Source organism: Medicago sativa, chromosome 2 (genome assembly GCF_051527215.1).
Source record: "Medicago sativa cultivar Bolivia chromosome 2, Bolivia_mono, whole genome shotgun sequence".
NCBI lineage: Eukaryota > Viridiplantae > Streptophyta > Magnoliopsida > Fabales > Fabaceae > Medicago > Medicago sativa.
Genome location: NC_140750.1, coordinates 57154223 through 57226311, shown reverse-complemented (window position 1 = coordinate 57226311; position 72089 = coordinate 57154223). Strand labels below are relative to the sequence as shown.

Here is a 72089-nt window from a genome sequence, read left to right as displayed (position 1 = left end):
ATGAGAATATTTTGCATAAACAGAAGAACTTGAAGAGAAGTTTCACTGCAAATGAGAAGAGACAACCCTGAAAGCAAATAGTACTAAAAAAATGGAGGGTTTTTAAGGTGTTGTTTGTATTTGAAAGATACCCAAAAACCAAAAAACAAGGAAGTTCAAGAAACTAGAAAGGGCACAGAAAATGAAGAGAGAAATGGGTTGTGTTTTTGAAAGTTTGAATTAAAGCTGTTATGAACTGTGGGAGGACACTAGCCAGTAGCTAGTGCTCATTTATGAGTTTCAATTTTCAAACTCTGTACATGAAGAGTACAAAACAAAAAAAGGTCATTTTGGGGGAAAAAATTTCTCAATAATTTAATGTCAAACAATACTTTATACGAAATGATATTTTTTTATTTTTTTATAATTTAAATATATTAGCACATGTTTTTGAATAGAATATAAAAAAGGGAAATGTTAACCAGTGTCCCAGGGCACTGGTTAAGGAATCAAATGTAGATAGTTTAGCATTGGAACTTGTGTTGTCAACTCATCAAAAGCTTAAAAAGTGTTACTTTTATTTTGAAATTTTCTCTTTTAGTTTCCTTAACGAGTGCCCCGGAGGCACTGGTTAACAAGACCCTATAAAAAATTATTTATCTTCTATTTTGTAGGTATTAACGCTCAAGTTCTCAAGAGAAAGATGTATCAATAATTTGGAGTTCGATCTAAAAGTAAGTAAAATTTAATAAAAAATTATTTTATTTGAAAAATCAAACTCATGTCTTTTTAACAATTTCTCATAGGCAAAGCATCTCAATTACTTTAGTTCAATTACTTGGTTTATTTATCTCATATTTAATGATAATACCATGTTTGAAATATATGTGTTACTTTATTTTTGAGGGAATATGTGTTATTTGAATATCAAAATAAACATTGAGATACTATATGACTATCTCCATCTATATCTACTATAGTGTGACCTAAGTGATAGATATTTGAGGCCCTTAACCATTTGATTTAATCTTTCATTTACGACGGATGCGTATGAAAAATCATTTGTTGGACAATATCAACACTTTAAATGTATCTCAATTGTTGGTCTATATGGCAAGATAGAATACACGCTAGAGGGGGGTAAATAGCGTTTCAAAAAAATTATCGAGTTTTTAGCGAAAGCAAGTTTGAAAAGAATTTGACTAATTGGATTTGTGTTCAAAACAATAACAATGACAAAGAGATTAAGAAAATGTAATATACTATAAGGTTTACTATTGAATTGAGATTCAAATGTTAAATCTTAATATAATCAATGATTAATATTTCCCACACAATATACAAAACTAGACAATTCTCAAACCAAACCTAAGAGCAATTAAATAAGTTATAAATAATGAACACAAGGTATATGTGTTTGATGAATTGATACTAGAGTAAATTCAAATGTGATCAATATGAGTTAAAAGAAAAACCTAATTCAAATAATTAAGTCAAGGTTAACAAATTGAAACAATATCACATTCAAATCAATTTCAAACAATTATCAAACAACCATATACTCAAATTAACAAAATTAAAGAGGAAAGGGAAGAGAAACTACACTGAGATTTATAGTAGTTCCCCCTTTCGTCCTCCGCTTCGGGGAACGTCTACTTTTCTTGAAGGAAAACGTCTCCACCAAGGACTTCCACTAAACTAAATGTTTGATTACAAAGTTGTGATTACAAGAACACCTCCCATTACCTTCATTTTCAATTCATATGAAATCACTCCCCCAATCCTCAAATATCCTTTGAAATTGGTGTTTCTTCAAGTCTTCGAATCCTCAATCACCTGTGCAATCCTTTAAGCTCTTCCCTCGAACTCTTCTTTGCTACATCCGGTGGTTGGATCCCCTTAAACTCGAGAAGGTTAGAAAGAACCCCCAATACCATTGGAGGTGGAATGAAATTACTCAATTCACTTTAGATCCTTGATTCCCAATCAATATCCTTGAAAGCAGTCAACTTACAATCCCTATAACACTCTAGCAATATATGACTAAAATGCCACAATGATTCTTAGAAAAATGTTTAATTTGAAGAACAAATGAACAAAGAGGTATAAAGACTCTATAAAGACTCTAGAGAGAATAGATGCAAATGATTCATTGAGTTTGATGATTTGAGGATATGACAATATATAGAAAAGGGTGGCAAGTGCAATATTTTGGCCAAAAACAACATAATGAATCGAATCACAAAAAGAGTGATTCGATTCAAACAGCTTAAGACAAACTCCCAGAACCTTGAAGAATGATATGATTCAAACAATGTACCAATCAATTCAGATTGTCCCAGATGAAGGTTGATACGATTCAAACACTCGTTGAATCAATTCAATAAGACATAAATCAAGACCAGAGGAAACGATACAATTCAAACAAATTTGAGACGATTCATGAATGACAATTCATCAATTCATGAATCGATTCAAAATCAACTAAACACAAGGAAAATGGCAGAAACATTTCATGATAAGATTCAAAATAATTTGAATCGAATCAATGTGCTAGAAAAAACATTTTAGCAATGAAAAATGAAGTTTTCTTGATTCCAACACACAAGACAACAAGGGGTCATATGACACATGAAGTAAAATTGCTAGGAGTGCTTTAACAAGCTACTAGGTAATAATAACTAATATCAAAGCATCATCAAATAAAAACTACCTAATAAACATCATCAAAATACAAACCTTTAACTACACAACATCTTGTATAATATTATTTATCTTTGTATATTAGTAGAAAAATACGTTCAATGTAAGTCAGGTCAATAATGCAAATTGTCAAATATGTCATCTAATATGGGACATAACTACATTCCAAAATGCGTAATTTGATGAAATTTTGCTTATATTTCAATTCAAAAAGAGTATGAATTTTATTTAAATGTACTTTCAATGTTTATTAACTCAACATTGACATCAAATGAGAACATGTTATATTGGCTCAAAAATTCATTTTCTAATCAACGAAGTTTAAGGAATGAGTTAAACTCCCACAATGTAGTGAATCAACGTTCAAATTTTAACTAGAATATTTAATCTTTTATACACCTTGAATATAATTATTCTTAGTGAAGGAATTTATAGAAAAAAAACATAATTTTCTAACCACATTTTATATAGAGTAATAATATTTTGACATCAAAATTAATATGGTGTTATTGGATTTGTCGTGTACTTTTAAAATAAATGTAAGTTTTATATAAGACAAAAACTAAAAAGATATCTAGATTTTTTTTTTACAAAGATATATAGATGTTTAACATACAATGTGACATGCTGCTGTACTTTTATTTTAAGGTTAAATATGTTTTAAGTTTTTATAAAATTACAAACTATTAAGTTTAGTCATTTCAATTTTTTTTTATTACTTTTAGTACCTATTTGCATTTTACAGAGTGTCCATTTTTTTTAAAAGTTTTTAAAATAGAAACTATTCTTACAATACAATATTATGAAAGATTAAAATTAACATTAAAATTTTACAGAGAGTAAACTTTAAAATTTATGATTTTGTAGGGATAAAAACATACTAAACATTTTATTTTAATATTCATGTAACACGATTCTTTTAAATTTAATGCAATTATACGATATCAAATTATCATTGAATGTCTCTTTCTAAAAATAAATTAAATAATGTACGACCTTTCAAAAATACTAAAAAATAATACAAGTGTTTCTGTCTTGGAAATCCAACATGTGTTATCTTACTCAACAGCACTTGTCTTTTTGTCAGTTTCTTCCACAATTCAAAAACTTGCTACTATGTGTTTTTATAACATTTTCCTTTTGTTTTATCCCAGCGGTGCGTGCATTGAGCTCTTCGTTTGAAAATTTGGTTGTAGTAATTTAACATTGGAGTGGAAAATAATGCAATGTTTGCATATAAAGAATGGATTTTGCTTTTGGGTTTGGTTAAACAAGTGTTTGATCTTGTGTTTGTTGACAAAATCTCTTAACCAAATCATCCATGTGCCTGACATCAGAATTACTATCTAAGAACAGTTTGGGTTATTATACATAGCAGTATAACATAGTATATAATTAATTATTAATTAACAATTAATTAATTAGAAAACAAAATGTAGGAGTCTAATGGATGAGTATGAGTAAAACATGCATTTGTGGACTTGACTGAGATTTCACCACTTGTTGAATTAGGGGTTGAGACTTTTACCGTAGGATAGTCAACGTTAAAAGTTGTGTCAAGCAAAGTCATCAAACATGAGAGAACATGTTCTGACAATAACATGTTTTATACCATTTGCTTTTGACATTTTTGACTTCCTAGTACCAGAGATTGTTGACATTCTACATAGAGTTCGAACGATCATGCACAACAATGCCATAACTCCTAGGTCCATGAATGTTGTGTATACGAGAATTGATTTTTGCCATTCAAAAAGCCTAACAACGCAGCTTTTTGCCTGTTTGCCTTCTATTTATGTGTAATTAATCTTAGGGGTGGGCAAAAAAACCAAAAACTGAACTGAACGGAAAAAAAAAAACTGAACCATTACTAACAGTTCTGAAACTGAACTAAAACAATTCAGTTCAGTTCAAAACAGTTCAGTTCGATTCGAAACAGTTGAGTTCAGTTCAGTTCTGTAACTAAAATTCAATTTCATTTGTTTTTTTTTTCATATTTTTTTTAAAGGTATCAATAATAACAGTTCGGTTCAGTTCGGAACGGTTCAGTTCGGAACAGTTCAGTTCAGTTCGAAATGCAAGCAGTTTAGTTCAGTTCGGTTCAATTTTCATCCCGAACTGAACCATGCCCACCCTTAATTAATCCTTGATATACATATAAGTTTGGTTTGAAATTTGAGAGAAAATGAGTTGGAACTAATAAAAAAAATATCGAATAAATTATCAAATTGATCTCTAAACTACCACAGTATGTTCAACTTGATCCATAAATTATAGAAATATATTGAATAATTGCTAAACTATTATTTATTCACCAATTCATTTTTTGAGGAATAAACTATTTTTTATTAATCAAGTAAGTTAGTTCTTCATTTTCTTTGAAAATAAAAGTGACAATAATAATTCAAAGACTATTTTCATGGATTAAAAGTAGTTTAAGGACTACTTTGTGTGTGTGTGTGTGTATATATATATATATATATATATATATATTTCTATAGTTTAATTTTGGTGGGTTAATTCATACATAACTTTAAATGAGCACCTACAAATGGACGATGCAATTGAACAACTCAGATTAATCGGTCCTTGAATGAGGACCCCTGCCCAAAAGGGTACCTCCAAAGCCGACTTAGCATATAACGAATAGTTGGTTCCATTGCAAAAGAATACATGGGAAGTTTTATTTGCAACATCTTGTTTAGGCAACAAGATCTGTTCTAAGACACCGTTGATTCTATCTCATTAGGTGTTCAAAGAATTTTTGTGAACCTGGGTGTTTAGTTAGTAGCTTCTGCCATTTCCCTGTTGTTGTTCTTTTAGCGGTTGCTTTTTTGGTTTAATTCATGGAGGATTTGCACCCTCTTCTTATTTTGTTGTAAGCACTTTTGTTGTTAAGGGTTATATGGCCCTCTCCAGGTCTTTTATGGTATTTCTTTGCTTGATAAAAAAAATAAAAAATTAATGAGAGAGTGATAGTTGAAGTACCAAATTGATGGTTTATTAAAAAAAAAAAATTGGTTTGGTTTTACAATTTTTCTCACAAAATTCAAACCAAATTGATGAAAAACATTTTGATTTGGTTTGGTTTAATCAGATTGGTAGTTTTAAAATTTAAGAATTAAAAAAAAAAACAATTTTTTCAAGCATTATAAATTGTTTATAATTTTAAATAAGTACACAAGGTACAATGATAAAAAAAAAAACAATGATTAAAAACATATTAGTACAACATACTTGTTTGGGATAAAACTATTAAAATAGCGTAAAATAAAAGAAATTATAAACACGTAATGTTTTAGTTTGGATTGTAGGTGGTCAGTTTTGAATGAAATAAAATTGATGCCGAATTGATAAATGTTGAGTTTGATTGGTTCGGTTCGGCTTTGATCCTAACATGAAAAAAAATTGGCCCAATTTAGTTGGTTTTGATCGTCACGTTTATCAAGTCATTGATTTAGTTTGTACACTTCTTACATGAATGAAATACTATATACCTTATGTATAAGTATTCAATTTTTTACCCAGGGAAAGTATTCATTTAAATCTATTTTTGGTGTCTCCTGAGTTTAATTCAGGGTTCAAACCCCAGCCACCACAAAAAAAAATCTACTTTCGATCCTCCAGTTTTTCTAGCTAGAAAAAGCTAGTATTCTTATCAATTCACTTTTTAAATCCTCCACCCCGATCATCAAACCAGTTTTGTACTACTTTTTAATTCCTTTGTTATTGTTGATGTTATTTTTTTTTTTTTTTATCAAAACAATGAGAGCCTAGCATGGCGTCACCCAAATACATTAGAAAGCAAAGAATATAGTAGAGGGGGACAAGAGTCAAAACTCTTCCCCAAGATTAAGAGAAATGATAGTATAGAAACCCTAACCAATTTTCAACAAAATCTTCCTTAATTACAATAGGACAATGATCAAACCAAACATAAAAATTGATGAAGTGACCGATGTTTGCAAGTTTGTCATCACAGTGGTTTCCTTAACGATATATGTGAGAAACAATGAAAGACATAGATGGCTCATGAACAAAATGAAAGGTAGAGAAAATAGTAAAACTCTCTAATATTCTCAAAGAAAGATATTATTATTTGAATGCTTGATTCTCAAAGAAAGATATTATTATTTGAATGCTCGAATTCTTCAATGTTTGACTATGCCTAAACAGTTGGTGGTGAGCCTTATTTATACTACTCTAGGAAGGCTCCCCATTACAAACTATAAATATCTAGAAACAAAGAAAAGTCTAAAGATATGGATGTTATAGTTCATATGACTAGAAGGATCTAGAAACATTAAGATTTCCCCAGTGCTTAATTTTAGAGTGTCTAGTAGCTTCCTTATTATTCTTTAGTGTTATAGAGATTTCCCTATCATTCTTTGGTGTTCTAGAGACTTCCATATTTTTTTTTTATTATTCTAGGGACTTCCATATTATTCTTCATCAATAGATCTAGTAATGGTAATAAAGTTCAGCCCTCTATTTTTGATATTCCAAGAAACAATGATGGATGACTTGAAGGCCAAAGCAACAAGTTTAGATTCAGTTTCCAATAGGGGTGTGTTAGTTTATATGACAATAAAGGAAGTGCGCTAGAGGGAGGGGTGAATATCATTTTTTGATTTCAAAAGATTTTGCGAAAGCAGAAGTTAAAATTGTTTATGACTATTGAATCGTGCTTGATAATGATGATAAAAGTAAGGAAATAAAAGTAAACGAACATTCAAATATGAATTAAGAAGTTCAATATGAATCTTATAATTTAATTCAACAATCATTACACACATTCAAATTGCAAAACTAAACTATCTCAAACCAAACCTATTAAGAATAAATCACACTAACAACTAATGAACACAAGGTATATGAAGAAATTGTTTTAAGTTTACGTTCAACTATGATTGTGGGAAAATTGAATTGAGAAATCACTATTGAACTTCCGTAAGCCCATTAACCCATTTAGCCTTTTGCTAACTAATTAGTGTTATTTGCTAAACGCACCCATCTTGTAAGTCTTACTTATATTTCTCCTTTTGACCGTTCTATTGTGTGTGACCCTATAGGTTCTTGTCACATTGGCAATAATATTAAATCTTATATTTAATATTATAAACAGTGAACAGTATCTAGCTACACATCACTGCTACCAAAGTGACAAGAATGTCAAGTGATCTGACAAAACCTTTTCCATGATAATATTCATGTGTATAATTACTCATTTGTCCTCATATCTAAATTGATCACAAGACATAGATTTTGTTACCCTTGTATAGAGCAATATTTATATTTCCTGATCCCGAAATATATGGAATAATGAATATGCCCAATATCTCATATTGACTTAATTCGGCATGGCTACGCAATTTTACAGTCATATTTCATCAAAAGGCCTGAAGATATATCTGATGATATGAAGGAGGGACAAATACCATCTAGGACACTCATGTCCCTCAACATGATTCGTCAAGTACCCATTAACCAGCGTTATGGTTATCCTGTTACAGAGAACGTTTGAATGACAATAAATATGTAAGCCAATGAAAGTAAATAAAGATTCAAATATGAATTGACAAGTTCAATATGAATCTTAAAATACAATTCAACAATCAATACTAAACTATCTCAAACCGAACATATTAACAATAAATTACACTAACAACTAATGAACATAAGGTATATGAAGCAATTGTTTGAAGTTTACTTTCAACTTTGATTGTGATAAAATTGAATTGAAAACATCTCAATTGATGAAATTGATGTTAGGTTTTGTAAAATAGTAAACGAACATTAACATATGAATTAAGAAGTTCAATATGAATCTTATAATATAATTCAACAATCATTACACACACTCAAATTGCAAAACTAAATTATCTCAAACCAAACCTATTAAGAATAAATCGCACTAACAACTAATGAAGACAAGGTATATGAAGAAATTGTTTTAAGTTTACGTTCAACTTTGATTGTGAGAAAATTGAATTGAGAAATTACTATTGGACTTCCGTAAGCCCATTAACCCATTTAGCCTTTTGCTAACTAATTAGTGTTATTTGCTAAACGTACTCATCTTATAAGTCTTACTTATATTTCTCCTTTTGACCGTTCTATTGTGTGTGACCCTGTAACTTCACACAATGAATTCATTCAATTATAATGATGAAAGTTTAAAGGAAATGGAAGATAAGAACACCGAGATTTATAGAGGTTCTCACTTTTTGTCCTGCTAGGGGTACACCATCTTTTCGCGATAGAAAACACTTCTATCACGGTCTTTCACTATAATTAATAATGTAGACAAATGTATAATTACAAAGATTCTTTTGAATCTCAAATCTTCTATGCTAAGCGATCACACAGGATCCAATCTTCAAGACCTCTTGAAATTGGACACCCACAAGATGTTCGAATTTTAAAGTCTATTTGCAAATTGTTTCAATAATCAAAAAGTGTGTGGCTATGACTATATATATAGGTGTGAGTTAAAAAAGTTAATTTTAGTCAATAAATGACGTGCTTGAATCAATTCAACAAAAGCTTGATACGATTAAATAGTGTAAAAAGGAAATTTGGAAAGTATGAAGATTGATACGATTCACAAGAACATTGATACAATTCAGACAATTTCCAGACGAACATTGAATCGATTCAAACTTCCAAAGGTAAGAGTTTGATCACCACAAAATATCTGATTGATTTATTAGTTGTCTAACTTGTATGATTTCCTAATAGATACACAGTAGAAATATTCATGGGTATGGAAGACTTCCAAGGAATGAAAGAGTTTATGAACCTCTTTTTATTTCTATAAAACCATATAGTTTGGAAGATGTTGATGATAGTAGACAACACAACAACATTGCAATAAGGCGCTAATTTTTTGTTGCAAGCTCTCAAGATGTCAAGGACATGTTGTATTTTTGTCTTATTAAATATTTCAAAAGTTTTTCTTATTACTAGAAAACAATTTAAATTAGAATTATTACTTTATTCCTATTTGTTGACTAGTTCCAATATCCCCTTAAATATCTCCATGACTCATCATTATTAAGAGATACTCATTTTATTCCTTTTGACCACATGTTCCTATTATTATGGTTAGTCAAAGGTTACTGCCACATTAGTAACGGTTTTTGTTAGCCTATGAGAATGGACATTGCTTGCTATATATTTACACACACATGTATGGAACAAATAGATTGCAGTACATATAAACCCACACACCACACATACATACTCTCTCATTTTTTTCTTATGTTTCTATGTACACACCATTGTTTTCTCTCATAAATTTTTTTTAGTTTCTGGGTTACATCTCCAGTTATCTTTGAGATACATTCGAGCTGTTCTATCACCTCCGGTTATGATTCATAACGGGGAAGAACTGTTATATCTTGGGAGGATATGCGCTTATGAGGCGGATAAAATCCTCAAGGACAGTGACTATGTCACGCCTCAGGTTACATAACAGTGTTTTGGTTTTGCAGGTTTCCTCTAATTTGATTTGTGAAGATTTTGATGGAGCTGTGTCGACAACCAAATTCGATAAGTTCCTTTTACTTTGTTTCACTTTATTATTAGTCATATATATTTGTTATGATATTTCTCTTTAATTTCTTATTTGTGGTAATTTCACATCTCTAATTTTACAACAATCTTGAGGATTTTAAGTTGGAGATGACTTGGAAATGGACAATCAGCGGTTGTTAGTTGTAATTGATTGAGTCACAAGAGGAGACTATGTACATTTGAAGCTGCCGTTATTGCCGAAACCATTCAAAGGAATATTGACTATGATGAACATATTGTGGTGGAAGAGCCTATGTAATTACTTTGCAGGATCTATTAATTTAGTGAAACCAAGTAACTCATCTATTCTCTCTTTGTTTCTATCTATATGCCATCTGTCAATAGTGTTAACATCAATGGGGTGCCTACTAGAGTTCTGCTACTTAGAAACATGGTATGCATATTTTCACATGTTAACTGCTGGTTTGGTTTTAGTGTTTATGTGCTTGTTATTGATATGCTGTGAGGTTTCCTGAACTTTGTGAATCATATGATCATGTTTTATATTTAAGCTGCATTGTTTTGATGGGTGTCTTTTTTCAGAATAGTACAAATTTTGTTGTTTGTTATGCTATATATTTTTGTTCGGAGTGCTATTTAGTTTTAATTTGAAAATAGCATAGGCTGATGAATATTGGGAATATGATGTGGCCTTCTGATGTTTTGAATTGCATGTTATTGGATATAGTGATCTATGGATTATATATGGATTTGTCTTCTCACTTAATAAGCTATGATTAGCTTATATTATTAGCCTTATTAAAATGAACACATCACATTTTCACCAGGACTACTTTTTGCTAAACATTCTATTTTATCAGTTAGAAATTGTGTCTTAGTAATAGTTAGTGTTTGGTGGCAGAAAGAACACACTAATCTCATGTGGAATATCTTTCTGGAGAAATTAGCTTGATTGCTATAAGACTTATGATGTTTAATAAAATTTGTTTATGAGAAAATATACATTTATCGAATTTATTTTCCTTTGTAGAATTGTTGTCACTTGAAAAATTGTTCAAGTAGACCTGTATAATAAATCCACACGTAGAGTTATATTTTCCCAATGCGAGGGTTTGTCGCTTAGAATTTATCTAAGTAGACTCGATGACATATATCAAAAAGTCAGTTTGACAATATATGAGATATTGTTTAAAAGTGGATAAACCATTGTATTCAAATAATACAATGACGTTAATTAGATATGAATCCAATGAGAATAAATTTATAAGTAGATTTATCTTATTGATGAATATGTTGTCACTTAGTAGACAACTAAGCAGACCTGTATGAATTTATTATGAAGAACAAGTTTATAATTGTTAACTAGGTAAATATGAGATTAATTGACTGAGAGACTTCTTAGTCAATATTCTTTGATGAAAGAAATTTTTGTCTTCATCAATGTGTGTAAAGTACTTACTAATAAAGCCCCTGGGATGAAATAAAATTGTGAGCATCGAGGGGATTGAGACTTAAGCCAATCGAAATTGACATGTGATAGGAACCCAACCTTTGTGATTGGAGATCCCATGAAGAAGGTTCAATGTGGTAAGAACAAGTCACAAGTTAGTTCTGCTAGCGCTAAATTTAATCCTAGTCTCTTTCCTATGGTGTATTTGAGTAAGTGCTAGACACTGCAATATTGAGAGGATAAACTATAATGCTTTCAACGATTATCATATCCCTTATGGGTGGTGTATGACTTGCAGCATACACTTGATGAAATCGCCTATATGAGTGTCAAGTGGGGCCGCTTGCATGAGATCTTGGCAAAATCTCTAGAGCACTCATGAATACCAGGCACGCGCATGGCCTATTGGCGCACAACCGCGTAACAGCAAGAATTGTGGGGGTGTAGTGTGATTATGAGACCTCTGACATACAACAAGTGTCTTGGGTTCCATAGCTTGTTAAACCAATTCACTGTGTGTTAAGTCTTATTAGTCTAGGACGGGTTCCATAGCTTGCTATACCGTTTCGATGCATTACATCTACGATGTTTACCCATAAAATTTCTTTTCGTCCTTTAATTTTAAACTTTTGAAATATGTGGGGGATTGTTGTATTTTTGTCTTATTAAATATTTCAAAAGTTTTTCTTATTACTAGAAAACAATTTAAATTAGAATTATTACTTTATTCCTATTTGTTGACTAGTTCCAATATCCCCTTAAATATCTCCACGACTCATCATTATTAAGAGATACTCATTTTATTCCTTTTGACCACATGTTCCTATTATTATGGTTAGTCAAAGGTTAGTGCCACATTAGTAACGGTTTTTGTTGGCCTATGAGAATGGACATTGCTTGCTATATATTTACACACACATGTATGGAACAAATAAATTGCAGTACATATAAACCCACACACCACACATACATACTCTCTCATTTTTTTTTCATATGTTTCTATGTACACACCATTATTTTCTCTCATAAAAAATTCTTAGTTTCTGGGTTACATCTCCAGTTATCTTTGAGATACATTCGAGCTGTTCTGTCACCTCCGGCTATGATTCATAACGGGGAAGAACTGTTGTATCCTGGGAGGATATGCGCTTATGAGGCGGATAAAATCCTCAAGGACAGTGATTATGTCACGCCTCAGGTTACATAACAGTGTTTTGGTTTTGCAGGTTTCCCCTAATTTGATTTGTGAAGATTTTGATGGAGCTGTGTCGACAACCAAATTCGATAAGTTCCTTTTACTTTGTTTCACTTTATTATTAGTCATATTTATTTGTTATGATATTTCTCTTTAATTTCTTATTTGTGATAATTCCACATCTCTAATTTTACAACAGGACATGGAGTTGATGTTTAAGTTCATGACAGTTATGAACCAGCTCCAAATATGGGTGGAAAACCTCATTAGTGACTTCTTCTTCTTCTTCGATAATAGAGCAGTTAACCAACATGAAACTTAGAGAAGGGATAATTACTCATATGTTTTTATTTATCTTGGTGTTTATTATTTCATCCTCTTCTTTATTGAATCCCATGAAGTTTTTTTTTTTTTGGTAGTGTAATCCCATGAAGTTTAATTGGAGATAAATATTTGTGCGTTGGTTCTTTTTTTCTTATAGAAAGATTTATGCGTTGGTATTAATGTTTAGTTTGAGTTTTTGGTCTGGTTGTTGTCTAACAATTTCAACAAGGGTCTAAAACCGAAAGCAATATTATTTTATTCTTCGAAATATCCACTCATCTTACTTCTTTAATAGATTACATAAAATTTAAATACAGGATACAAGTATTTTGTGAAAAAGTATGAATTGGAGACAAGAGCTCTTTCAAAAAAATTAACGAAATAATTAAAAAATAACTTTTGTATTAAAAATTACGTTATTGGAACCAATAAGTTTTACTCTGTTAAAAACGTATTTACTTTCTTCCACTACAAAAAAAAAAAAAAAAGTATTTTCTTTATTTTTTTTTTTGAAGGAAAAGTATTTTCTTTATAATTACTCAAATTAATTCTATCTCTAATTAAGCCATATAAAAATATCAATAATTAATACCCCATAGTTAAAAAAAGAAGAAGACAGTCTAAATAATATTTTTTACTACCTTGTTTCATTTTATTATCATTTTCTTAGAATACATAAGTCACAACTTATGGATATTTTGGAGGAAGGGGTATTGCATACATCTTTTGCTAGTGCAAATACAAACATCTGCACTCAGAATCAATACATACCATACCACAATCATCACCACACCGAAGCTTTTTACAATCTGCGTTAGTAATACATCCAGAAAATGCTGTAATGAAAAAGAGAATAACCAAAATGTTGTTAAAATGAGAAAAAAGCTTGAACATAAAAGCAAGAAACAAACAAGAAAAATTGAAGGGCAAAGAATTTGCTTACCGTCAATGTTTCTTGCAGCAAGAAATAGGGAAAGAAAGAGAAACATAGCTGAAACTAATTTCAGAATTGCACCCATCTTTTTCAACTTTTTTTATGTAACAAATAGAACAAGATTTGATCATTTTATAGGTGTAAAGCTAGCTATCTCCTAATATAAAATAAAAAAAATCACACTTATAACTTGGTAAAAATCTCTTCCAAAAATAAGAATCATTATTAAATGTTTCTCACGTAAATTATAGGAATTCATAATTTTTAACCAACTTTAATATATTTTTTTAACCTTTCATGATAGGAAAAATGTCCTTGAAGCTCGAAAAATTTATATGCATGAACGGGCGAAAACGTTCGGATCTTGTTAACGAGTACTCCCGAAGCACTTTTTAAGGATTATAAAAAAAGAAATTATTTTATAAAAAAAGTCAAATATTTTGATTTCCAATGCATTGATTACACATATTTTTATAAAAAAAGTTACCATTTAAAGGTCTTAAAGAGTGTCCCGGGAACACCCGTTAACATTTCCCAAAACGTATTTATGCACAAATTCAAAGTACTATGATCACTTTTATTTTCATAAATTTGTTTAATTAAAATGAATGTATATCTTGCTTTTTAATTTCATGATTTACGAAACACCCCAAAATTCATAATAAACTTATATTAAGATAATTTAGTATTTTTATTTTATTTGTGTTACATTTTACTACCTTTTGTTTAATTTTTTTGGAGGAAACTACCTTTTGTTTAATTTTCTTTTTTAGAAGAAGAACAAGGTAATATGAAGAAAATGATGAGAGAAATGAATTTGACGACACTTTACGACAAGGGATTTAGTGATGGTATTTAAGACTAACGGCATATTTTACACAATCCCAATGATATTTTTGTTGTAGCTTTTCAAAGTATTTTAGTTCAATCTTATTGTTCCTAAGCAACACTATTAAGCATGCATTATAGAACTGTAACTATTCGATATTAGATATTGAACAATCGATTGAGATGTGAAGTTTGATAACGGCGAATAAGGTTGGAAAATTATAAAACTATATATAATTATGGACCTATAAGAATGGACAAAATATTTCTAAACATGAAAAAAGTCTAAATTTTCTTGAGATGATGCATGGTAATCAATCTTGATAGATTTTGTTAACCATTCCTTCATGAAAATATGAAACTATATATAATACTTATTCTTTTATTGGTTTAAATTGGGGCTACACCTTGGAAATAGAGCTCATACAAAGTGGTGGCACATACATTGATTTCATCTAATAAAAGAGTGAATGATAAAGAGAGTGTTGAAAAGTGAGTGTTGCTAGCATTCCTCTAAATTAAATTCGTTTACCCCATCTTTAAAAATTTGATTTCCATAACAAATGAGAATAATTGGGGTCTATTATATCTTTTTGATAAATCCACAATCGCAATGTACTATTTTAAAAATGATTTTTCTATCATGTGCAAATTTGCACATGTTAAGGGTGCGTTTGATGGTCAGGATAGAGAGTCAGGATAGGAAAGATATATCATATCCGGTTTTAATCTTTCGTTTGATGCACCAATAGGATATGATAATTTATTCCTTTTACTTATCTTATCCTATCACTCCTTTGTATTTTCTATCCTGAGTTTAAGCTGGGTTAAAATTAACCTATCATGATTGATAAATGAAATCCTTATTTTGCCCTTACTTTGCCTATCCTCGTCACCTTCCTCTCATCTTCTTCTTCCTCTCACTCATTTGTGCCAACAATTACGTTATTCTCAATTTTTTTCTCCCTTTGTTTGTACCCTAATCCTCTTTTCATTGATTCTTTTTAAAACCAGAAATCTGTGAAATGGATGTAATTTGGATTTGACTTCCTCGTTCAATTTTTATTTTTGATAGATTCCAATTATTCCTCTTTTTGGTAGATTTTTCTTCTTTCTTTTCTATTGATTCCTCCTTTTTATTTTTGTTCGATCTCAATTTTTCAGTTGATGATTGACGTGAAGCTTCAAAATCAATTCCCCTTAATTCAAGCACATCAGTTTTCAATTAAGCAAAAAAAAAATTCAAACCTTTTGAATCAATTGAGCAAATTAAACAAATACGTGTTCTTTTTTTAAAAAAAAATCATATTGAAATCCCTTTTGCTTCAAAAGATAGAAGAATATGTTGATAAAATAACGTCTCTGCAATCCAGAAGTCCTAGCTCAACTGGCAAAATGCCGAAATTGTTAGGCCGGATGCCATGACCGAGGTTCGAACCCCGGTACCTCCACTTGTGTGTGTGAGTTTATAATCATATCCGATTTGTTATCATGTGTGCATCAAACACATGATGAGATGTATGTTTATCGTAACTATATCATATCATGTCTCTATCCAGCTTTATATCATATCTTGTCTTTATCCTATCCTGACCATCAAACGGACCCTAAAAAGTTTAAAGTAATATTTGTATTGTAACTTGTGCATTTTCTATTTAGTCCATAACTTTTTATTAAATAATTGTTTTTTTAATAAATAGTTGATATTTTTAGTTACTTCAACATGTGCAATATTGCACATGTTAGACAAACTCTTTTAAAAATAAATGTCTCATGTAAATCATAGGAATTCATATTTTTAGCCAAGTTTAATTTTTTCAACCATTCATGATAGGAAAGGGGAAAAAGATTCTTGAAAAATGAAACAGGCGAAAACTGATTTATGCAGCTGTTCAAGGTATTGTATGATCACTTATATTTTCATAAATTTGTTTAATCAAAGTGAATGTGTACCTTACTTTTTAATTGCATGATTTATGAAACACCATAAAATTCATAATCAACTTCTATTTATTTACAGGGATTTGATAATCAGTGACTTAAGGGCATATTGGTTAAAAAAATCATTAGTAGAAATTTTATCTTAAAAATATAAGTTTTTACTTTTGTTTAAATGACTAAAAATGTAAAGATAAGTAAATAAAAGACAAGAATGTAAAGTGATTTGAATGGTTTGAAGAGTTATGTACATTACCTTTTTGGTAAGATTTTTATGTCACCAAATTAATTATCATTCAACATAATTTAGTGGGAGATATCTGTTTCAAGTTCTTGTTGGCATGTTGAGGCTAAGGCTTTCAGTCACCTACAATTTGTTTCATGCATAAAAAGATGTCTAAATTACCATGCTTATAAGAAGTTGGACATACGATGATGTTGGGGACGACTGGTCTGTACGACATGTCACTTGTTAAGAGCTTGTGTCCAAGTGAATTTTAATATGCTTGGTTCACCGAAGAGCAAACCCATTGATGATGTCAGAAACTCTTGGTCATTGTGATGGAATGCCATATAAAAAATACAATCCTTGCATACTTATCTTTGGACAAATAAATAGAATATATTTTGTTAGTTGAACACAATGTATAGTTTTTTAGGTTGTAATCTTCAAATTATAGTTCATGGACCTGCAACTTTTTGCAAAGGCGAGGAAAGTAATATGTGAAGTCTAAAAATTTAGTACTAGGTAATAAAACAATAACCTAAATCAACAAGGATGCGGGAACAATTGTTTCGTGTGACAGAACACTAGTCTTGATGGTAAGCTAAAATTGTTCTTAACATTGTCGGATAGGTGTGTCACCTATCGAATAACATTGATGTACCAATTCCTTGTTTTAGGAAGTTGACAGAGGTTGTTGACTATAAGTATTTTGGCCCTTATTAAAGAAGAGCCAAGTCCATTGTATGGTAGGTCTAATCAGGGCCGTCTTAACAAATTCATAGGCCCCGTTTCAGTTTTATAAGGGATGCAAAAAAAATTAAATTATGGGCCCGAAAAAAAAATTACACAAGTCGTTTCAAAAAAAAATAAAAATAAATTACATAAATTACACTTTGGTGGGACTTGAACACATGACCTCTCATTCACCAAAAGCTACCTGCGCCACAAAAGCACGCTTAGCAGATTGATATTATTTGCTTTTAATACATATATAACCATTATTTAGTGTCTTAAATATTTTAAAAAAAAAAATTGGGCCCCAAAAAATTGGAGGCCCGGTGCCGTAGCCCAGCCTCGACGGGCTATGGGCCGGCCCTGGGTCTAATTTGAAAAAAAGTAAGTAAACAAAGCAAGACTAGTTTGTCAAAGGCATCCACCTGTTTCTAGGCTGGTCATTATTTCCTCAAATTGGAGAGACTTGAGTATATTCTTCTTTGATCAAAAGCATTTGTTGCGAATCTTGACAAAGTGGAAGGAGATCGGAATCCTCCATGAGCAAAATTGGATTTGGTGGTTTTGGTCTTTTGAGGAGAAAAGATTGGGAAACCAATTTCCCCCATACAACACCACTGTTTGATGTGATCAGGAGAACATTGTATGGTGTGATGAACTTGTTGTGAAGTTGTAGCTAGGGTGACGGAAGTATACCTGTGGGAACTCTGACCCTCAAATGAGAATTTAAGGGTAGAATGTGTGTGTGTGTGTGTGTGTGGGGGGGGGGGGGGGGGGGGGGGGTTAATTGTAGATTAATTTGTATCTTAAAAGACTGAAAAAGAACTCTTATATAGTGGAGAGGTGAGACTCTTTGAAATGATTTGTTGTATAGCTATTGGTTGACAGTTACATAGGTGGTGGTTAGTAACTGCAGCGTGTTATAGTTTGAATTTTGCGAGAAGCATTTCGATTATGCACACCTCCCGATGAAGTGAGGGTGTGAATAGCTCTAATTAGGCTTAAGTGGATTCGGCCTGGTTTTTAAACTTTGGGCTTGGAGTATAGTCTCTTCAGCAGTCCAGAACATTTTTAAGTTGTTTCCCTTCCCAAATTTCATTTCACCAAAAAATTTCTCTCTCCTCACTCTCTTATCTTCGGCTGCGGCCACCACCACCATTGTGTTGCTGTCAATTTTTCTCAACCAAATCGCGTGAACGAAGTCCCAGATCCAAGTTCCCAGAAGACACCAACCAACCGCATGTGACTCAGGGTGGTTCAAAGAGGTACTCATGTTTGTCTTCAAATTTTAACGATGTTCGAAAATGTTTGAAATGTAAATATTATTGGATATATATGTCTTAGATGAGCTGATCTGTGGATTCAACCAATTAGTTTTCAAAAAAATTGTCAATAACAAATGACGCGCCTTAGAAGGGTATTTTTGTCATTTTTTAACTGTTAAAATATTGAATTGAGTTGATCATTAGATCGACCTCGTCAAGACGGTCGAAATAGATGTGTGGTTTGCGACGTTCAGACGATGTATCAATTTATTAAAAAATTTAGAAATTTGTCAAAATCATTGTCACAATTTGTGATCGATCTACACTGTCCAAGTGATTTTCAAAATGTCTGAGCTACAGCTAGCGAAAATATTTTGTAAATGATTTTGTGTTAGGTTGACTGAGCCAAAGTCTATGCCAAACGATATAGACACAAAGGAGACTATGTCAAAAAATTGAAAGAAAAACATTTTACTTAGTCCTAAACGAAACTATTTTGGAAAATTGTTTGAACAAAAAAAACATTTTAGAAATTACTTTGAGTTTTTCTAAAGTCTCTTAGAAGACCTGGAGTTTTTGGTAAAATGTTCTGTTGGTAATTTTTATGAAAATACATCATTTCACTTTACTGCCGTCTGACTCAATGTACCAAATAATATTTGGAAAAAATAAATAAATAATAGTCATAAATTATTTCCCCTAAAAAAAATTATTAAATTTAAAATTCAAACACCAAATATGACCGAATATAATTAATAGTGTTTTTTAGGTAATAAAGATATAGTAAAACTCTTGTCAAAAAATACTAAAAATGTATTTAAAATTCAAACACATAAATATGACTGAATACAAATTCATTAAATAAATTGTAAAATTAAGAGTTGACCGAATAGACTAAATAGTAATATAAAATAGTACTATTTATTATGGGTTGGACTACAATTCACGTTTATCAACTTGCTATTTTCTTATCATTTCTTACTACATATAATATATGTTACAAACCTAATATATAAGAACTTATTGCAGGCTAAGCTCATTACACAAAATAATAAAAGAAGAAGACGTAAGAACACGAAAGAATGAGTGAAGGAGAACATAAAAAAGTGAAAGTGGCAGAGGAGGAAGAAGTAGATTTGATCAGCAATCTTCCCGATGCACTTTTAGGTTCTATCATTTATCTACTTCCATACATGGAAGTTGTTAGAACAAGTGTGCTTTCCAAGCGATGGGAGACATTGTGGAAGAACGCTCATGATCTTAATTTTGACCAAATACAAATGTTGAAGTCTTTGATTGAAGATTACATTCAAAATTCTCCACTTGTTGACCGCCTTACAATGGTTATGGAGCGCAAGGTAATTTGTTATGGAAATCGTGTAAAATAAGTTATGTTTTTTACTATATGATTTATGTTTTAATTTACGGTTTATGAATAATTAGATTAATCAAATGGTTCATATTTTCATGAAGAGTCAGCCAGCAAGGGCTGTAGAGAATCTAATTACATATTTTAGCTTCCATTTTTTGAATGAAATGAATGAATTTTAATCCCAAAGGCATTTGAGATATGATACATATTGATGGAATTCATGCATGACAGGTAGCTCCTAGAAATGAGGAATATTTTGATGTAATTGCTGAAGCAGCCTTGATGATTACATCAAATATTGACAGTCATATTGGTCCCTTGAAGAGTTGTACCATTCGACACTTGCCTGAGAGTTATGCAAGTGCGGATGGTATTCTGGTATGTCTCTCTTCAAGTCTTTCTTCACTTGAAAAATTGATTAACTTCAATTTTCTGTTTTTTATTCAAGCGTATAATACATTTCTTTGTAGTTAATAGAGGTCCATCTAATGTTCTAATTTTTGGTGCATCTAAATTATTGTTAGATATATGTACAACTTAACATATGGTCTATATATTCAATTACATTGAATGTTACAAACTTACAATGATATCCGTAGATGCAAACAAGTGAGTCAAGGATAATGATTAAGCTTTAATATCTCTTAATGCAAGTATGATTCCCTTTTGAGACATCACAAAAAATCACACTTATCGGGAAATATTCCCTAGAAAAATAACATAGCTTATTATATGTGGACTAATTGAGTAATTGTGATGGGTTGATTAAACTTTTTGTTTATGGTATCTATTTTATGCTTAGGGTGAGCAATGTCTAGTAACCAAGTATGTCATCACCACCTTACCGAATAGTAACAAAAGCTTCCCTATACTGCTAATATGGCTTAGAGCGAAATAATCCAATTTGATTTTGCTCCTTAAAAAAAATGTCATGTAAAAAATAGACAAGTATATATTAGTTTCTTACTTGACATTAGTATATTTACTATTCATGTATATATATAATTTAGATTGCTAAGTATCGTTAATAAAATTTTACAACAACCGATAAATATATATAAACGGTTAAAGCTTTGACTGCACCCTCATAATGTAACATTGCTATATTTTATGAACATTTATGTCAATTTGTTGTATGGGTAATGTTAACATGTGCTCTTAGGACATATGTTAAGGATGCCAAAAGTGGAAATTATGTATTGGAAGTGATGCAATTTTATTTCTCAAAAGATTGGTATTTAATTTTTCTAATTAAATATTTTCTATTTGAAGAATTCTTGACATGTGCCATGAAGGCACATATAAGCATGACCCTTTTTTAATAACTATCTTTTTTGATTGTCTTAGGGTCATCGAGGTTCAGGCATGAGAAATATATTTAAACATTTGGTTACTCTTTGCCTCGACTTTGAATTAAACAGTAGCAGAAATACCATAGCTCTTTCTTTTGCACTCAAGTCTTGCCCACAATTAATGAATCTTCAAATAAATAACCAGGTATGCTTGGGATTAATTTAGCCATATATTTGCAACTATCTTTCCTTCAGTTACATGTGTTCAATTATTCAAGTTTTAAAATGGTGTGTAAGATGAATTGTGGTGGCAGCGATAATATTTTTTTTTATTTAAGTGTGATCGTGATTGTAGTCAAATTAGTCATATATAACCATGATATAACTATAAATTAATCTTGATTTAAATTATGCTTCATTATATTATTTTTTTTGACATTTTTTCCCTTATACTCTAGGTCAAGGTTGATTACTATGATCAGAATGACAATGATTCTCTTCCTTACCCCATAAGTTTGTTTTGGCTCAAAAGGGATCCGTGTATGTGTGTTAGCCGCAACCCAAAGTCTGTTTGTATAAAGGGATACAATGGTGGAGAGTTTGAATTTGAGTTTGTTAAGTACTTAGTATTAAATGGCGGAGTTATGGATAATATTACCATTTGGTTTTTGGATGAATGCTCATGGGATGAAGCTGTACCAACTGCATGTTTGCGGTCATATCCAAAACTCTCTCCTAAATTGTCAATTGATTTGAAACCTGGGGCCGAGTATATACAAAAGAATGGTGTGGTAGCTTTGATGAATGGGTGAGAACCCTAAACTAAAGTGGTTGATGAAAAGTTGAACTGTTTTTGTTTTCATTAATCTTACGTTTAAACCTCTCAAGTTGTTATTAGACATATGTTGGTGTTTTTATTTGATCATTTTGGATCTTGGATTTTCGTATGATAATTTTGTATCTTGGATTTTCATTTGATAGTTTTGTATCTTGGATTTTCAAAATAAACAAGTCATATGTTCTCATGTTCTATAAACACTAGTGAGTTAAGTTTATTGCAGTTTTCAAAATAAACAAGTCATATTGTAGGATATATAAAAGGCAACAACACATGCATAAATTTACATGCTCGTAGTGAAAATTATTATACAAGGCTACAAGCACAATGAATGAATCTACCGTTAAAAAAAAACACACACACATAGTGTCTAAATACATGCATATTATACATTGTACACAAAAAATCCATGTGTCCTTTTCCCTTAGTTATCTTAAAATCCCATTTATTAATATAATATGGTAGTTTACGATCAAATTTGCGTATACGTAACTAATCTTTTACCGACATACCTAATAAATATAAGTATCAACAATTAATATATGATTTACTGAAAGATTCTGCTCATGAAGAAAAGTCTTTCTCTACTTTTTTTTGGTATAAATAGTAAATCATGTTTTTTTACAATAATAAATCACAAATTTGATTGCTAAGATATAAACTCACCTTATAATGGCAACCTAATAACAACCCAAAATTTGCAATAAAGATTATAGCTAAAACTTGTGTGTATCCATTTTAGTTTAGTTACAACATAAATGTCTTATAGTATCACTGACCCGCTGACCCTTTTGAAACTCCTTAATTTACTAGATGCATGTTTAGATTGGCGATGAAATTGAGAAAATCACATTATATGTAACACCCCGATTTTTTAACAACAAAAATTTGGATTTTAGAAGTACAGTCATTAAAAATTATAGAATTGTATTTTTTAAAATTAGTCTTCTAGCTCATAATTTCAGGAGCCTATATATTGAGGTTGTTCTAACATGATTCATTCATCCAAACTCAACCGTAGTAATATATTTGAATTTGAATTTCTAATGGAGGAGAACAAAGGTTTGGAAAATAAGTTAGATAATCTTTGTGATGTTAAGCCTGGAAAAGAGACATGGTGTTTGAAAGGTAGGGTATTTCGCATGTGGTCTGTTTCAACTTTCTCGAATCCTAAAGAGACTAACTCAATTGAAATGATTTTGGTGAATGAAAAGGTACGACCAATGTTACGTTGATCATGTTTTTGTTTTTGTTTTTGTTGTATATGTTTGACTTCTGAATCATTAAAAATAGTTTGGATTGTGATGTCATGTATATTTATTAGGGTGGAAATATACATGCAACAGTGAGAAAACAGATGCTTTATTTGTTTAAGTCCAAGAAAGCACTTGCACCTTTTTCCTGTTCTACTCTTACACCATATTCCACTCCGTTAGTTGTTCTTATGGTGAGGGTCTAATATATGTTTATATATAATGTTATTGTTCTTAGAAGTTTACATTCATTGCCGCAAATGAAAATATTTTAATAGCCAAAAGAATATATAAATTTACCCAATATTGAATTAAAAATATTAAGAATATATTAACTAAGATAAACTTGTGAACAACATCATTAAACCTCAAATTGTAGATCTGATGGGCTACCTTAAGATTTTTGTTTCATGTGATTTTTATCTTGCATTTTTCTATTTATTATTTATTTAGGTTATAGATAGTTATGAATGATAAGATGCAGATTTATGATATCTTCAATGTTTGTAATCGTTGAATAAGGAGAAATAGATGTATATTGATAGCCCCGCATGTGTACGGTTCTATGGAGTAGTAAAAAGAGTATCGATGCACATGAAGTTTTATGTGATTGTCAATCTAATTTTTGATTTTGATTAACTGATGTATATTGATAGCCCTGCAAGTGTACAGTTCTATGGATGAGTAAGAAGAGTATCGATCCACATGGAGTTTTATGTGATTACCAATCTAATTTTTTATTTTTATTTGCTAGAAAGGAATAAGTTTAATAAGATCAATGTTTGTTTGGTTTAAAATTCAGATGTTTGAAAAGCTTCATTGGATTCATATTTTCATCTCAATGTCTAATCTATTACATTCCTTATCTATTTCTCTATCCTATAATGAAATATAGGCAAAAAAAAAATGATCACTTCTCGCTTTTCCGTGCTTTTTTGCTGTCTAATCTGTGAAAAAATATAGGCCTAGTAGATAAGACCCATTTTAATAGGAATTCTGCTCTTCACCCAGCACAAAACACTCGCGCTCTGCAGCCATGCCCAAAGAGTCGTTGTGAAATTGCCAGCACACCAAAGAGTCGTTGTTGAAGCTTGATCTTTCACCAATGATCTTTTGCCTGATTTGGTTGTTGTCCTATGAAGAACCAATTTGAAATCCATTCCTTATCCAAAGGAACATCTATGCAGGCGAAGCCGTATTCTGGAGCTGTTTTCTTGTCTTGTAGCGTGGACACAAAACAGAGTAGTGGAGAAGGTGGTTGTACAGTTCGTACAATAGTACAATGTCAACGCTTTCGTCCAAATTGTAAGCACATGCCTTCAAACGCCTTTGAAATGACCGTTGCAAAACTTCACTAATCCTTTGTTTGTGTTTTCGAATCCAATGGACAGCTTTTGCATTGATAATTCTTCAATTCTTGAATCTTTTGCAAATCCAGTTGAGATTCAGCTTCTGGTGAAATAGCTTCTGATGAGGCAGCTTCTGATGATGCAGCTTCTGATGATGTGGCTTCTGGACCTCCTGTCTTCAGAAGCACTATTCTTCAGGAGCGCTATCCTTACTTCAGAAGCGACTTAACTTCAGGAGCGCTTTTTCTCTTCAGTAACAAGTTGCCTTCAGGAGCGTCCAAGCTTCAAATTTTTGTTGTTTCCTTTGCTCTTTATTTGCTCATTCAGAACCAATGATGATGTAACTTTATAATTATGATCCTGTACACTTGAACAAATATTAGCTAGTCCAATTTACAATTTTTAATACCTTGTTATCATCAAAACTCTTTAAGGTTCATTGTTAAACACATTTTGTTCCAACAATCTCCCCCTTTTTGATGATGACAAACAAAATTATTTAAAATTGATCAATTGTTGTTAATCTAATTAACAAGTTGACTTTGGGGTTCTGATATTTGTAAGCTCAGAGTCTGAGGTTTGTAAGCTCAAACTCCCCCTGAGTCTGATAGTCTTTAAGGTGAGGTTTGTAAGCTCCCCCTAAGTTCTATCCTGGTTAATTAAATTCATTTTTCGCACAATAACAATTATCAGAGCTTTAAAAACTTGAATCATTGAAAGAATTAACTTAGATAAGAAGAATGGTTCAATTAATTTTACTTGAATTTTGATACTTCTTCGTTCGTTCATAGCTTATACCAATAAGGTAAAAAATGATAGAATTTTTTCAAAAATTTCAAATGCCATTAATGGGGCTCAGAGCCTTTAAATACTCGTCACATATACTCCCCCTTTTGTCATTATCAAAAAAAATAATAATAAAAAAACATAAAAGACAAAAAGATTTGAGAAAAACTCAAACAGGAGAGAGTATACAAGAAATTAATTAATTCAATCAGATCAAAATATATGAGCATGAATATCCAATTATCAGAAGCAGCTAAGCAGTCAGAAGCAGTAAGCATTCAGAAGCATAAAAATAAAACAAGATGGTTTCAGAAGCAAGGACTAAGAATTTTAAAACAAACAACAAACAAAAATAACACAAAGGTGTGCAACTAAGGGTTGGTTTTTTGTTGTTTCTTCATCTCCTCCATTTCTTCAGTTTTCTTTTGCAACAGTTCTTCAAGCTGTTGTTGCCTCTGGAGAAGAGCCTGTTCCCTTTCTCTAGCTTCTTGCTGCTGCTGTGCCATCTGTTTCTTCAGAAGCTTACACAACCTTGCTTCTCTGGTCAAGCAATCCGTTTCTAAGAAGAAAGGCTGGTTTGCCAGGAGCAGTGTAGAACTTCGTACTCTGAGACTCAGATTCAAATGCTCCATTAGCCTTCTGACTGAAGCTTGCTTGACTCTGATGCATTTAGCCTTTATATTTTCAATAAGCTCAGCTGCCCGGTTCTGAAGAGATGCCCAGGAGTCTTCATATGCGTTGGTGAGATCAATTGACCTTCTTTGATTCACCAGATTATGCATTTGACTAAGGATTGTCAGAAGCTCAGCATTGATATATCCAGATTCTAGGATGTTTGTGGGTGGTTGTTCAAGAGTTTCAAGATCAGAATCACTGATTTCCAAATCTTGAACAGGGTTAGGAACTGGAATGGTAAAGTGTGTTTGTGTGTTTGAAGATGAAGGCTGGTCAGAAGCAATGTGTGTGGTAGAGGTTGAGGCTCGAACATTGACTTGAGAGATGTCAACATCCATAGGAGTTGGTTCTGGGGAGTGTTCAATTTCAGTTGGTGGTTGTTGTGGTGAAGTTGATGTTTGAGTGTTGAGTTGGGGGTCAATGGTAGCTATTGTTGTGGGTTTATGTGGTTCAGGTGTTTGTTGATGGGGGTTTTCTGAAACAACATTTTCAGAAGCAGCTGCTTCTGGAGTTGTTTCAGAGGCTTTTTCTGAGGTAGATTCAACATTTTCTGGAGGAATCATGTTGAGAGGTTGAATGTTAAGGGGTTGAGGGTTAAGGCGAAAGATAGTATCAATGACTATTTCTCTCTGCTCAGCCATTTCGGCCAACTTCTCATTAATTATGTGACCAACTGGTTCATAAGTAGTTGACTGAGAGGGCTTTGTGTTGGTTTTGGTTGATGTTGACTGGCTTTTTACTGGTTTTTGAAAAAGTTGGGCTAAGGGTATATCATCATCAGAATCTGAAGATGATGATGAGGATTTTGAAGAAGGTGAAGGAGAGTCACTGGATATCTCATGTACTACAGGTTCTGAGTGTGTGAAAATATTACCTGTAGTAGAGGGTTCTGAGCAATCATTTTTAGTAGTGTCAGGGATTTTAAGAAGTTGTGATGCTTCTGTTATTACCCTCTCTTGAAGCTCAGAAGCAATCTCCATAGCTTTTCCAATAGCTTCTGACACATTAGTAGCAGCTTCAGTCTTCTTAGAAACATGAGGAAAGTTCTTGGTTCTCCTTACTGCTTGTTTTCTTTTCTTCTTTGGTATATCAGGTTGATCAAGAGTAATGCCAACATCCATGATCATCCTGGAATCCATGTCTTTAATGGCTTCTTCAATTGAAGGTACTGATGAACTACCAATCTTGAGCTTGTCAGTAGCAACTTTTGCCTTTTTAGCAGATTGTTCAACCTCTAGATATTGCTCTGCAGTCATCTTCCTTTTTGACTTTCTGCCTCTGGCTCGTGGCAGAGCACCACCATACATTTCCTCTGGAATATCTTCCAATCTGATTCTCTCATTGGTTGCCTCAAAATGTTCCTTGATATAGTACATCTGCACTCCAATGGGATCCTTCTTGCAGATGGGTGGAAAGTCCTTCATAAGATCAGACTTAACAAGTGATTCACTCAAATCTGTATGAAGCTTGGTGACAGCAGGGATCAACTTCATATTCTTGAGGGTTTGTGCATTAATGAACTTTCCAGTTTTAGTATCAAGCAGCTCATCTGTGAAGGCTTCAGCACTGCTTAGCTTGTCCAAGACTCCTCCTTGATAGAATATTTCTGACAAGAGTCTTCCATAAGGTACCCAGGTTCTATTCTGCAGCTGACTCTGTTTCAGACACTCTATCAAGTATTTGAACATATATTTTGGCACGTTCACTTTCTCCTTCTTAATGAAGTGTTGAAGAAAGACCTTTTGTGCCAAATTGGGTTTCTCACTACCACCACATGGAAGTAAGTCCTCATTCTGAATCTTCAGAAGCAGCTTCTTATCCATGCTTAGATCAGCATACTTTCCTGCTTGCGTTGAGTTGTACAGGGCCAAGTTTACTTTCTCTTTCCAGAAGCGTTCTTCAGCTGTACTTGAGAGATCAATTCCAGAGTATTTTCCAGAGGCCTCTCTATAGAGTACAACTTCTATCTGCCATTCCGCAATTCTTACTGGAATACCACAAATACTTGACCTGATTTCAATACCTGTAAATGGCTCAAGTCCCATTTCTTCTCTGGTCTTCCCTTCCAGTTCGGGATAAATCAACACCATCTGACTTTCTTCAGTTATAGACGCAGCTTTGTCATAAACCTTAGCCCTCACCCAGAAGTGTCTTACCAATGCTTCGTATGTTGGTCCATTCAACATCTTGAAGTAATGCATAAGTTCCTGCTTTTCATAGTAGCTTCTGATCCAACACTCATGGAAGGCGAGTGATTCAAAATCCACCGGATTTTCTATTTGAACCTGTAGTTCCCATTCTTCCAATTTCATGCTTCTTCCTTTGTAGTCAAATTCAGGGACCATCCGTGAAGTAGATACTGAAACTTCTCGTTGCGAGCTTGATGATGCCATTTGATGATGATTGACGAAGATTTGAAGAAGATGAAGATTTTAGGGTTCTAAGGTTGAGAGAATGCGCTTACTTCGCAAGAGGTTTGAGAGCAAATGTGTTTGTTGTGAGTGAGTAGTGTGTGAATTGTCAAAGTGTTAAAAGTAAAACGATTGCAATTCAAAAGAGACAAACAAACATAACATTAATGACAAAATTGGGGGCGCGTGAAAAGTACTTTCAAAGCTTTTAAATCATCATTGCCCTTTTAGTTATACACCAACACATACAGGCCACGTAAGAAGTTCACAGAGTAACTACCAAGTTAGTGGGCCAGAAGTTACTTTTTAAAAGGTAACTTCCAACGTTTCCACTAATTCAACTATTCAGAAGCAACAAATCCAGCTTCTGGACTTCAGATGCTGACGTCATCATCAGAAGCGTGTTTTCCTCAGAACCTCAATAAAGAGCTTCTGATGGACTACCGCTTCTGAACTGACTTCAGAACCTAAAACCCTATTCAGGAGCAAGCAAGCATTTAATCAGATACAAAGTGCATGTTCAAATTTTTCTTTATAAAATCAAATCTTTCAACAGTTAAAGGCTTAGTAAATATATCAGCCCATTGATTTTCAGTATCAATGAATTGTATATCTAAAATTCCTTTTTGAACATAATCTCTGATAAAATGGTGTTTGATTTCAATGTGCTTAGCTCTTGAATGCAAAATTGGATTTTTAGACAAACAAATAGCAGCAGTATTATCACAATAAATGGGAATACTGTTAGCAGTTATCTGATAATCTTCCAACTGATGTTTCATCCAGAGTAGTTGTGTACAACAACTTGCAGCTGAAATGTATTCTGCTTCTGCTGTAGACATAGCAATAGTTGTTTGTCTTTTGCTAGCCCAGGATATAAGATTATCACCCAGAAATTGACAATTGCCACTGGTTGACTTTCTTTCAATCCTATCACCAGCATAATCAGCATCACAGAATCCAATTAGCTTATAATCTAAGAATTTCCTATAAAGGAGTCCAATATTAGTTGTTCCTTTCAAATACCTGAAGATTCTCTTGACAGCAGTCATATGAGATTCTCTAGGATCTGATTGGAATCTTGCACACAAGCATACACTGAATAAAATATCTGGCCTAGATGCAGTGAGGTATAACAAAGAACCAATCATACCTCTATACAGCTTCTGATCTATTTTAGCTCCTTCATCTTCTTTGCTTAAGTTGCACGTAGGGTGCATTGGAGTGTTCATCACTTTACAATCTTCAAGTTTGAACTTCTTCAGAAGCTCCTTTGTGTACTTTGATTGATGAACATAGACTCCATCTTTGCATTGATTGATTTGAATGCCAAGGAAGAACTTCAGCTCTCCCATCATGCTCATTTCAAATTCATCCTGCATTAACTCAGAAAATTCCTTGCAAAGAGATGCATTAGTAGAACCAAATATTATATCATCAACATATATTTGCACAACAAGAATATCTTTCCCAAGGGTCCTCCTGAAGAGTGTAGTATCAACCTGTCCTCTTTTAAAATCATTCTTGATTAAGAAATTACTTAGTCTATCATACCAAGCTCTGGGAGCTTGTTTCAAGCCATATAGTGATTTCTTCAGTTTAAAAACATGGTCAGGATATTTAATATCCTCAAATCCAGGAGGTTGCTTGACATACACTTCTTCTTCTATGACACCATTTAGAAATGCACTCTTGACATCCATTTGATATAATATTATGCCATGATTAACTGCATAGGAAAGAAGTAACCTGATTGCTTCCAATCTTGCAACTGGAGCAAACGTTTCAGTGTAATCAATGCCTTCTTGTTGACTATACCCTTGTGCAACAAGCCTGGCTTTGTTTCTTGTTACTTCACCTTGCTCATTCAGCTTGTTTCTGAATACCCATTTTGTTCCAATAATGTTCTTGTGCTGAGGTTTGGGTACCAGATCCCACACATCATTTCTTTGAAATTAATTCAACTCTTCTTGCATAGCTAGGATCCATCCATCATCTGAAAGTGTTTCATCAACTGTTGTAGGTTCAATCATTGAGATTAGTCCAATCATTGACTCTTCTTGTCTGAAATGTGATCTTGTTCTTCTTGGACTATCTTTGTTTCCAATGATTAGCTCCTCAGGATGTGAAGACTTGTGTTTGAATGTGTTTCTGGGAGGATCTTCTTGATGTGAGCCATCTTGTGCTTCATCAGAAGCAGTTTCATCTTGCGCTTCTGATGTGGGTTCAGCTTCTGGACTATCTTCAGACTCAGCTATCTGATCAGGTTCTGGAGTAGCCTCAGGAACCTGTATCTCTGCAAAACTTTCACCTTGCTTTGAAGTTTTATCTTCAAGCTCCTTGTCATCAAATTTAACGTGCATAGATTCTTCAACACAAAGTGTTTCTGAATTATACACTCTGTATGCCTTTGACCTTTCAGAGTAACCTAAAAAGATTCCTCTTTGGGCCTTGGCATCAAATTTCTTTAGGTAGAGCTTGTTGTTCAGAATGTAACATGTACATCGAAATTGATGAAAGTAAGAGATATTGGGTTTTCTTCCTTTAAAGAGTTCATATGCTGTTTTCTCCAAAATAGGTCTAATATAGATCCTGTTTTGAACATAGCATGCTGTATTCACTGCTTCTGCCCAAAAATGTTTTGGTAAATTGTTTTCATGAATCATGGTTCTGGCCATTTCTTGTAAAGTTCTATTCTTTCTCTCTACAACCCCATTTTGTTGTGGTGTTCTAGGAGAAGAGAATTCATGGAAAATTCCATGTTTTTCACAAAAAGCTTCAAATGGCTCATTTTCAAATTCTCCACCATGACCACTTCTGATTTTCAAAATTTTTGATTCTTTTTCAGATTGAATTTGAGTGCAGAAGCTACTGAATACATCACACGCAACATCTTTACTCTTTATGAATTTCACCCAAGTCCATCTGCTGTAATCATCAACAATGACTAATCCATATCTACTTCCATATAAGGATGCAGTACTTACTGGTCCAAATAAATCAATATGGAGTAATTCTAAAGGTCTTGAGGTTGAAACAATGTCTTTGGTTTTAAAAGATGATTTCACAATTTTCCCTCTCTGACATGCACCACAGAGTGCATCTGAATGATAGTCAATGTCTGGTAGCCCTTTCACAAGTTGTAACTTACTAAGCTTAGAGATTAACCTCCAGTTAGCATGTCCCAACCTTTTGTGCCACATCCATTTCTTATCATTCACTGATAGTAGGCACATCACCTTCTGATCAGCCAGTTCAGAAAAATTGATTTTATAGACATTGTCAACTCTCTTTCCTTTGAACACAATGGATTTGTCTTCCTTGTTGATTACTGTACAGTTGGGTTTTTCAAAAAGTACATCATAACCATTATCACAAAATTGACTAATGCTCAAAAGGTTTGTTCAAGACCATCTACCAACCATACATTATTAATTGAGGTAGAGGAATTACCAATAGTTCCTGTACCTATGATCTTGCCTGACTGGTTGCCTCCAAATTTCACATTTCCTCCCTCTTTCATTGTTAGGCTGAGGAACATGGACTTGTCTCCTGTCATGTGTCTTGAGCAACCACTGTCTAGGTACCATGATCTTTGCTTTGGCACTGCTCTTAGACATACCTGTATCATTGACATTTTTAGATTTAGGTACCCATTGTTCTATGGGTCCTGGAAGGTTAGTACTTAAGGCTTTACTCTTCACTTCTTGTACCTCTTGCTGTGAGTTGGATTGCTTCTGATTAACCATCACCTTAGGTTTTGGTACTTCAGAAGCAGTAACTATCTTCTTCTGAAACTTAGACTTCAGAACCCCAGATTTTGGTTTCACCAGACTCTGAGGAGTAGGTTCTGATCTTTTCAGGATCCTGACCTTTGAAGTCTTGGAATCAGATTTGATCATAGCCTTTGACTTAGAGTTCTTTGGCTTTGAAGTAATCTTAGCCTTAGGACTAGAAGCTTCAGGTTCTGATTGAACAACAGTTTCCAACTCAGCCCCTTCTGGTACAAAGAATGTTTTCAGACCTTCCTTGATGCATTCACAACAAGATTTTAGATTGGTTTTCTCAAGTTTCACCTCTGGAAAACCAATTCCTCTGCCATTGTTCTTGTAAATGCTATAAATCATAGAAGCCACTCTGCTTCTGTCAATGCCAGATATAATGAAATCTTCAAGAGCAATTTCATGGTTACTTAAAGGTTTTTCATTACACTTTTCTTGTAGCTTCTGACATAAGAACCTGAGCTGATCTTCATATGTTTTACACATGAAGTCAAAGCCCCTAAGTCCTTGTTCAGAAGCTTTCAGATCCAATAGAGTTGATTTTTGCTGTTGTACCAAATCAGCATATTTTTCTTTTAAATCCTTCAGCTCATTGGTTCTTACTTCAAAATGTGTAAGAAGTTCTTTAAGAGACTCAACAAGTTCATCTCTGGGAATTTTGGAATATACCTCGTTTTCATCTTCTGAGTCTGAATCTGATCCAGCTTCTGAAGTTGTTGTTGCTACCAACCCAACAGCTACCTTTGCATCTTCATCAGCTTCCTCTTTATCAGATCCAGATTCACTACCCAAATCATCCCAGGTTGCCATTAGACTCTGCTTAATCTGCTTCTTGAGTTTGCTTGGTTTGAATGTAGACCTCTTTGACTTATCCTTTGACTTTTCTCTTTGAAGATCAGGGCATTCAGCAATGAAGTGTCCAGGCTTCTTACAGTTGAAGCATCCCTTCTGATCTTCTTTCTTTGAGCTTCTGGAGTTACCCCTTCTGGAGAGAAACTTTCTGTTCTTCTTGGCCAAATATTGAAGTCTGTTTGAGAGCATGGCCATTTCAGCAGCATCTGGTTCAGAATCTGAACTTGACTGTTCTTCCTCTTCAGATTCAACTACTTTGAGAGCTTTTGATGACTTGCCTTTGGATGGAAGAGCTATTGATTTACTCTTCTTAGTAGTCTCATGTTCATTAAGACTTAACTCATGAACTTTGAGAGAACTAACAAGATCTTCGACACTTAAAGTGTTTAAATCTTTAGCTTCCTCAATGGCAGTCACTTTTGGTCTCCATCTTGCAGGTAAGCTTCTGAGTATCTTGCTTACATGATCAGAAGCAACATAGCTCTTCTTTAGAATCTGTAGCCCAGAAACTAGGGTTTGAAACCTTGAGTACATCTCCTCAATAGTTTCATCATCTTTCATCTTGAATAACTCATACTGATGTACAAGCAGAAGAGCCTTTGCTTCTTTGACCTTCTTGCTCCCTTCATAATTTGAACAGAGAGAAGCAAACATAGCTTTAGCAGTGGATTTGTCACTCATTTTCATGTACTCTGCTTTGGGTATGGCAGTGACAAGAGCTCCTCTGATAATATGATGCTTCTTGTAGAGTTTCCTCAGTTCTGGAGTATGTTTCTTTCTATCCACAGCAGCTCCTTCTTCATCAAGGACTAAATTACCAACACCATCTTCCAGAATATCCCATAATTCTTCATCTAGGCTCATGATGTAACTGTAAAAGTTGGTCTTCCACCAAGAGAACTCTTCAGCATCTCCATTGAACTTTGGAACTTTTCCAACGCTGGTTTTCTTACTATCACTATAATCATGTGAGACATTCTTATAGCTAGTATCACTAGGACCAGTAGGAGGAGGAGTAGACATGTTTTTCTCAGATCTTTGACTGTTGCACGGTTAAGTGTTACACAACAGACCAAGGCTCTAGATACCAATTGAAGGTGAGAAAAAACACAAGAAGGGGGGTTGAATTGTGTTTTGAAAAATTCTTCGTTTCTCCTAAAAACTGAACACACTGATCAGAAGCTAAGTGAGACAGCTTCTGAAGTGATAATCAGAATCTAAATGCAGCGGAATAAAACAGAGAGAGAGAAGAAGAACGACACAAAGCAATTATACTGGTTCCTTCCACAATCCGGAAGTAGTCCAGTCCCCCTTGCACTTCCAAGGAGATTTCACTATGAGTAATATCTGATTACAAATGCTCAAGCACACAAGCAAGAGACTTCCAATGCTCAAGCACACAAGCAAGAGACTTCCTTTGCTCAAGAACACAATCAAGAGACTTCCTGCTCAAGCACAACTGCAAGAGACTTCCTAACTAAACAAAATTACACAGAAAATTGTTTAAGGTTGAACACTTGATATACAATCAGAGGTGCTCACAATACAAATCAGATACAGACTCAATGAACTTAAGAATTTCTAAGATATGACTTTGAGACACAGAAATTCTAAGTGAATGCAGAACAATTTCAGCAGAGATTTGGCACTTGTAAAAATGTTATGAGTCTTTCGTTCAGCGTTCATGCATTACCAAATCTCTAGGTCTTCACTCCTTTATATAGAGGTGTGAAAGAGACGTTGTGAAATTGCCAGGACACCAAAGAGTCGTTGTTGAAGCTTGATCTTTCACCAATGATCTTTTGCCTGATTTGGTTGTTGTCCTATGAAGAACCAATTTGAAATCCATTCCTTATCCAAAGGAACATCTATGCAGGCGAAGCTGTATTCTGGAGCTGTTTTCTTGTCTTGTAGCGTGGACACAAAACAGAGTAGTGGAGAAGGTGGTTGTACAGTTCGTACAATAGTACAATGTCAACGCTTTCGTCCAAATTGTAAGCACATGCCTTCAAACGCCTTTGAAATGACCGTTGCAAAACTTCACTAATCCTTTGTTTGTGTTTTCGAATCCAATGGACAGCTTTTGCATTGATAATTCTTCAATTCTTGAATCTTTTGCAAATCCAGTTGAGATTCAGCTTCTGGTGAAATAGCTTCTGATGAGGCAGCTTCTGATGATGCAGCTTCTGATGATGTGGCTTCTGGACCTCCTGTCTTCAGAAGCACTATTCTTCAGGAGCGCTATCCTTACTTCAGAAGCGACTTAACTTCAGGAGCGCTTTTTCTCTTCAGTAACAAGTTGCCTTCAGGAGCGTCCAAGCTTCAAATTTTTGTTGTTTCCTTTGCTCTTTATTTGCTCATTCAGAACCAATGATGATGTAACTTTATAATTATGATCATGTACACTTGAACAAATATTAGCTAGTCCAATTTACAATTTTTAATACCTTGTTATCATCAAAACTCTTTAAGGTTCATTGTTAAACACATTTTGTTCCAACAGCATCTTGACCTTCACTGTCCTGTCTTATACGTTTACAATACAAGTAAGGGTTCAGAGCAGAGGGAAATCCTCTCCAATCATGCTCTGTTTTAACTCGACGGACAAGCATGTGATCCTCACTGTAAAATTCATGTGCATGCATGCTATTTTGAGTTTATCCTACTTTTCTGCAATAAAATCATTAGAGAAAGCCAGCTAGTATTAGAGCCTACATTGCTACACGGTGTAAAAGTGTTTACATATGATCAGGATCGGCTTAATAACCTTGAAACATTGTGAATATGTAAAAACAAAACATGCGTGAGTTAACTCACGCAGCGTGACTTAAGTCACGCATGTGTAAAAACTAAGTCACGTCTTTTTTACACTTGAGCTACTTAACTAGCGCAGGGGCATTTTAGGCATGGCTGCAGGGCGCGAGTGTTTGTGCTGGATGAAGAGCAGAATTCTTTTAATAGCTCTAGTTGTTGTGTGCTTTGGTTTTATTTAAATAAACAAATTTTGCTAAATAGAACACATCAACTTAAATGTTGAAGTTCTTTAAAAAAAAAACTTTTGAAGTTTGAGTGGGCTATGATATCTGCTAAGGGCCAAAATTGAGAGAGAGTCAAAAATTGTCACCAAATAATTATACAAATATATAATCTCTCTTAGAACCATGAGAGCCAAGTGTAAGCATAGTATATCCACTCTTCATCATGTTCTCAATCCAATATCCAAATTGTTACTGCTCTGATATTGACGCCTATTTAGTGGCAGGGCAAAGGGTGACAACCATATTGGTCTGCCAAATTTTACCAATACAACCTACTATATGGGAAAAGATTCATGAACAGCCAAGGCCAACAATATAGACCTCAGGAGAAATTCTAAAAAATTGAAAAACAAAACAGATAGGTAAAATATGAAATATATAAATATGTGAAAACACTAAAGTTTTTCCTAGTAGGTGAGATTGGCTACATAAATTAATTGATGATGTCATAAAGTTCTTCCATTTATTAGGTTTACAGATAAACCATTAACTTTTACATGTCGCTTAATAGTTTGTCCTATAGTTTCATTTACCTCCCTTGTTGATGCTTTTACATGTATCCTCCAACATGGACAAACCACCTATGACAAGACTAACATCTCTTCCACAGTAGAGTTCCTCTAAATTTCTATCTAATTTTGTATATTTAATCTTATTTTGTGTCGTGTAACCACTGATTCATTAGAAAATTCTTTCCCTTGTACAAAATCATTCATGTCAGTGTCACCACATCTTTTACGTGTGATCAATAAGCATATTTAGAACCAACATGAAAAAATAAATGCTCAAATTTGACCCTTAGTTATCAGAAAATATTTTGTATTTCCACCTTTTGTTCTCACATCATAACTAAGAGCAGTCACTTAAAAACAGTTTAATCAGAATAGAAATTGTCCAGAATTTCTCCTGTAACACCAAATCAACTCATTCATCTAGCAAACAAACTACACTAACATATTAGCATCCAAAATAAGATCTCACTTTAGAATAAAAAGCAAAAGTGTAGAACATTATAATTATTGAGAATATCATATAGTAGATATTTAAACATATTCATGATTTGTAGGCAATGTGTGTAAGAGAAATGCTAGGAACACTATCTTTTGAGCACTCTCTCTAGCACTCACTCTTTTATTGGGTGAAATCAATGTGGGACCTACACTTTGGAAATGGAACCCACATAAAGTGGTGGGACATACATTGATTTTACCCAATAAAAGAGTAAGTGCTAGAGAGAACTCAAAAGAGAGTGTTGCTAGCATTCGTCATGTGTGTAATATCAAACATTGGAGTCTTTCACCACCAAAAAAAAAACATTGGAGTCTTTCATCAACAATTAGGATCTCTTACTTCTAATATGAATTGCCCCACGTTGGATGAATTAAATCCATTATTAACTTCAGTGATAGCTGAAAAGTGTATTTTCTCTTCAAAAAAGAAATTGATAAGTGTATTTTTTTTATTTTATACATGTTTATTTAAACTATAGAAATGGAAAAAAATCAGTTTTGAAATAATTTTAGAGTTCTCTGATAATAATTTATTTCTACCTTCATGTTTTTTTATCACATCCTGAAGATTCTTTCTAGAGAATTTGTTTTTTTTTTATCCCATCATGAAAATTATTTGTTTCTACCTTCAGACCACTTAAATCCAAATTCTTTGGTAGAGAAATGGTATTGCACATTTTCTTAATAGTTTTCAGAAGGTCACAGACAATTTATGCAGAATTCCTCAGATGTATATAAGTGCGATGCCAAATAGTTTATCATCATTAAAGATCTTGATGAATGTAACGATTGATGAAATTTACTGAAATCAATATTTAATTTCCTTTCTTGTTCATTACAATTCTAAAATGCGCCACATATTACTATAAGAATGAAAAGACATTTATCAAAAGACAAACTATTTACAGAAAATCAATGAGAGCAAGGAGATGTCACACGGTAAAAAAAATGGTCCAATGAAAAAGGTCCAATGACAGACCACTTAAATCCAAGATGAAAAAGGTCCAATGACAGACCACTTAAATCCAAAATGTTTGTAGAGAAATCGTAGCAATACACTATTATGAAATGAAATTTATGTGAGTCTTACGACTTTGAAGGTTTCCTACCAATGAACAAGACTATATGAATTTCACTCAATAATGGTGTGTTAGAGTGTATTACTATGATTGCACATTTTCTTAATTGTTTTCAGAAGGTCACACAGACAATTTATGCAGAATTCCTCAGATGTATATAAGTGTGATGCCATATAGTTTATCATCATCAAAGATCTTAATGAATGTAACGATTGATGAAATTTACTGAAATCAATATTTAATTTCCTTTCTTGTTCATTACAATTCTAAAATGCGCTGCATATTACTATAAGAATGAAAAGACATTTATCAAAAGACAAAAACTATTTACAGAAAATCAATGAGAGCAGGGAGACATCACACAGTAAAAAAAAATGGCATTAAGCAACAACCTTTCACTAACTTGAATCATTAGTTTTCCTTTGACATCTGTATATATAAATTCATGTGAAAAGAGAATCGCTACCTGATCCTTGACCAAAATTGCACACGTCGTGTGACTTTTGCTCAAACTCCAAATACAGGACCCGGCAGGCCACATAGTCAAGGCAAGCATCGCCAATTTAAGAAAGATTGAAGCAGTACCTTGACCTAAACTATTGCCATGAAGCGCTCTGTCCACTTGGCATGGCTCGAGCTTCGGCTAAAGAGACAGCCATAGCCAGCATCATCTGCTCCTCAAAACTCTCAGGAACAATAGGTTCTGTGGCAGTTTGAAAGCTTCCATCATTGTCATTAGACTGTGACATAGATGACAGTTCACCACGATCTTCTGCTTCAACAGAGTTTGCATAGCTAGTTGCCGTTTCAGCTACCTGTGATTCATGATCTATGCTCCATTGATCATGACACCTAGTTGTTGCCATAGTATCATCTGGTGGCCCCTCATCCAGGTTTTCTGTGGGTGAATAACTAACCATATCTCTACCAATCCGGTTATAAAACCTTCTGGAACCCGGTAGCATGTTGAATGATGTATTTTCATTATTGGAGCTTACAGATGATTCTCCAGACATTTGCTGACGCTCAGCAAGAGCTGCAATGGCACAAGCAAGACCCCCTGATGGGGATGGGGATGAGGATGTCCCTGCCTGTTGACCCATGGGAGACGAAGCATAGCGATCATCAGCTACGTAGTGGCCAGAAGTAGCATCAGCGAAAGATAAATTTTTCTGCCTGCCATTCTCCTGTAATTTTAATACATATATATTGAGTCAATCACAATGATCAAATAAACAAGATTATACAAGCCACATAGTAGTGTTAATGGACTCAGGTTTGCCAAATCTTTTACATGGCAGCATATCCACCACTGAATTTCATAATATGAACATAATTTATAGTTTTACCTTATGCTTTACAGTTGCGGATATTCTGCAATGTACAAGTTCTTAATGAACCAAGTATAAATTAACATTTTTTTAGGAAAAGGGAAATATATGGTTTGGATGGAAGGGTCGTTTTTCCACAATATAAATGTCACCCAAAATGATGGGCATTTGCTTTTGACTTTGGAGTGCTATTGCAACCTACTAGATGCGAGCTTGTATGCAAACTTACTGTATAAAATTATGCATCAATTATCTTTTTGAGCTAATTATATCTAGAAACTAGATGTATTTTATAGTAATTATTATTGTTCTTTTGTAATGATAGGGTCAGTCAAAAGCTGAGAGGTATAGTCATCACGAACATAATTAGACATCACATCACATGGACACAAAAACACAACAAGCCAAAATATAAGTGTCTCACACAGCATGGACATAAATAATGAAAAGTTATGTAATTCCGATAGTTTATAAAAGTATTAAGTAGTCAGTAACACCTAGAAATGCACAAGCAATAAAGAAATTTAAATGAAGAGGGTTTTTCTTTGTTGTTGTTCGAAAGTTAATATATATATATATATATACACACACACACACACACACACATATATACATATACACACACAAAAGTAGTGTACCAAGCTCAATTATGGATTATTATATATTTGTTTCATCCAAAAATCACTTTCCAGAAGTAAAAAATAGTATTAATGAGGTTCAACAAGACAAGAACAAATATTGCACTCCCTGTGAAGAATTTGCTTCTTTTTTGTAAATGTCTTCAGAGATCTTGAGAAAAATAAACTGAAACTGAATAATTTCAAAATAGATCGACAATTGGCACCGAACAATAGATTATCTAGCATATTGTTATTCATTAATAGATACTGAAACAAGTTGTGAACCGCTATATTGCAAGGGAGTGGTGAACTTCAATTTTAATAATGTAATCAAATCAATGATAGCTCACAGTAAGTATATTCGAATATATTTCTTCACCTGAATCGAAAGCCAGATTGCTTCCATGACCATTATGTCCTCAAGATCAACATCAAATTCATCATCTCTGCAGTTTCAACATTTAGCAAAAAATATCAGGTATGCCCAGAAAGTATAATTTCAAAAATGGTATATATAAAAGACCCATGCACACCAATTTACTGCTTATTTAGCAAGACATCAACATAAATGAACAAACAAAATTGATGTTGTGTGTATATAACCATCACAAGATAGAGAAAAGAGTTTTCTCTTAGGCTAGATTTTTGAAAATATATATGTGGAGTAACAATGAAGGCTTCAACTTGGATGTCATTAGTAAATGGAGATGCAATAAGAGACTGCCATTTATATATATATTATATATATTAGAATCAGACTATAAGATATGCACATTGTAGCAAACAAGCCAGTTTAAAAATGGTTTATGGATAGTGATAGCACAGCTAAAACATAGTAGCGGTACCATAATCCTTAAATAGTTGTCTCATTCTACTTCTCGGTTTAAATTACACATTTTGAAACATTGAACAAACCCGTAAAACATTCTAAATCAAGTACTGATACAAAAGAACGAATCATGGATTTGCCACATATCAGTATCTCAAATCCTCCTTTTAAAAAGCTAATCGCTTTTAATGTTCGTCAGTCTGTGTGACTCATCATTTCTCGCATGCCTAATCATATCCATCCATACAATCAAAACATCAGGAGCAGCATTGGTTCAAGGTGAGCGACTGAATCAAAATGAAAATGAATATCCATGAATATTTCCTTTAGTTGTGATTTAAAAATCAAAGGCTTAGCTGGACCAAAATGAATGCACCATAGCTGGACCAAATTACCTGAAGTCAGCATCTTCCAGGGAGATTTTCAGTACATAATTTTAATTCAATAGACTCATGCAATACCAAGTGTTACATTCATTTATGATTTGAATTCAGCTTACATATAGACTTGAGCATTCAAATAATTAAATTTAGACAATTTATGAGTATAATACTCCTTGTAACCTTATTGGTTGAAAGAATTTCCAAAGCATTAGCACAAAATCATAGATGGTTAACTTATATATATTCACACTAGATCAAATATCCATAAGTTGGTACAAAAACAATGGACGCAGAAACGCTAAGAGACATAATAGGATAATGTTGCGGGATTGGTAAAGAAAAGAAGTGAACGCTATCATACCTATTGGCCCTAGTAGCAGGAGGTGGTCTAACCATCGGTGTGGCACACGAGTCTTGAGAAGAGACGATTTCATCGTGTTCAATGGCAGATGTTGAAGATTCAGCCACTACAGAAATTTAAACAAAACAATTTATGCAACTAGAATTTGTCACGTAGACACATTACACATACAGAAAAAATCTGGAACTACGTTTAATCAAAATAAAAATACCTGCATTTGAACTGTATTCAACATCTGCAACAGCCACATTCACATTTGAAGAGCTTACTTCTAGTCTTTTATGCATTCTTTCCTCTTCATCCTGAAGTTCCTGCTGCCGCATCCTAATTTTTGCCTCAATAACACGCTGCTCCTCCTGAATATTTATGAGTATGCATGCGAGACTTTATTCACTATAAATTGTTTTTTTAGAAATTGCATTCAAAAAGACAATAATCATAGAAGATAACAACTTACAATCTGTTCCATCCCCTTCTCTTCTTTTGATTTTACACCACGATACTCCACAGCATAATTCGCCGTTTTACAGAAGGGACATCTAATGCTGTTAAGGCAAACATTTATCTTAATACTAAATCTACAAGAAGGTTGCTAAACAATCAATTTGAAGTTACGTCCTCGCATTGAAGACAGACAACTAGTAACAGGATACTGTGTAGGCCGAGTTGAATTCGGAACTTTCATCTGCAAAAAGCACTCTGATAAAAGGAAATTAATCAGGTTGAATAGAAATGCTGATGACAGAATATGCATACAACCAGTGAAGATAACCAATCATTACCTGTACAAATGCTCTTTGTGCAACATCTTGATCGGTTTAGACTTGGATAATACTAAATTCATGGGAAAAAAAACAAAGCACAATGGAATAGTTTGATTAGAAAAGGGGTAAGCGAAATTCACATTTTGGAAAAGATTTAAAAGAAACAAAAACTAAAAAACAGTCCATATGCTTAGGACCCGTTTGGATTGACTTATTTTTGAGCTTACGAAAAATAGTTTATGCCAATAAATAAGCTTTTACGTTGATTCATAAGTTCTCACTAACAAAAATTGTATTTTCATAAGCCATTTTTTCATAAACTACCTTAACAAGCTAATGAATAATGCATAAAAGTTTATTTATTTGCATAAGTTGTTATGCATAAGCTAAAAAATAAGGCAATCCAAACGGGACCTTAGTGTTCCTTCTATTCTGATCAGCATGTTTATGTAAAAGTGTTCAAGGTTACATTCTCCATTAGTTTGGTTCGAAGAAAAAATAAATTAAACCCCAAAACTGATCACAGGTCAAATGTAGATTGAAATATGTGCGCCAAGTTGAATCGAGTTATTTAAAAAATTTACTGTAACTGAATAGCTATTGGAGATATGTAATGGAAATCATACCAGAAAGCAAATCGGGCACTCTTCACGATCTACGGCAGTTTCTTCATCTCCGGGATAGCAAGGTGCAAGCTTTGATTCTAGGATTAGCTTCCTCAGCTTCTTCTGATCGACGTCTTTATGATTATACAACCCTTGTGGCCGTGTATATTTTTCATCTACCACTTGTCTCCTCCTCCCGAGTTTATTACCCATCAAACAAAATTCAGTTTTTCCCGTTTGCCGATTATGTTTTGAATTCTTCAACAAGATAATACGGTACAACAACAACAACAACAACAACAACGAAAGTAACAAACTATAACATTATCTATAAAAATCGGTCACTTTTCTATACCACCAAAGCACACTGTTACAAAATAAAATTGTATTATCAAATAATCAACAAGCCTAATCCCCCCATATATAATACAATCAAAAGACTATTTCTTGTAAATATATTGACATTGTTGCAGACACACATTCCAAAAGCCCTGCAGACAAAATCACCTTGAAGTAAACAAGAGGTAAACAAAATTCCAAAGAAAACCTAAAAGTACACACTTTGCAAATTGCAATAGAATCACTCAAAATATCAAACTTTCTACAAATTCATCACCAAAACCACTGTTTCGACAACACTCAACAAAACAAAAAACCCCAAAAAAAATCCCAATTCAGAAAACAAGCGAGTAATTTCAATGCAGCAATTATTTACAAATCACATAGAAGAAGTAAGCAAACATAATTCAAAAGAAAACCCAAAATTACAGACTTTACCAATTGCAATAAAATCACTCAAAGCTTCAAACTTTCTACGAATTCATCACCAAAATCACTGCTTACACATCACTCAACAAACCAAAAAACCAAATTCACAAAACTATCTTATAATTTCAATGCAGCAAAGTTTTTCAAAAATTCAACTAAATTCCTTAACAATTTGAAAATCACTTAAAGTCTCAAACTTTATCCAAATTCCCACAATTCATCACCAAATTCACTATTTCCACAACACTCACCTAAGCCAAAAAAAAAAAAAAAAAACCCAAATTCACAAAACAATCTCCTAATTTCAATGCAGCAAAATTTATCAAAAATTAAACTAAACCCATTAACAATTCGATACAAAACAACAAAATCACCTTCAAATCAAAGTGAAATCAACAAAACCACGAAGAAGTAAGAACCCTAATCACAGCTATAAGAAACTCAAATTGATGAAACACACAACAACAATGACGTAATAATAAAAACAATCAGAAAAACAAAAACAGTACCAATTGTTGTTCGGTTCCAAAGTTGAGAGTGTTGAAGAAAAAAAAAAGTAAAGCTTTTGAAGATGTTTGAGAAGTTGAAAAGATTAGAACAGTGAGCGAAAAACACGTAAATAGAAGGAACGAAGAAAAAGGAAGAAAAGACAAGGAACTTGGGAATCGGAAAACGAACCTGAATTGGGTTTGCAGAAGAGAGAGAAAGAGAGAGAGAGGGTTTTGTAGAGAGAGAGGATTGCGGAGAGAGAGAGAGAGAGAGAGAGAGAGAGAAGAAAGGAAGGAGTAATAGAGGAGAAAAGAATGATTCCATTTTTCCATTTACCTCACTACTCTACTCACCTGCTTTCACGCGCTTTTCTATTAAGTGTTTTTCACCCGCCATTTGCTTTTTTGAATTTTTTTTTTCAGATAAACTTTAATCTGCTAAAAGATAAGTATTACTCACTTCGGCATTATTATAAACAAATTTTGACTTTTTAGATTCATTCAATAAATGATGTATGTGGTTAGACCACATACATCATTTATTGAATGAATCTAAAAAGTCAAAATTTGTTTATAATAGTGACCGGAGGGAGTAGATAGAACATCTCTAGACATAACAATAAAACATAAGACAAAATTTTTGTCATATAAATTTTTTTTTGTCTAACATGATGTTTGATGAATAAAAGGTTAACTTAATGATGTTTGGTAAACTTACTTTAGATAAATTTATTTATGTTGCATCCCATATTTTCAAGAAAAAAAATATGTATGGGAGAGTGCAGCACTACAACAAGGTAGTAAAAGGAATTCTTTCGTTCACGTGAGCTCAGTTGGTATGAATAATGCATGTGTTTGGTTCAAGTTATATTTGTAGATTCTCAAGAATAAAATCATAAAAATGCATATGCCTACGTTTGTTACAAGTTTACTAAATTTTATTCCCGGGTATAAAATGTTCCTGGGAATAGACAAGTTTTCCCAAAGAAAATGGTGGGAATAAAGTTCCAATGGAGATGGGAATAAAATTATATGTAATTACCTATTATATTCCCTATTTTTAAGGTTCCTTGGAATATTATAATGTTAACCAAACATCTTTTTTTTAAATACATTGGAATAAAATTCCTATCTTTATATTCCAAGGAATGTTATTCCTAGGAATAAATTTGCTACACTTGAAACAAACACACCTTAAAGTGTGGGGTTCGAATCCCGACCACAAAAAAAAAAAATTCTTTCAACAAAACATAAAAGGAATCGACACGGGTAAAAGGAAAAAATTCACCGCAACGCAGACAAACATCCCCAACAATTAAATAATTAATTGATAATTTAAATTGATACCTAATTATTTGGCTTAGAAAATTTAGTGTCATGACACGTAAAACTATTAAATGTATTAGGTATTGAATGAATTGAATGAATATAAAAGTACTTTAACGGAGTAAACATAAATTATTTTATGACTCCTTTCAAAAAAAAAATTTATGACTATTCTATTATATTATTTTTATGTTCTATTCTATCATATTATTTTTTAAAGAAACTTTTCTATTATATTAGTATTAATTACCTTTTTTAAAGAAACATGAATTGAATGAATATAATTATTTTTTTGACTAAATAATTAATTATTAATAATGACTAAACAAAATTCAAACATAACCAAAGTATTTTAATTCAAACATGTCAAAAAGTATTCAACAAATTCATTTATTATGATAACTTTCATTTGATATATTTATTTTGTAGTTCCTCCGTCTCTAAATAACTGTCGTTTAAGGTTTATGCACAACTATTAAGGAAATGATTAATTGTGTTGATTTTGATGGTAAAATTAATATCATTTACTAAAACACCCTTATTAATTGTAGTTAGTGGAGTAGTTAAGTTTGATGAAATTTAATAAATAAGGGTATAATAATGGAAAAAAATAATAAATGCTGCATATTGAAAAAAAAATAATAATGGTATTCTAAAGTGACAATTATTTTGAAAAAAAAAATTGTAAAGAGACAATTATTGTGAGACTGAGGGAGTAATGAATTATTGTATAGTTTAATTTGAAATTAGTCTATAAATAAATACTCAATTCAATCCTAATTATAAGAGGAATTTTCTTCTTTCAGATTCATTGAATAATTGTATCTGAAATATTATACATACCAGCTACATCAATTATTCAATTAATCTAAAAAAGAATATTCTTTTATAACTAGGAACATAGAGAGTATTAGAGACTTTTTTTTTAGGGAGAGTATTAGAGACTCTAATTTAATTCTTTGTTCTAAAAACAGAAAATAAAAAACTACTCCCTCGGTCCCTATATGTAAACCCCCTTTGCCTTTTTTACATTTCTTAAGAAAAGTTGTTAATGTAATTAATGTGTCTATTTTGTGTGTTAATATTACCAAATTGTCCTTTGTTTGTATGTGTATTAAATTTGACTTTACATATTTCAAGATAAGTTAGTAGTATTAATAAGGGGTATGTTTAGGAAAAAAATAATAAATGCATCTAGTAATTTGAAAAGGGGTTTACATTTAGGGACAAATATAAAATCAAATGGGTGGTTACATATAGGGACGGAGGGAGTAAATATTTACAAAATAAATTTAGTGAATTGTCTTGATACAAAATAAATATCAACAATCTCTGAAAGCGGCGCCAAAAATTTGATGGACGAGTTGGTAAGTGCACTAAATTGTAACAAGTAATAAAGTAGTAAGTTATCGTCTTCGTAAAGATTGTTATTCAACTTAACAATTATTGGAATTTATTTAAGTAAAAGCAGTAAAAGAGTTTAAAAGGTTTGCATGTTTTGAATTGACTTGCACAATGCGAGATTAAGTTTTTGATTCGGATGCTTAACGATGATTAGGGTATCCTTGAATCTCCTTTATTTTCTTTGTTGGAATTAACTCAGTTTGATATTAGTTATGATCTGCCTTGATAAATGAAGGTTCTGATATGACCTTGTGCTGTAACGAAGGGAAATTCGAGTATTTGTGCCCAAACAAAGGCTATATTTGCGATGTACCCTTAAAGATGAGTCATAACTCTAGCGATCATACTTATACTCAATTAAAAGATATTAACTTAGAAAATAAGTAATTTACGACTATTTTTGTTTGGGCACCGACAAGATAGTCGAGTCTTATACCTTAACATACATATCATGTCAACGTTTTGTTGAAAAGCATTAAGCGTGGAGCATATACAAATTAAATCAGGCAATAGAATCATAAACTGGATAGAAAACTTTATTAATTGAATCCAACAAATAAGTAAATGTTCATTGTGAAACCCTAATCAAGAGAGGTTTAATTACACATTGTAATTAACATCATAACAAAACAATAGAAATACATACTCTGGAGAGAACAATAGGAGAAATGCAAAGAAAATTACTAAAAAAACATAGTCTAAAATATCATATGATGTTCTGTCATCATATCCCCAAACAAAAATTGTTGCTAATCCTCAAACAAAGAATGTACATGAATTTAAGAATTGGAACATACATTTCTGAAGATGGTGTTCAGATTGTTACTCTTCCCACTTCCAGACTTACCTAACTTATCACTTCCATGCAAGCGGGACAAACTTAGAGAACATACTCGTACTTATAACCGCATTCCATTCAAAAACACATGCATGTATCTCCTAAAATCAGTGGGGGCTAGTCAATGAATTTGTCACACTCTAGTCCTCATGTGATTGTACCTTGCTATGAATTTCAAGCAATGCTAAACGGCCATTCAAAATCAATACTACCACACACACACACACATATATCTTTTCAAGGTTATAACGTGACTTAGGTTAAAGTATGATATATTTGGAAAAATTGTCTAACAAGCAATTTTGGAGTTAGTTCGTAATGATTCCCTACTTGAAATACTCCGTCAAACCTTTAGCTTTGAGTCACAATGTCACAATCGGAATTTAGGAGGAACTAGCTTATGTGTCAAACAAGAAAAATGGGTACAAATAGAACGACTTATTCTTTTTTTGAAGAGACCAAACTTTTGTTTTTGTCTCTTGTTTTTATTTTTATTTTTGTGTAGACCAATTTTTTTATGTTTTATCAACAATTTTCATTTTCTTTTTATTTTCATAACTAAGTGATGCTAGTACCCCACCCAAACTCAAGATGTTTCTAATTTCAAAAAGTGACTTCAAACTTACTTTCAAACCATAATAAGTATTTCAATAATCTATCTAACTTCAAAGAAATTAAACAGATATGGCATTATAGAGTTCAAAAACTTGTGGCATGATTCAAGTCATCTAATGCATGAAGGCTCAAAATGGTTTCATAAAGGATATATCAATAATAAATCAAGGTGTCTTTAAAAAGGCTCAAGGTATCCAAACAAGTTTCTTGTGTGTATGATGATAGAACTGATAGTCACTAGAGAACGACTGCACTTTCCAGCAAAAATATCAATCACGTGGAACACACATATATGAAAGAAATATAGTGGAAAATGGACAAATATCTGACTCAAAATCTCACCGGTTACGCTATACATAATCGAAATGGTGAATTTTTCTAAGTATCTTCCACAACAAGTCTCAATAATTATCATGCTCTTGAACTTCGGAAGTAAGCTAACCCTATGATGTTATTGATTGGAATAATTCTTCGAGACTAAAAGAAAAAAGCTGGAATTTTTTTTTTTTTTTTAAAAAAAAAGAAAGGTTATGCAACTCATGTAAGAACAACGAGTATAGTCGCGAGTTAAAAAAACAATAAAAGTAAAAGAATTATGAGATGAAGTGGCTATGGAAAATTAAATGACTTAAATTCAAAATGACTGAAAGTAAATTTACTGGTTGTCTCCCATTCATCGTGTGTTTAGTGTCTCGAGCATGACATATATGTTTAAGTTGAACTTGGGAACCTAACACCTTCAGGATCCTTGTCTTTTGTTTTCTCTTTTTCTTTTGATTCTTCTTTTTCCGAGTCTTCCACTTTAGGTTCCGACCAATCATATCGGCTCTCTACGAGTGCTTTTTGAATTTAAGTTAATCATCAAAAAATTCCATAACCTTGGTGTATGCATCAGGTGAAGGAGTTACCTTGTAGCATTGACAGTAATTGTTGGACCTTATAAATACTTCCTTTTGCTCTAAATCAACTAAAGTTTTAGCAGTTGTCATGAATAATCTTCCTGAAATCAGTGGGCAGTTTTGATCTTCGTTGTCTTTTGTGGCAATGACGTCGACCAAGAGTTCAAATCCTTCAATGTTTATCATCATGTCTCTAACCATGCCTACATGAGTTGTTGTTGTTGTACCATCTACAAGGCCAACCCCCATGAAGCAAGACCTCAACTCCAATCCTCGAATTAGTTTGAAAATGGCTATAGGCATGAGGTTGCCACTAGCTCCTAAGTCGTACAAAGCTTAACCTACATATGTGCCCCCTAAATTGACAAAAACATTGAAACATTTATGAAATCCTTCCTTTTTTGGAACCTAAAATTCAGAAACAACACAACTATTTTTTCTTGAAGAAATATATTATTCATTTGATGGTTTGCCCTCAAGTTTTAGGATGTCTTGAAGAAATTTGATGCAACAAGGGCTTTGCTTGAGCATTTCCTTGATGGGAATGATTACTTTGAATCTTTCTAAGGCTTTGATGAGTTCTTGAAAATTTTCTTCTTGATTCTCATCATTTTTAACTTTCTCATCGAGACTCTTTCAAGCTTCTAGGTTATTTCACACATCTTCTTCAATCAATGTTTCTGATACTAATATGTTTCCCTTTCTTTTCTTCCCTGATTTTTCATCTTTCTTCTTTTTTTGTTCTTCCGTGAAAGTTTCTTTTTCCCTTGCATTGATTTCACTTCAACTATTGACATTTTTCCTTTCTCAGAATTCATCTCTAACAACATGACTGTAGCTTCATCGTATGCACTAGATTCAACTTCACTTGGAGTTACCTCTTCACTTGGTTCTTTATTGGATGCCTCTTCTTTGCTTTCGTATTCATTTGGATTGTCTTCTTTTTTAACTTTTACTATCTTTTCTTCCACCACCCATGCTCCTTCTTTTTCTTAGGAACTAAGGTGCAACTTCCCATTGTCATTGCTTCCTCAATTTCTCAAAGTTCACGTTCTTTTGAGATTAACTTGTGCATAAACTTTGTGTAAATAGAATTATGCTCAAGAGCATAAACAAAAGGAATAATGACTTTGATATATGTCATGAGCTTTAAGAGTACTTGTACTTTCTTAGCAGTTTCCTTCTTTGGTATCTCGGTTTGTGCAATCAAAGGAGTTGGTAATTACTTACCTGTTGTTTGGTCTTACTATCTTGCTCACCGTCAGCTACCTTTTGCCTTCTTTTTTGACCACACTTCCACACGACAACCTTCTTGCACATATCTCTTCTTGAATACTCAATGTTAGCAAGTTGTGTAGAAATCTTCCAAATTTAAGTCTTTAAGTTCTTAATTGAAGCCTTGGTGTTTCTTTGAGATTCCTCATGATTCTTCGAGATTGATTGCATGTGACTCTAAGTAGTCTTCATGTACTGGGTTAATATTTTTTCAAGATTTTTCTTTTGTCGTTGTTGGTTGGTTGCTTATGGTGGTTGAAAGTTGTTGCTCGCTCCCCATGCACAATTTTGATGATTTGGCCAACCGGAATTGAAATTGTTAAAGTAAGGATTCATTTATTATCTGGTAAAAGCTCCCATGTATTTCAGTTGCTCCTCGAATAACCTTAAACTTTCTAGAAGGCATGCACCGCTTTCATGAGCTTACTCACAAAAGTCGCAACCTACACTATTTGTTGATAACTTTGCCACCTCTTGTGCTTTCAACTTCTTAGAAATTTCTTCCAATTTGGCATTAAGAAGTTTGTTTCTGGATAGTAAGGCATCATGCGTTTCTAGACTTAAAACTCTTTGCTTCTTAAGAACAACAATATTCTCACTTTGGAAGCGGTACTCATTCAAGGATGTAATACCCCGTTTTCCCAACATAAAAATTTCACATATAAATCAGAGTCATTCAACATAAACGGAATGCTACACTTCTTAAAAATCATAAATGGAATAAATAACAATTCATCCTTCATAAATTGGTCAACATAAATATTCAAAAACTTCGCAGCGGATTTTAATTCAACAACATAATTAGTCTTGCCACGAAGGCCACATCAAAACATCTCGTAATAATCCAAAAACTAAATCATAGTCATGTAAAATCATAAGCAGTACGTAAGGAATAGAAAATAGCCACAAAAGTCCCCATCCCGTTACGTATCAGAGCACCTAAAGACACAGTGAGAGATAGCCACTCACGACAGCAATCAACAACTACTTATTCTCGATCATCTGCAAGTTACTCATACGAAGAGCAACATTTCCAAGCAGAAGGGTGAGATTCACAAACAATAATGTTAAGCATATAATTCAACAATTATATTTAACAACATAAACATCATCAACATATCATAACAATGGTCATGTAGCATCATTATCATCATTATAATCAACTTCATAATCAACATCAATATCAACTTCATAAATCAACTTAACAACTTGACTCGACAATGCAACTTAACTCGATTATGCAACTCTATCATTTTACTCATGCATGTGGTACCATTCTAGGGCATAAACCCTCGTCGCTTTTGAGCATAAATATACTCATAGGGCATGAGCCTTTGTCGCTATTGAGCAACAGCTCCTAGGGCATGATCCCTCGTCTTTATTGAGCAAAAGCTCCTAGGGCATGAGCCCTCGTCTTTAATGATGATGCATGGACTCAACAACAATACTTTGACGACCAACAACTTCAACGACATCGACAAACAACTTACAACTTAAACGACATTGACAAACTACTTACAACTTTGAAGACATTGACGACAACTATGGTAACGACAACGACATCGACTTCACATCATAATTTCATATTCATCAATCATAAACAACGTCATATAACATCGTGTTTAAACATCAACAATTCATCATATAACATCATATTCAAACATCAACAATACATCATATAACATCGTATTTAAACATCAACAATTTTCATGTTTATACCAAAGACCAATTCAAAACAAAAAACGTGTGAAGCAGACGTAAAAACATGAAACAGAGAATGTTGTCACCGTACAATTTCGCTAAGACCTCCTTGGAGTATTTTCATAACTCAAAAACTAAAAGTCATTTTCACGTCAAACCAAAGCCACAGGAAAGCTAACAAAATTATCTAAAACTTTCATGTTTACACCAAAGGCCAATTATGTACCTATCAATACCAGTTTTCATTTCAATTTCAAAAAAGTTGTGCAGAACGTCCATAAAAATTCACTGTGACCTACGTGCAGTAATTTGATCATAACTCAAGTTCTATAAATCGTTTTGACGTCAGACCAATGGCATTAGAAAGCTAACATACATACCTACAACTTTCGTGATTACACCTAAGACCAATTCCGCACCGATCAATACCAGTTTTCATTTTAAAATTCGGGAAAGTTGTGCAGAAAGTCCATAAAAATTCACTGTGACCTACGTGCAGTAATTTGACCATAACTCAAGTTCTATAAATCATTTTGACGTCAGACCAATGGAATTAGAAAACTAACATCCATACCTACAACTTTTGTGTTTACACCTAAGACCAATTTTGTACCGATCAATACTAGTTTCTAATTCAAAATTCGGGACAAAGATAAGAAAAATCAGGAAAAACAACTTATATTATTCAAACTTCACATTTATTCAAAATCATCACAATCAACAACAACAACTCAACATAATTCATACCCAATTCATAATATGACATTAACAACAACAACATAACACAAATCATCAATTATCACTCTTAACCCTAATTCTCCAATTCTCAAAAACTAAACCTACAACATGTTAAATGAAATTTCCAGAATCATAGACTCAAGATTATTGAATGATAGTCTCACCCTTACCTTAGATTGATTGATTGCAAGGATTTTACAGATTTCTCTTCTCTGGTTCTTCTCTTCTCTAGGTTTCTTCTCTTTCTCTAGGTTTCTCCTCTTTCTCCCAAAAACAGTTTGCACGTAATCCTTATTTTCTAATTCTGAGTCTCCTCTTTATATAAACCTTAACCTATTTATTTTCTCTTAATTCCAATTCTGCCCCAAAGCCTCATTATTCTAAATAATTATATTTTTTTCACTGAATATATTATTCCACTAATTATATTCTCCCACTAAATATATTCTTCCACTAAATATATTCTTCCACTAATTATATTCTCCCACTAAATACATTCTTCCACTAATTATATTCTCCCACTAAATATATTCTAATAAATAATAAAATAAAGCTACTCAATAAAATATCAACATATCACATAATTAAATAAATCATATAATTCGACTCTATCTTAAGAAAAATAATTAAATAAACAAATATAGGCTACTAATATAAATATCAACACATAACAAAAATATCACTTATCAAATAAGTTAATTAAATTATAAAAAGACTCTAAACTCAATCAAATAAATAAATAATAAAATAGGGCGTTACAAAGGACATGTTATCTACCAGCTCTCGAATTATTGTAGTTATTTTTTTCTTTATGGTACCTCTAGCTAATAAGTCTAAGTGTATTCGAGTTTGCGGCTTTAGACCATTGGTGAAAGTTAAGGTGATCTCCATCTCGATTGTATCTTTTGTAACACCCCGTTTTCCCAACATAAAAATTTCAAAAATAAATCAGAGTTTCTCAACGTAAACGGAATGTTACATTTTTTTTCTTAAATCTAATTAGGCCCAATAACTCTCTTCTTTCTATTTCAGCCCCCAAATCTACTTATTCTAATAATTCTAATAATTATATTTCTCCACTAAATATAGTCTCCCACTAAATATATTCTTTCACTAAATAATAATACACCAAATAACAAATATATTTCTACACCAGATAACATATATATTTTCACACAAAATAACAAATATATTTCTACACCAAATAACATATATATTATACTAGTAAATACCAACATATAACATAACAAAATATCACTCATTAAAATAAATCGAATAAATTATAAAAAGACATCTAATCTCAATAAAAAATAAATAATAAAAGTAGGGCGTTACAACTCTACCCCCCCTTAAAAGAATTTCGTCCTCAAAATTCAAAGCACAAGAGAAAAATGAATTTAATTATTGCTTAAATATCTTAAATCATATATAACAAAATAGAAACTTCAAACAATACACAAAAACCACATTAAAGTTAGTCACTTAAACATGATCACATAATAAAACATAACCATTAATTAGAAAACACACCGACAGTATTCGACTGTCACACGACACAACGACTCATCTACTTGGCCGGACAGACCGACCTGCTCTAATACCAATTGTAACAACCTGTTTTTCCAACATAAAAATTTCAAATATAAATCAGAGTTTCTCAACTTAAACGGAATGTTACATTTCTTTTCTTAAATCTAATTAGGCCCAATAACTCTCTTCTTTCTATTTCAGCCCCCAAATCTACTTATTCTAATAATTATATTTCTCCACTAAATATAGTCTCCCACTAAATATATTCTTTCACTAAATACACCAAATAACAAATATATTTCTACACCAGATAACATATATATTTCCACACAAAATAACAAATATATTTCTGCACCAAATAACATATATATTATACTAGTAAATACCAACATATAACATAACAAAATATCACTCATCAAAATAAATCGACTAAATTATAAAAAGACATCTAATCTCAATAAAACAATAAATAATAAAAGTATGGCGTTACATCTCTCCCATGCATCGTACAAAGTTTCTACGTCTTCTTTTTGAAAACTAGAAATTTACTTCCTCTTCTCCAGGAATTTTGTTGTTGGAAACAAGGGATTGAGAAATGTCTTCTTCAATCGATCCCAAGTAGTTATGGTGTCACTTAGAAGTGCGTTGAGCCTATCTTTCGCTCGTGCTTTTAGAGAGAAGACAAACAAACATAATATTTTGTCAGACTCTGAAACTCCAGCTAGGTTGATAATGTTGCATGCTTAAAAGAAATGTGTCAGATGAGCATGACATATCTTCTAATTCCTTACTAGAAAATTGGTTCTCCTTCAGATCGGTGAGAACAATGTTTTTAATGTCAATGAAGATGGGGTTCACCATTTGAAACCCTTGGGTAACTTCATCGAGGTTGTTGAGTCTTTGTAATCTCTAAGTGTAATTCATTCCACGTCTCCCATCTCTTTGTCGGGTGAGAGATCAATTAAGTCGAGTAGTGAAACAATTGCTACTATTTCTCCTTCCCTTATGGCTTTCTGGATTGCTCTCTCAGTTTTGTCGATTAGAACTAAAAAAAATATAAATGTTTGTTGCTTTCAAGTTATAAAAAATCAAACTAACCATGATTATTTATTTCAATGACACCGACAATAATACAATATAACAAAAAAATATAATCTAAATTCTTTTTTTAATGATACCAACAACAATTTTATTATAGAAAAAGTTGTTTAAGAGTATAATTGGAATGATGAAAAAGTAAGTATAAATATACTCATCTAATTTGTTACACTTTTTAATTGATAAAGTTAAAAAAAACGAAAAATATATATATTCATATCGTGTTTGCTACATTTGTTTTAATATTTAACTTTATTCTTATCTTTTTTTTTTGAAGGAAAAATTTATTCTTATCTATTTGTTACATGTATTATTTGTATTGAAAATTGAAGATATTTTTGGAAAGAAATTAAAAATCCAGCCCAAAAATGCTGAAATGTGTAGTTTTCTTTATACATAATATAGATATAGATAATATTTTTTATTTTGATATGTATGTGTGTGTGTGTGAATGGTATTTTCATGTGAGAACGTGAGAATAAATATTCAGCCTTTGGATTAGGAAAACGACTAAGATTAAAATTCTCAAAAAAAAAATGTATGTGTCTCTACGTGAGAATAACCATGTGCACCTCTTTGTCTTCCACATACCTGCAACCTTCTTCTTCCATGAGACCATGACCAAATACTGAAGAGTACTCTCTCTCTCTCTCTCTCTCTCTCTCTCTCTCTCTCTCTCTCTCTCTCTATATATATATATATATATATATATAGTTAAAGTCTATAAATTAATAATGTCAGGACCGGAGAAATTTATTAATTTAGAGAGTTATTAATTTATCGATAAATTAATAATTATTAATTTAAAGAGTTTTTAAGTAATTATACTGTACATACCAAACAAAAAGGCAAATTAGTCTATGCCTCTTAGAATTACGTTGCAGCGAACCTTGGGACTCAACATAAATTAGCAAGTACTGTGTTCATATGCATTGGAAATCAATAATGACTTTTGAAGTACAGTAAATTAGTAATATATTTTTTTTTTCAGTTTCTATGAATTATTAATTTATGATTTTCTTGGCACCGAAAATTATAAAGGGATCTCCCGAAAAATTATTATCTTATTATTTTATCGAGTTTTTCAATTTTTTACATTGACCCAAGTCGGGACCGGACAAATTTATTATTTTAGAGAGTTTATTAATTTACCGAGTATTAATTTAAAACATTTCTACTGTATATATATATATATATATATGAGGTTTGCTAATTTAGACCAACAAAAAACATGAAGGTCCAAGTTAATATGTGTGCACCTTTTTATTTGGACAAAAAATACAATTCATCTTTATTATTTAAAACTAATAACTTGAGGGTAAATTTAGTAATTTTTATTAAAAAAAACTAGCGAAAAGATGGGAACTCACGTGTCCATCTTTCAGCTCTTTTTATTGCGCTAACATGTGTAGATTATCAACGATATTTTATAGAAATATGCGTGTAAATTACAAACGATATTATATTATGATTATAAATGTGTGTATGTATGTGTGTGTGTGTGTGTGTGTGTGTGTGTGTGTGTGTGTGTGTGTGTCTATATATATATATATATATATATATATATATATATATATATATATATATATATATGACTTTCAAACGTAACAAACTCAACAAATCATATTTATCTTTTTCAATGACAACAATAATATAACAAATATAATAAAAATTCTTATATTTTTTAATATCACCAACAGTTTAACATAATTATAAAAAATTGTTTAAGGGTATAATTGAAATAACAAAAAGTCCAGCCCAAAAAGGGATATTTTCTTATATAAAGTATATATATTCGTTAACTTGCACCAATTTGTTAACTTGAACCCACTTTTGTGATGAACAACTTTATGTCACAATTACAAACATTAAACAAAAAAAAGGCAAAATGGTTTTGACAACCTTAAAAAAACGGTTACAATTTTTGTTAAGTATACATAATTACCCTTCGTTGAATAATGATTTATAATAGTAGTAGGTGGATATTTTTGTCAAACGAAAAGGTGTTCACTTCATGTTATTTTAACGGGATATTGACTCAATTAATTAAAAATATGTTTTTTAAAGGTATCTGCATGAATATTTTTGAGGTTATTTTCTCTCTCACACACTATATATATACAAACACACACTTGCCGATCAGAATCATACAACATTGTGGTAATCAATTTCAAGCTAAACAAAATGAGAAATCAAAATATCACTTTTCTTGCTGTACTTTCTCTCTTCTTAATGTTGCTATGGTACATAAACAATTTTCTCTTTTATTTCACTGCAATATGTTGTCTTTAATCTTATTCATAAGGTTTTTATCTTTTATTTATGTACTATATGTATTTTCCTTTATAGGTGCAGTGCAAATGGGGAGGAAACAACTCTTGAGCATGAAGTTTCTGCTTCTGAGGCACAAACCATGATTGTGGCTCCTGGATGCAACCTTGAAGCATGTAGGGCACAGTGTAAATTGAGTGGCTTAAATGGTTATTGTGATCCTAATGGACGCTGCCAGTGTAAGGCAATGTCAAACATTTGATCCCCTAATCCTCATATCTAAGTGGAGTCGTGTATCCAAATCTCTACCATAGTTTTATTTTAACAAAAATTCCATGTTAAGAAATAAATTACAAAGGTGTTCATGTACCCAATATCGATCTTGAAGAATTAATAAATGTTTTCTTATGATAATATCTTGATTGTGTGGATGGGTCGGGTTAAACCCCAATCATGATGTTCGGTCTAACAATTTTGGTATTTTTGTCAGTTAAGCTGGGATTCGTGAACTAATTTACTCATTTTTGGTTTTATTATTTGTAAATAAAGATAGCCCTTGAAAAAAAATTAGCGCCATTGTTGCACTACTTGAAAATGTTTAAATGACGACAGAAAAAGACAACTTCATCTCTAATTCGTCGCTAATTGTTAGAGACAAATATTTAGTAACAAATTATATGTTTTCAGCCATTTTTTCAAATTTTCCAAGAGTATTGTTTTATATTTTAGTCCATGAAGTATTTGTGTATGTTAAAATTGATCCCGATATATAGTATGTGGAAAATTTGATTTTAATTCCTCAAATATGTACTACACATAAAGACTAAATTTAATTTTGTTTTTATCAAGAAAAAAGGACAAAACAAAGCAAAAACTAAAATCTTAGGTGAGCAACTTCAAGAGCATCAGCAAGAAGGGAGTGATGCGGTTGAGGAGGGAAAAAAATTCCCAAAACTTTATAGCATCTGAAGAAGAAGAACTCATTGCCTTGATGGAAGGTTTGATGAAAATTAACAATCCTATCTCGATGATGGAGTCCAACAGTCTGACTAATTATAGGAGCATAAGGATGATAAGTTGGACATTCGACGTGATTAAATCAAGAGCTACCCTAGTATCAAATTCAAGAATCATATGTAATACAAAGGTCATGAAAAATGTCATATAATTCAGTCGCCAAGCAAGAAGTAATAAAACCACAAAAACCCGAAAAACCCAACAGTCAATCATCATTATTGTTTCTTATAAGACCTCAAATTCCCGATCTTCCAAGATTAGAAAGAGAACTATCGTCAATAATAACTTTTATGATATTAATTGAAGGAGGAATCCATTTAACCTGTATATTTTGCTGGTGAGTTTCATCCTTGAAAAGGTGATGATATTATCTGAAGGAGGAATCCATTTAACCTAATTATTTTGCTTGTGAGTTCCATGCTTGGAAGGGTTCAACATGACTGTAACATCCCGCTCGTCAGCTAATGGAAACTTTATCTGTTAATTGTAACAGAGGACTAAGACTTATAGAAAATGCTTATGGTGAAGAATGTTAAGTACGACGGACGATATTATTATTAAATATCAGTCGAGTATGAACTTATGTATCAGTGTCAGGTAAACACGACTAAGACGAAGGGCATTTAAGTATTTACGCACAAGGGAGTATATAAGCATTTTTGGGGTGGAAATCTTCATAATTTCCTTCACTTTCTCTCTCTAGGTTTTGGGAAGAAAGTTCTCTCCTCCTTCTCTATAGGAACCGCCCTCCCTCTCCTCTCTTAATCATTCAAACTTCATATAAAACATGGATTTTGGTAGCTTGGTAAGCAAGATACACATGGAGGAAAAGATTAGAGCAAGGTTTGGTTGAAAAGCTTTGGATCAAGAATGATGGGGAAGCTAGGGTTTGATGCTTGAAGCTTGAAGATATGCAAGAAACATGATTAGGTGAGTTCCATAGATAGTTTACCTTCCTTGGGTTGTGTAAATTCCATGCTTAAAGTATAGATTTATATTTATGAGAGGTTTAGATCCCTAAAGGACTTTTGATAAATTCTTGTTGATTACTTGTTAGTTTGCCATGAAATATGTTTATAAATGTATGTATATGTTGCTGGATGATTATGGTGCATTGCAGGATCAAACTGAACAAGTTTTGGGTCAAAACTGGAAATTTTGTACCTCAGACCCGAAGAACCACGCTATTAGCGAAATCTACGCTAATAGCGAAATTCTTCAGGATGAGCCACGCCCCAGCTGAGCTATTAGCGCAGCTCTCTGGACTTGGCCAACTTGCTTTGGCCTGTTGGCCCAGTTCAGGGTCCGTGGTGCATTCCGAAGCTTTTATTTCAACGTTTTACAACTTTATAACCCCAAAACAACATCTAGGCAATGCACATAACATCACACGATTTTTGAAAAGAAAATCATGGCAATCTTAACATGAATGGCAAGAGTGAATCAAGAGAGTTTAAGCCGATATTACTCGGGTAACTATGATTTAAGAAAGGGAATGGTTCAAGCCGTAAGGGACCCACATGTCACTGAGTAACAAGACGTAGGTGCTCGTGTCTCTTGTTATCCACGCCAGGGGGATACGGGAGGTTCTCGACCTAAGGGGAACGGTTCAAGCTGCAAGGGACCCGCAAGACACCGAGGGAGTCCGATGTACGTACATCGGTCATGTATGGGAGTGTTCCCGGGGTTACTCCACCCGCGACTCTCCGTAAAATGAATCAAGATAATGACTGTTTGTTCAACGCTAACCTAATGAATGAACTTAGATACGTTTATGTATGATATGATTATGATTATGTTATGTTCATGATTATGCAAGAGTGAATCCATGCAAGTTTATGTTTAAGAATAAGAGCATTAGATGCTACAGGATAAGTACAAGGCATGGATTAGAGCAAGTAAAGAACATGATACCGATGACGATCTTAGGTTCCCCTAATCGTCCGGTTTAGATTAGTGTCATGATATGTTATGTTTAGGCCTCGATAAGAAGAGTGTATCTTTGGCAATGCGGTCCTAGATTCCCCCTTGACCGCCATGACACGTATAGGAAGTGAAGCCTATAACAAGTTAAGATAAGATTATGACGGCTCTAGTATGCACTACCGTCTAAGTATGCAAGTCCCCACACACGTATAATCAACCGCCAGGTTGTAATGTAGACACGTGGTGACCGTAGGTTTCCCCTTGAGGTTGCCTATAGCCTAGGATTTAGGGGAACTCACTGAGACATTATGTCTCATCCCAATCCTTATTTGTTTCAGATAAGCAGGATGTTTATGCATGCTCGTAGCCGGATGGATATTACTTCAAGGGTTCGTTCGTACCGCTGCAGGACGTGATGAACATCAAGGATGTATCTTTATGTATGGATGAGATGTATTGTATTATTTTTATACGAACGGGACTTGATGTAAATATTATTCATTTAGAAAATTTTATGTTGTATATTTTAATGTATCCAGTACTAAATTTAATGCACGTGCTAGACTTTCTAGATACGTCTGGTATGGGTGTTACATGTAACACCCACAACGTGGCACAGTAACAGTGGCGGAGCCAGGCCGGCCCCGGACTTAAGCGGGATGAGTCGGACCACCGGGCTGTTACAGGATGACCCCACGTTGATAGGAGGAACCGAATCACATCGGAATGAGAGGGATCCGGAGGCCGTGTAGGTATGGGACTACATGGTTGAAGGAAGGCTTATAAGAATTGTTAGGTACTACCCATATCAACAAGATGCATCTTCTATTCGGGAGCTCAATCCATAGGAACTCCACAGTTAAGCGTGCTTGGCTTGGAGTAGTACTAGGATGGGTGACCTACCGGGAAGTTTCCCGGTAAGCATGTGAGTGAGGACAAAGCATGCTGAAAAGACTCGTGTTGGTTTGTGGGGTTAGTCGGCAATCCTGTAAGCAGTCTGGGATGTTACACTTGGTATCAGAGCAGACCTCTCCCAGTACGGTGTGGTTCGGGGACGAACCAGGCGGAAGCTGGTGGACATGTAACACCCACAACGTGGCACAGTAGCAATGGCGGAGCCAGGCCGGCCCCGGACTTAAGCGGGATGAGTCGGACCACCGGGCTGTTACAGGATGACCCCACGTTGATAGGAGGAACCGAATCACATCGGAATGAGAGGGATCCGGAGGCCGTGTAGGTATGGGACTACATGGTTGAAGGAAGGCTTATAAGAATTGTTAGGTACTACCCATATCAACAAGATGCATCTTCTTTTCGGGAGCTCAATCCATAGGAACTCCACAGTTAAGCGTGCTTGGCTTGGAGTAGTACTAGGATGGGTGACCTACCGGGAATTCCCGGTAAGCATGTGAGTGAGGACAAAGCATGCTGAAAAGACTCGTGTTGGTTTGTGGGGTTAGTCGGCAATCCTGTAAGCAGTCTGAGATGTTACAATGACATATGAATGAAGAGAATAAATATGACTAAGACAAACCCAATTTACCCAATAGTTTTCATTGAAAACTTTATCATTTTGAGCCTTCCATAAGACCCAATACATTACAATGAAGATATTACCATTAAAGAGCTAGGGCATGATATTTGTACCACCACATTTTAAAAAAGAATATTACATACCAATTACAAGGACCACTTTGTACCAAATAAAAAACAACACAGTAAAAAACTTATATATTTTCAAAGAAAAACGACACAATAAAAAATGCATTTTCAAAGATTAAAAACCAAAAAATAGTTTTATAGAGACAAATAAAAAATAATATATTTATTGGGACTAAAATATATTTATATATTTTTTAATTTTATCCCAAAATTTTGGTTCATTTAGAAAATCAAGTTATAATTAAACAATCTTTTCATTTTATGCCCTTTGCAAAATCTGAAACATTGTACCTCCTCTTTAACAATATAGACATAAATACATTGTTGTATTTTCACCTGCTCACAAATTAGTCTCTCTATTTGAAAATTCATCAATTTTAATCCATGTAATGCCCTGAAATTCTAGTTAATATTTATGTGTACTGTGTTAGTATTTATAAGAAAATTTCTTCCTATATGTTTTTGCTTTGATGCGATAATTTTTTATGAGATACCTTAATAAATTATTTTATTAGTAGAAATTGTATTTATTTTCTAAAGATACATTAGTTTTACAATACAACTAGATTTTTAACCCGTGCTCCGCTCGGGTTTATTGTAAAGGGATTGACATACGAATAATAAAATGCAATATATAATAGGTAACTGTGAAAAAATAACATGTGATAATCCATAGTAGACAAAATAAAACACTTCATAAAATGAATGACATCTGAAAATATTATAAAAGAAAATTCGGTAATCCTATCAATAATTCAGGTATATATAACCAAGTTTACATGGAAATTAGGGTAGCCGAAAAAAAAAGTATAAAATAGAAGGCATCAAACGTGATCATTGATATGCTCAATTGCTCATAGTTTCTAGAATAAACGTGCAGCATCAAATAAGTGTAGAAAATATTTTCTTCAAAAAAAATGCAAGAGGATAGGAATGAAATTGGTGCGATGCATTTTTTAGATGGAATTTGTTAGGTTAAATAATTGCAAACCTAATAAAGCAAATGAGCGGGAAAAAATTAGGTTAAATTGCTGCAAACGTAACAAAATTAATAAATAAGGATTGTTTGGGGTATTTTTTTTTGAAGGAATTGTTTGGGGTATTATTAATAATATTTCAAAAGTGTTTATTATTATTTTTTAAGCTGAGTAAACTATAACATTTCATCGCTCAAAATGTGTGTAATACAATTTGATACTTCAACCAATATTTGGAAACTAAATGACAATGTGACTGCCTTTCTTAATATATGAAAAACCTCATTTGCTTGTCTCCGTACAAACTCAGCAGTAAAACTTACAATAAGCTATAATGGATCCAAATTTGGTAATGTCGTATTTTGACATATGGAAATTGTCCACCACCTTCTGAGTCTAATTCAAAATCAATCGTTCACATATTTATCTCATGCAATTGAGAGATGAAATTAAGACAAGAGCTTCTCCAAAGAAAACATCACAAACTGAACTATTCTATTTTAGCCAAAACAAAGGCACCCCACTCATGTCCACATTTCCTGATACCTAGTCCACCGAAATTGGCACAAGTCAACACCATCAGACCAACCCAGGTGGGTTAAGGTTTAATCCATTTGACGTTAATCTATTTTTCTACTAGCTGGGTGAGATTCATCATGTCTTCAAACTCGCCGAACAACCTACCATTCTTAAAGCATCGTCTGTGCTCTCTCAACCACAAAACTTTGAGCATCTACCACATTATTCCAAATCTTGTTATTTCTTTTCTTCCGGATACCCCATGAAATACAAGCAAAATGTGCAGCCTCATCAATTGTTGGATTTTGAAGAATTTGAAAGATTTAACCTGGAGTTTCTTGATATTGATTAACCGCAACATCAACAAAGTGGAGTCGTGCAATAATTTGCCATATTTTCGGCTGCTAGAACAATTAAAACACATGTGCACTATCCCCATCATAAATATCACATACAACTCAATTTGTAGGGTAATTCAGGCCTTTCTCCTTGAGCCTCACCCAGGTTGGGACACATTTTCTACACAATTTGCAGATAAATTCTTTTACCTTCGATGGTACTTTCGAATTCCAGAACAGATGCCAACCGACCGTTCAATTTAAAGTGAGATGGATCAAGTAACCTCCGAGTACGTAAATGATATGAACTTTTAACAATGTAGTCTATGTTTCCTTCAACTCGCCAAACACACTTATCATCGATAACTGAAGCACATAGAGGCGTGTTTGCAATATTATTCACGATTCCTTGATAAAAAAATTGAAGCAATGAACGGAACACTCCATCATTTATCTTCTTGAATCATAAGACCAGACACTCGTGAATCATCAAACGTAAATCTTATATATTTTGAGAAACTTATGGTGTGCCATCAGAGATCCAATTTTCATTTAAAATGGAAATATCATTACTATTACCAATTCTCCATCTGCTACCAGCTCTAAGAATAAACATGGAATTACATATGCTCCTCCAAGCAAAACTAAGTTTATACCCCAAGGATGATTCTAGAAAAGTGCTATGAGGAAAATATTTTGTTTTTATAAATCTTTACAATCATAATATAAGGATTTGTCATGATCCTTCAACCCTATTTTCTTAACATGGCCAGATTAAAATTAAATACACTTTTAAAACTCATACCTTTATCTTGTTTGTGCATTGATAACTTATTCCAAGAAAGCATAAGTATACCTTCATTCTGAGAACCGGAACGACCCGACCAAAAGGGAATGATTGAAAGTAACATGAATAAGCTCGTGAAATATGTTGGGAATGATTGAAGAATAGATTTAATCAGAACCCCATGTCCCGCTTTTGAGAGACATTTACTACTCCAAGAGTTAGTTATCTTACAACCACGGTCTTTGCTATAACTAAAAGTAGTCTTCTTGCTTCTGCCAGTCATTGAATGAAACTCCAAATATTTACCTGGACCAAGAACAACTTGAACACCAAGTATATTTGCAATAGCATTATGAGCAGTATGAGATATGTTCTTACTACAAAATATTTCTGATTTTTGCAGATTGATAGCCTTCATAGACGTGTTCCATAAGTACACAAAATATTCTTCATTTTTTGAGCCTCATTAGAATTGGCTCTACATAATAAGAAAAATAATATGCAAAAAGCATATGTGAAATAATAAGAGCATTGATGCAAACTTTCTCTCCATGAATATCTCCACTAACCTCAGCATGGTTAATCAAGAAAGTAAGACCTTCAACACATGTAAGAAACAAGTAAGGAAAAAGTGGATCAGCTTACGAAGTCCTATACCTAGGGAAATAGGTCATGTGGAATTTCCATTGACAAGAACCGAGTAATCAACAGTTTCAATACAAAACATAATAAATTGAATCCATCGATGAGAAAAAAAACCACTTTTGTCATTGCGCCATGTAAATAGTTCCAATAAATTGTGTCATAAGCTTTACTCATATCTAGCTTCAAAGCCACATTCCCTCCTTTTCCTTTCACCTTGAATTCATATGGTGCACTATTTCAATAGCCACCAATGAGGTATTTAACATAAATCTACCAAGAACAAAAATAGACTGGCTTTCAGATATGAACTTATCTAAGACTGTTTTGAGGCGATTTAGAAGAAATTTTGCCACAAATTTGTTTACCATATTGCAAAGTGATGTAGGACGCCAATTCTTCATTGACACCTAGTTTTCCCCTTTTGGAATTACAACTACATTAATCATGTTAAAATGTGTAGGAAAAGAACATAAAGGAAGCCACTCACAACATTGTTGAAAAATCTCATTACCATAAAGAGACCAAAAGTGTTGAAAAAAAAAACTGAATTAAATCCACCAGAGGCTTCATAGAAAAAGTAGCTTATATAAACTCTTCAATAGTAAAACAAGCAGTAAACATGTTTTTATCATCGATTTAAATAGAAGGCTCAGTAGTGTCAATAACAAGCTCAATAATGCTATTATGCACATGAAAATGATGAAGAAAATATTCTCGAGCTACATGGCTTAAATTGTCATCGTTAGTTACAAGTATATCTGAGGAAGTGATTTGATCTTTCGCCTAAAGGAGGCAACAACATGAAATTTTTTAGTGTTAACATTGCCATCACGAAGCCAACAAACTTTGGCTTGTTGACCCTTATAAGTATTCTTTTTGCACCAATAGTTAAGATAACATGTTCCTTAAAGTATTGAATTAATTTACACTATCTGAGTTTACCATTATTCACATCTTCAATATAAGCGTCGATATTGTTAACAATACAAATACAAAAGCAAGAAAGAGAGAATGAGAATAACAATGGAGGCTAGGGTTTCATAGAATATGAATAGCTTAATATTACAAAAGGTTATAAGTGAATATATAATAAAACTTAATGGACTCTAACTTACTAATACAAAGGCCCAATAACTTAAGCTCAATATTTTATTATCTAACATCTACCCTCAAACTCACAATGAGTCAACAAGAAGCATTGTGAGTTTGTCAAACAAAATACGAAAAACATACTAAATAATATAAAAGTTCTAACACTACCCCTCAAGCTGAAGCTTACTAAGCTTTAAGCTTGTTACAAATTAACCCAGAAAAAATAAACCAAATCAGTTGTCAGCAAAACCAATGGAGAGCAGCAACCAACCAAAGTGAGTTATCTTCGTAGAAGGAGCACCAAGAACCATCACCATCAACCAATCAAAGAGAGAACAATCCAAACAATAGAACCGGTAGAGAGAAGTAGTCATATATAAGAACCAATAGGAGTAACCAAAGAATCATCAAAAGTGGGAGAAGTGCAATCAGAAGAATCAAAAGGGGGAGAAGTGCAGTCAATCAGAAGAACCAAAAGGGGGAGACGTGCAATGCAATCAACCAGAAGAATTCAGGGGGGGGGGGGGGAAACCAAATTGTGAGCACTCGACTCACCAAACAACCAAATGTGAGAACTAGACTCACCAAACAACCAAATTGAAGAATCAAAAGGGGGGAGGAGAAACCAAATTGTGAGCACTCGACTCACCAAACAACCAAATGTGAGAACGAGACTCACCAAACAACCAAATTGAAGAATCAAAAGGGGGAGGAGAAACCAAATTGTGAGCACCGGACTCACCAAACAACCAAATGTGAGAACGAGACTCACCAAACAACCAAATTGGAGAATCAAAAGGGGGGAGGAACCAAATTGTGAGCACTCGACTCACCAAACAACCAAAGTGTGAGGACTTAACTCACCAAACAATCAAATTGTGAGCACTATCTAGACTCACCCAACAACCAAACAAATCAAATTGAACAAAACAAAACCGTACAAAACTAGAATAAGACAAATTTAAGAACAAAAAACAAATCGATCAAACGAACCAAGACAAGTTGAATCAAAGCAAACAAAGACAGAAACACATGAAGACTAAAAAAAAACACAAACAAAGAAACACACGAAGACTAAAAAAACAAACAGTAGACTCAAATAATTCAAAAAAAAAAAAAGAGATTGATCCAAACACAAGACTCCCAAGAACAAAAGAGATTGACGCAAAGAACACCGACAAACATCCCAAGACTACATCCCAAGACGGACAAAAGGAGAAAACCATACCCAAAAACTAAGAAAATATCACATACCGAAGGGACAACACCACATATTCCTCACCATCCATATGCAAAGCCACATCATATCATATTATCTTTAAGCCATGAATCATTTCTATTATTCTGGTCCTTCACACCCATTATTACGAGGGCTAATACACCAAAGGCACACTAAATTTCCAAACAAACTCAATCGAACCATATGATATATAGAAAAAAGCATCTCCAAAATACAAAGTTGTGGGCAGCAACTACACCGGACAAGACTTGTGTGACATTATGTCACAGGGACATTAAATCTGGGCCACACAAAGGTGTTGTGTTGTGTGGCCCAGATGTGTTGTATGTGTTGTGTGGCCCAGATGTTGTGTGGCAATGTGTGTTGTGTAGCTCAGATTTAATGTCACCGTGACATAATGTCACACAAGTCCAACCCCAACTACACCCACGGATTCAATGTTCCTCTTAAATTAAAACTCACCGAAACTAAACAAATAACCAACAACGAACCTCTTAAATTTTGTTCTTCAAGAAAAACAAACCTATTCCAATACAAATGATGATGAAATCTTTCGATAACGAAATCAAGGTTAAGGACAAAAATATGTGGATGGCAAAATCTATGCAAAGGTATTCCAACACTAACAGTAGAACAACAATTTTTTTCTTCAATAGAACCAATCAAACAAAACTAACAATTTCCCAATCTTTTGGGAACACAACGCGGAAGCAACGAGCCGTTCAAGGCGGATCGAACGATGCTCTTGATACCATGTTAACAATACAAATACAAAAGCAAGAAAGAGAGAATGAGAATAACAATGGAGGCTAGGGTTTCATAGAATATGAATAGCTTAATATTACAAAAGGTTATAAGTGAATATATAATAAAACCTAATGGACTCTAACTTACTAATATAAAGGCCCAATAACTTAAGCTCAATATTTTATTATCTAACAGATATGATTAGCAGAATATGTTGAAATGGAGCAATTAACATATGATTTCCAAAACAAAGCCAACCCGCCACCACGTCCTTCAAGATTAATAGTAAAACAAGAATCCAAACCCAACAAGTATCTTAATTCATCAATTTAGAATGTGATAGTCTTGTTAATAACATAGGTTTCAACAGAGAATACAGAGACGACTAGGGTTCCAAAAATACCAATGGTCACAAAATATATTTACAAGAGATTATATAGCTAAACCTAATGGACCATAAACCTAATCGGCCTAATGGCATAGACCCAATATTAGGAGTGAGCATCGGTCGGGTTCGGACGGGTTCGGTCCGCAAAACCCCATCTCAAATGAAACCGAAGAGAGAATAGCCAGACCCACTTCCGTCCGTTCAGAGCAACGGTTTGGTCGGTTCGCGATTGAAATCGGCTGCGGGTTGAACGGTTTGGTTAATTCGGTTTGTGCCTTCTCCATTAGTGAGTTGAGTTTGAAAATTTTCTGAGGAGGGCAAGGACATGTTGCTCACACGAAAAACATTATGAAGGGTGGGAAGAATCATTTCTAGATGAATGTGAAATTTTTAAGTGAGGTTGCATACTTGCATTGTATGAGACTATTTTCTTTGTTGTTGATGGAGGATGAAGATTTTCATCAGTGCAGAAGTGTAAGCCGTAACAGAGAAGGAAGGATAGCTATGGAGGGAGGCGCAAAGCTTAGGACTAGAAGAGAAGAGAGTACAAATTACTCATACTGTGAAATTAGAAAAGAGATTAACATTAGAAAGTATTTGAGTAGTGTCTATTTATTTTATTTTATTATCAATAGCTATCCACATGCTATGCACTATCTTTATGCTGACACAAATGATATGACTTGACAAGAGGAATTAATGAAAAATATATTAAGGCATTAGACACAAGCACGTGAAGCTGTCATACGTGTGATGAATTTTCATATAAGCCGGTCATGCATAACTATAAGTCAGTCGGACTCGGGTTTCGACATATGTGGTTTTACAATTCGATTCCGACCATGCATAACCATACCAAACTGATTTTTATGGTTTTATAGACCCGTAGACCGACCCGTAACCGACCGAACCTTTTATTTTGCAACGGGTTTATCGGGTTTCGGTCGGGTCCGGTAAATATGCTCAGTCCTACCCAATATTTTATGACTATTACTTTTCCCACCCTGCTGCCTTCTCGGGTGAGGGTTTTGACCAAAATACCCTTTGTTAGGATTATATAATCCGGACACAGTTTGGATTATATAATCCGAAATGATAAAAAAATCACGCTGCACCATGTCTTTTCTGAAACTTGGACTTGATCAGGGTGCAAGACGATTCGGAAATCATAATCCGAACAATGTATATATGTTTCCCGTAATATGAAATCCGAACACCCTGTATTTGAACTGAGCGGGAAAAAGTGTCGTTATTTTCCGGAAAATGAAATCCGAACGGCTAGGTTATATATACTTCCCCATAACCTAGTTGAAGCTCACCACCTTTATCACAAATACTCCCTACACCTCTAGAAACGCACCATTTTAGGCAAAAATATGATTTGGAGCAGCAATCTGGCCATCAAGGGGGGTTAACATCATCATTTCCGTCTGAATGCAAAGGTAATTTGTATATAAACCTTCCCTCATTCGATTTTTAGGCGCTTTCCTTTTGATCACGTCATATGATATGTACTGGAGCATTACGGAAAATAAAATCCGGACTGCATTCATGCATTTCAGATTTTGTAATTCGAACAACACTAGTACAGAAACCGTGTTCATTTTCTGACTCTGCTTCACACTGTTTTCAGTTATGGTTGTTCCTGTTGATGCCCCAAATGATGATCCACCTGAGATTGAACCTCCTATTGTGTTGCCGGTTCTTTTACTTGAAGATGTGCATGATTCCGAAAATGCCAAATCTGAGAATCCCCCACCACCACCACCATCGAAAATTGAAATTTCCTTAGGCGATGTGAATGTAGATGATGCTCCTCCTCCTATTCCTCCTGTTGTACCTCTTGATGCTGTTGTTGGTATTGATCAGCGAGAACATTTTACCACTACACAAAATTTTGCAACACATAATGATTTGTTGGAGTGGGTTCGAGAGAAAGCAAGGAAGCTCGGTTTTTCCATTGTTATTTTTAAATCCGATAAAGGTGGCAATGGAAGAAGCGCATTTGTTACTTTGATATGTGAAAGGGGAGGTTCATTCACCGAGTACAAGAGAAA

General features: G+C 33.3%; 3 protein-coding genes and 1 long non-coding RNA gene across 8 annotated transcripts in view; 1 reads left to right on the top strand and 3 right to left on the bottom strand.

Moving 5' to 3' along the window:
- The window catches only part of ICR1 (interactor of constitutive active rops 1), a 6131-nt gene extending 5892 nt beyond the window's left edge, over positions 1 to 239 (bottom strand). For all 4 annotated transcript variants that reach the window (XM_085745315.1, XM_085745313.1, XM_085745317.1 and 1 more), the window contains exon 1: positions 1 to 239. This exon is cut by the window's left edge and continues 4 nt beyond it. The gene's annotated coding sequence lies outside the window, so the exon portion shown is untranslated.
- Positions 240 to 13811: 13572 nt separating this feature from the next.
- On the bottom strand, positions 13812 to 15240 carry LOC146949222 (uncharacterized). Its single transcript, XR_015027179.1, has 2 exons — positions 14134 to 15240; positions 13812 to 14026 (listed from the first exon to the last, which is right to left on the bottom strand). It is a non-coding gene; the product is annotated as an uncharacterized LOC146949222 (long non-coding RNA).
- Positions 15241 to 18974: 3734 nt separating this feature from the next.
- Positions 18975 to 22757, top strand: LOC146949221 (putative FBD-associated F-box protein At5g22720). Its single transcript, XM_085741508.1, has 5 exons — positions 18975 to 19113; positions 20143 to 20471; positions 20717 to 20863; positions 21833 to 21982; positions 22236 to 22757. The coding sequence occupies exons 2-5, from the start codon at positions 20196 to 20198 to the stop codon at positions 22587 to 22589; spliced, it is 927 nt and encodes a 308-aa protein (XP_085597634.1). The 5' UTR covers positions 18975 to 19113; positions 20143 to 20195; the 3' UTR covers positions 22590 to 22757.
- A 16314-nt stretch (positions 22758 to 39071) lies between these two features.
- On the bottom strand, positions 39072 to 45301 carry LOC146949220 (E3 ubiquitin-protein ligase DA2L-like). 2 transcript variants are annotated; one of them, XM_085745312.1, is made up of 9 exons: positions 45021 to 45301; positions 43765 to 44234; positions 43157 to 43208; positions 43028 to 43073; positions 42832 to 42913; positions 42586 to 42730; positions 42375 to 42480; positions 41181 to 41247; positions 39072 to 40037 (listed from the first exon to the last, which is right to left on the bottom strand). In XM_085745312.1, the coding sequence occupies exons 2-9, from the start codon at positions 43954 to 43956 to the stop codon at positions 39447 to 39449; spliced, it is 1281 nt and encodes a 426-aa protein (XP_085601438.1). In that variant the 5' UTR covers positions 43957 to 44234; positions 45021 to 45301; the 3' UTR covers positions 39072 to 39446. The 2 variants fall into 2 exon arrangements, with proteins under 2 accessions (XP_085601438.1, XP_085601437.1); XM_085745311.1 differs by having other exon boundaries at positions 45190 to 45301.
- Positions 45302 to 72089: the final 26788 nt, after the last annotated feature.

Coding starts and splice junctions, on each gene's coding strand:
- LOC146949221 (XM_085741508.1), top strand. CDS start 20,196: ATGAGTGAAGGAGAACATAAAAAAGTGAAAGTGGCAGAGGAGGAAGAA. Junction 20,472..20,716: donor CAATGGTTATGGAGCGCAAG/GTAATTTGTTAT, acceptor CATGCATGACAG/GTAGCTCCTAGAAATGAGGA. Junction 20,864..21,832: donor CAAGTGCGGATGGTATTCTG/GTATGTCTCTCT, acceptor TGATTGTCTTAG/GGTCATCGAGGTTCAGGCAT.
- LOC146949220 (XM_085745312.1), bottom strand. CDS start 43,956: ATGGGTAATAAACTCGGGAGGAGGAGACAAGTGGTAGATGAAAAATAT. Junction 42,731..42,831: donor AGAAGGGGATGGAACAGATT/GTAAGTTGTTAT, acceptor ATAAATATTCAG/GAGGAGCAGCGTGTTATTGA. Junction 41,248..42,374: donor CCTGCTACTAGGGCCAATAG/GTATGATAGCGT, acceptor TTGAAACTGCAG/AGATGATGAATTTGATGTTG.